This window comes from Crassostrea angulata, unplaced genomic scaffold (genome assembly GCF_025612915.1).
Source record: "Crassostrea angulata isolate pt1a10 unplaced genomic scaffold, ASM2561291v2 HiC_scaffold_118, whole genome shotgun sequence".
Classification (NCBI taxonomy): Eukaryota; Metazoa; Mollusca; class Bivalvia; order Ostreida; family Ostreidae; genus Magallana; species Magallana angulata.
This window is the reverse complement of record NW_026441673.1, coordinates 68,979-141,067: the sequence shown is the minus strand read 5'-3', so window position 1 is coordinate 141,067 and position 72,089 is coordinate 68,979. Positions and strand designations below refer to the sequence as shown.

At 35.2% G+C, this 72,089-nt stretch overlaps 5 protein-coding genes across 6 annotated transcripts; 4 read left to right on the top strand and 1 right to left on the bottom strand.

Moving 5' to 3' along the window:
* Positions 1-14,251: 14,251 nt before the first annotated feature.
* LOC128169321 (multiple epidermal growth factor-like domains protein 10) lies at positions 14,252-21,416 on the top strand. Of its 2 annotated transcripts, XM_052835481.1 has the most exons (9): positions 14,252-14,461; positions 15,492-15,716; positions 17,786-18,040; positions 18,606-18,740; positions 18,943-19,080; positions 19,658-19,795; positions 20,030-20,167; positions 20,299-20,436; positions 20,838-21,416. In XM_052835481.1, the coding sequence occupies exons 1-9, from the start codon at positions 14,380-14,382 to the stop codon at positions 20,942-20,944; spliced, it is 1,356 nt and encodes a 451-aa protein (XP_052691441.1). In that variant the 5' UTR covers positions 14,252-14,379; the 3' UTR covers positions 20,945-21,416. The 2 variants fall into 2 exon arrangements, with proteins under 2 accessions (XP_052691441.1, XP_052691442.1); XM_052835482.1 differs by having other exon boundaries at positions 20,299-20,888.
* Positions 21,417-32,650: 11,234 nt separating this feature from the next.
* LOC128169342 (uncharacterized) lies at positions 32,651-46,032 on the top strand. The gene is made up of 11 exons (XM_052835499.1): positions 32,651-32,777; positions 33,060-33,203; positions 33,409-33,633; positions 34,494-34,748; positions 34,872-34,937; positions 35,318-35,545; positions 42,327-42,581; positions 43,798-43,929; positions 44,527-44,768; positions 45,605-45,760; positions 46,021-46,032. Exons 1-11 carry the CDS (start codon positions 32,651-32,653, stop codon positions 46,030-46,032), a joined length of 1,842 nt encoding a protein of 613 aa, XP_052691459.1.
* Positions 46,033-52,225: 6,193 nt separating this feature from the next.
* LOC128169323 (uncharacterized) lies at positions 52,226-53,212 on the top strand. Its single transcript, XM_052835484.1, has one exon. The coding sequence runs from the start codon at positions 52,226-52,228 to the stop codon at positions 53,210-53,212; it is 987 nt and encodes a 328-aa protein (XP_052691444.1).
* Positions 53,213-55,530: 2,318 nt separating this feature from the next.
* On the top strand, positions 55,531-56,847 carry LOC128169341 (uncharacterized protein F54H12.2-like). Its single transcript, XM_052835498.1, has one exon. The coding sequence runs from the start codon at positions 55,531-55,533 to the stop codon at positions 56,845-56,847; it is 1,317 nt and encodes a 438-aa protein (XP_052691458.1).
* Positions 56,848-64,045: 7,198 nt separating this feature from the next.
* Positions 64,046-67,305, bottom strand: LOC128169324 (uncharacterized). Its single transcript, XM_052835486.1, has 5 exons — positions 67,249-67,305; positions 67,018-67,089; positions 66,744-66,800; positions 66,536-66,607; positions 64,046-66,241 (listed from the first exon to the last, which is right to left on the bottom strand). Exons 1-5 carry the CDS (start codon positions 67,292-67,294, stop codon positions 65,826-65,828), a joined length of 663 nt encoding a protein of 220 aa, XP_052691446.1. The 5' UTR covers positions 67,295-67,305; the 3' UTR covers positions 64,046-65,825.
* Positions 67,306-72,089: the final 4,784 nt, after the last annotated feature.

Sequence of the window (72,089 nt, the reverse complement as noted above, 5' to 3'; positions counted from 1 at the left end):
CTGAATTTAGCACAGAATTCAATTGTTTTCAGTGTAGCCATTTCAAGTTTATTAACTGTCAATGCTATATAAACATTGTTGTTTTGACATGTGCGAGTCAACGATAGTCAAGGATATTGTATGTAATAATTTTACGTTCGTTTATCATTCCTCATTTATCAATTGATAATTTAGTTGGTTTACGTTTCTGTTGTTTCATTTTCTCTTTGTTTGTTTTCACTTTTTTACATTCCGTGTTTCTAAAATGTTCATTGTTAGCTCTCTTTGATTTGTTTAAGTCAATCGGGTTGTAAAGCACACGCCCTCACAGCCTCATCATGGCAGCTGCAGTGTTTTAATACATTGGGCTTGTATAAGTCAACATTTTTTTCCTACCGAGGCATGTTAATTCATTTTTTTTTTATCACATTTTGTTTGTGTATGTTTGAGTGTAAATTTTTTCACAGCGTCGCAAATGCCAGAATGGATGACCAAACATATCAAAATAGCTTAGGCGTCAATAATTAAGGTGCGGAATAATTCGAGCAGGGGGCAATGCTTGCTGAAAGAAATACTATTAGGACTTAAACAGCGAGAACAGTGAAAACAGATGAGCGGGATCATACTGTAGTAAGCTTGGCTCATGATATAGGCTGAGAGAGATGCTGCTAGAACCTGGATAAAGGCAGCGAGAACAAAGAGAAAAGATGAATAGAAACTTACGATAGTAAGCTAAGCTTGTGATAGAGAGGAAAGCCTAGCTGAGAGGGACGAAAATAGGTAAATGACTGAGAAAGGGTTTGGTTTAAGGGAATTACAACTGCAGCTCATAGATACAGTTGCATGTAGACAGGAACAAAATTAGTCTATACTACTCTAAAAATGTTAAACATTTATTGTAAAGTTCTTAATATTTCAACAAAGATACAGTACAGGTCACCAGTATCCCGACACCCACCTTGTAAAAAATGCGGTGGAAAACGGTCTGTGTTGCACCGTGTACACGGTGTAACACAGTGTATGTGTATTGGAAAATTCAATACAAAACACCGTGTCGCACCGTGGCCGCCCATGTAACTCCGTGGATATCGTTTTTCTGAGACGTTGATTGAAATAGTGTATGTTTAGAAATAAATAAATAATGGCTAAAAAAGGGTTGAAACATATATATCCTTTTCATATTTAAAAAAAAAAACCAGAATGTCGACTTAAGTTGCACGGACCTTGGAAATTGTAGGGGCTTTCAAAGTAAAGTTTTGGTGATCTGAAAACTCGACGTAAATGGGTACCTTTTAATTCATTTGTTCTTTAATAAATTGAAATAAATTCACCAAGTATATGTATTAGTCAATTGATATATAATCAAAATGCAAATCAATTTAATTCATCGGTTTTTTTTTCTAAACACGTGATGTTGTAACTGACGGTCCTATTAAAATGTGGGGAGCTTAAACGTCTTATTTTCTGTTATCTGAAAACACTTTCTGATTTATTAATTAATTTAGAGCCTTACTTTAAACCAATTAAAAATTAGAAATGAAAACATTTCAGGTCATGTTATTTTTAAATACATGTGGATGTGCTGTAGTAAATAACCCCATATTACCGGTGACTTGTATGATTAATACTTCAGCTATTTATGTAGCAATAAATAAACAAAAAAAAAATCACTTTAATATTATAGATTATAGATACATACATGTACAAACTCTTGTTAAATTATATTCAAGCATTGTACGTGTACTAAAAATTTACCTGCATTTCATAAAATAACAGCAACTTTCAACTTTATTTCCCGCATAGCTGGTAATGACGTCATGACATGAACAAAAATCACTCGTGCGATACTCGTGTACGGAAGCAGATCAGATACACAACATTGCCTTTCATCTGGGTTCTATACACAAGAGGTGTTATTGTCTTTCTTGTAAGGTGCCATTGTAATTTACAACTAACTGTGTATATTTGGACGTCTGAACAGGTGTACTCGAGGTGTTGTAGTGTGTTGGGGGGGGGGGGGTATTTCTTTTTTTTTTTTGTGTCGGGCTCGACGTCCCGAGTTCGCAGGTTTTTGTCATTTTCTGGGAACATCGTGGAGTTCGCCACGCGCAGCCACCAGAGATAATCAGATAGTGTAAGTCCTTGTCTTTAATCACCAGAACATATTATTTTATACATAATTGATTTGTTGGCTTGTTGCACCTATGGCTTGTGCCTAAGGGACACCGCGAGGTTTGGCCATGTGTTTACTTCTGTAAATTATATGTAATGTTTAATTTTTTGTAAAGTTAAATTGTATTTTTGCTTATGTAAATAGCCGTGCTAGGCAACGGCGGTGACTAGCTGTGAAGCTGTGAATCATACATTTGTTGATATTGGTTGTGGGGGAAAATTGGGTTAGGTAGGGGCGGTTCCTGGAAAAGAGTAGGCATGGGTGTCCCGGGGGGCAAGGGAGCTAAGCCGGCTGGCTTAGCTGGGGCACAGGGAAGGGATATGGATGCCATGGTGGGCCCTGTACCTGACAGATTTGACCAACTGTTCGGATTTGTGACCCCATTTAGGCCACCGGTCTACAGTACTCCTCAGGCCCGGACAGTTGGGGATATCACTGTGGTAGGGGAAGTAGATGTGTCCCTTACTAGGGAGGTGAACAGAGGTGGGGCTGTAAGGGAAGCAAATGTATTTGGGACAGCTGAGGGATAACAGGGTAATTTGGAGCAGGACAAAGGGACCCTGTAATTATGGCCAGACCTAAAGCCAGAGAGTCTGCCCGGGGGGACCAAGGTGTGTCTGAATTGCAGGCACGGGTTGGAGCTATATAATCCCAGTTAGCCCAGATTACGCAACTGTTGGTGGGGATGTCAGGGTCCTTGGGGGGAACTCGCTCTCAGGGATCAAGTCCGAGGGATAAAGCACAATATAACCTGCCGCCAGAGGCAGGAGTGAGCTCGCAGTCTGTGGGTCAGGGGAGTGTAGACACTGGGCACCCCCAGTGGATACTAGCGTTCCCAGGGCTGAAAACACTGTGGGCACTGCCCGGGCGACACCAGGTAGCATGGGGGAGGTTGGCCCTCATTGGGGTGGTTCTCCTGGGCAGGGGCAGGTTGAGGGGCAGCGGCCAGGTGTTGAGCCAAGTGGGTATGGGGAACACCACGGGATTGTAGTGTCAGGCTCAGGGGGTGCTGGAGGCAGTGGGGGAACCAATGCCTCGGACAGCCATGTCGGGGTCCATGCCCGTCAGAGTAAAGGGGCCGTGCCCTGGGGGGACCCTTGTATGGTTGGGCAGTCCCAGATACGTCTGTGCTTGAGAATCTGACATCTCACAGGGGGGGGGGGGGGGGTATGCATTCTTGTTCAGAGCCCTCTGGAACCCATAGCCACTCGCACTCATCCCTGGGGCAGGGGTACATTGTCACTTTCAGTACTCCGGCACCACGGAGTGTCACAGTTGATAGTCAAGTTAGGTCTGCTTACCCATTAGTTAGGGAGAACATGTCATTGGGGACCCCGGGAAGGCCGGAGAGAAGCGTCTCAACCTCCAGCAGTAGTTGGGGGCGGTCAGGGCGAAACACGCAGCACAGTTAAGGCTGTCAATAAATTCCGTTCAGACAAAAAGTTCGGGAAATGTACATTATGACATCACAGTATATTAAAAATCTCAAAACTACTTATTCATTAATTTATTAGCAAAATTAATTTATGCTAACCTTTTAATTGAAAACAACAAATGCTATTACAATTTTGAGGTCCGTTATATCCTACACACTGAAATATAAGTGAGATGTCGTTCTCGCTGTACTACAAAACATGACGTCATATGCTCCAAAATGACGCATTAAGTTAAGTTATTGAAGGCTATCATGCAGTTTTTTAGCAAAGAAAATTAAATGTCATAGATTAACGGAAAATTATAAATGAATATTTTGTTTAACATTATTATTAGTAGAATGGTACCTATATAGTCTTATTTTCATTTTGTTATATAAGTATACATCGTATAAAGAGTCAACCTCTGTTATGTGTAAAATACCGTATATCTTAAAGCTGAGTACCTAAATAAATCACTTAATTGCAAGGGCATACGCTTAACTGATCCTGACAAACTTTTACATGTGAATTTAAAATATGCTATGTAACTTAAAAACTTCTACGATCCTTGTAAAATCTTACAAATTAATCAGTTTTTAATGAACCTTGTGACCTTCAAAATTATTCAACAAATGCATTATAAATTACGGTTACTACTAACAAATAATCTTATCTCACGAAGTTCGCAGCGTTTTTCAAAATCTACGGTATAACATTAAGTTATTTCATAATTCAGTTGTGAATTTTGACATGACTATGCCCTTGCAATATTGAATTTTTTAAATGACCTCAAAACTACAAATACATCTACTTGTACCATGCGACTGTCATATCACGTGACCACTATGAACATAAAATATTGTACTTTTATATATATATATATTTTAGAAATATATGTTATTTAAGTGACTGTTATTGGTTTTAAGAAGGACATGCCAGTTGAACTAAAGTATATATGCGTTTTCATCACAGAAATTTGCTGATATTTTTATTGGCCGCCTTAACTGTACTGCGCATCTCAGCCGAGACCAAAAGTCTACGGGATAATGGTAGTTTAGATTGGGGGTTCTTTTACGCCAAGTTCCGAACCTTAGCGAGGTACTACGGGTGGACAAATGACGACAGTTTGTTGGCCCTAAGTGTGTCAGTTGGAGGCTCTGAGTTAAAGTACTTTCATATCCTCTCCTCGCGGGGGGAAGAAATGAGTTTTGGGGAATTAGCTTTGCGCTTTAAGCAGCGGTTTGGGAAGGGCACACTTTAAGCTGCCTCTCAGGTAGAGTTTAACGCCTTGACCAAGGGGTCCGAGGAGAGTTTAGAGCAATGGTGGGACCGAGTTATGGAAGTGGCGCAGCGTGCTCTAGGGGCGAGAGTTCAAGGACAAGTGCTCCAAGAGCAGGCAGTTTTACGGTTCGCGATGGGCTACCTGGACTTGCGAGCCGGACGGGAACTCATTGATAATCCACCTATCACTGTAGACGAAGCTGTGCGAAGGATAAAGACATACCAACTGAGCCGACAAGCTCTTGCGCCACGACGCAGGGGAGTGCATTCTGTGTCGCGAGATGGTCAGTTGTCCGGTGGGGAGCAGTCGAGATCTCCCTTGCCCGCACCGCGTAGTGATTCCTACAACTCAGTAAGGCGTGATGTTTCACCAAGATAAGAGTCCGTCGCACACTCTAGTTTGGCCAGTAACAGAGGGAACATGACACCCGTGGGGGCTCAGAGGGGTTCTTCACTAAATCCTTGCAGCCGTCAGCAGGGGGTCTGGGTTGTGCTATGCATGCAATCAGCAGGGGAATTTTCGGAGAGAGTGCCCAAATCGACAGCGGCTTGATTCATCACACCGTCAGAGCCAGCGTACCCGTAAACAGGCTGAGGGTAGGCAGGTACAATTCTCAGATACTCCAACAGTAGGGTCGGCCACTCGAGTTGTGCCATCAGTTAGGTCGGGGGCCTTGGTTATGGGGAAAGTGCGTGGCGCATATCAATCAAGGTCAATGGTGTCTTGGTGAGCGCGGTGGTCGATACTGCAGCTGATATTACAATCATAACGCAGCGGGTTTATGATAAGATGTCTCCGCGTCTTGAGATTTCCACTAGTATTGATGTCAAACTCGCTGGGGGCGGGGCAACCATGTCGGTGGTTTCTCTAGGGAATGCTCTTATAGAAATAGGGGTCCCAGTTAAGACATCTTGTGTATGTTGCCCCACTTCAAGATGAAATGCTCCTAGGCAATGATTTTATGCAGGAACATGGAGTTCAATTGCACTGCAGCACAGGGGAGTCCCGCGTCGGGGCAAGTCTGACGATACAGCCCATGTTAAAGGCAAACCCAAACTCTATCTCCATGCAAGCTGTCTCGGTGCGTCGCGTGCGTCTACCTCCATTGTCACCGCGGCACTCGCAACCGAAGTAGGGACTCCGGTGACGTCGGTGAGACAGGTCAGTACAGAAAGTACCCAGTCACATCAAAGGGATACTCGATGACATTCGGATTAATGCTCCGCCTGACGTGCGCGATGAGGCGATGCGGCTTATAACACAGCACTCCGATGTATTTGCCGTTAGTGATTTAGACCTGGGCGAGTTCGCAGCTATCGAGCATCACATCGAAACTGCAGAGGCACTGCCTGTTAAGCAACGCATGCACAGGACCCCAGCGGTCTTCCAAGGGGAGGAAGAGGGATACTTAGACCGTATGCTGGCCGCATGGGTTATACAACTATCCACATCGGATTTGACCGGAGCCCCCGTGCTGATAAGGACGAAAGACGGTTCTGTGCGGTGGTGCGTTGATTATCGAGCGCTGAACAAGGTGACCGTAAAAGACACCTACCCGCTCCCACTCATCGAGGAGTGCCTCGAAACGCTAGCGGGTAACCTCTGGTTTTCAAAACTCGATGCCAACGCGGCGTATTGGCAGATTAAGGCCAACCCCGAGGATTGGAGAAAGACAGCGTTCATAACCAAGTATGGGCTTTTCGAGTTCACAAGGATAGGGGTTTGGCCTTTGCAATGCTCCGGCTACGTTTGCCCGGGCTATCAATCTCGTCCTTCACCGGTTAAATTGGAAGATAGCCCTGGCCTTCCTGGAGGATGTTCTCATTCTCGGAGAGTCCACTCGAGCACATCTGGACAACTTGCGTCAAGTATTCGAGAGATTCCGCCGGTAAGGCCTTAAGTTCAAGTCAAGGAAATGCGAGTTCTTCCGGCAAAAAGTTGAGTTTCTAGATCGCTTGGTGAGCTCGGAGGGGGTTGAAATGGGTGACCAATATATTGAAGCAGTTCGAGATTGGCCAAGACCCGTAAATACCAAGGCAGTTGAGAGATTCTTAGGGTTCGCGGACTATCACCGGAACATTATCCATCATTTTTCAGAAGTTGCAGCCCCGTTATATGCCATCACGGGCAAGGCTGCCTTCTGGTTGGAAAGTGAACAAGAACAAGCCTTTCGAGAACCTAATATCGCGTCTGACTAACCCCCAGTATTGGCTATCCCGACCCAGGAGGGGTACTTCTTTCTGGATACTGACGCCTCAGACCTCGCCATTGGCGGGGGACTGTGTCAAATTCAGGATGGGTATGAGCGAACAATAGGGTATGCAAGTTCCGTGTTATCCACATAGCAGCGTCGGTACTGTACTACTCCTAAAGAGTTGCTTGCAGTAGTCAGGTTTACCCATTAGTTCCGACAAAACCTCCTTGGTCGTAAGTTCACCGTCCGCACAGATCATCATAGCTTGACCTTGTTAATTAACTTTCGTCACCCAGAGGGACAAATAGCACGGATAGAAATAATAGAACAATAGAAACTCAGTCAGTATGACATGACAATCATCCACCGGCCGGGCAAAAGGCATCTTAATTCGGACGCTCTCTCTCGAGATGTGCTTTCAAAACGGAAAACCCTAATAAGTCAATAATTTGTTAAATAAAGGTGGAATTAACATAAATTTTGTATCAAATTCATCGTTAAATACATTTGCCATAATCATTTAATCTTATATTTTATCAATCTCAATTATTTAATGGAAGATATAAGAGTAAAGTGGAGAAGATCGTAATTGTAAACCTATCTATCTGTTATTGTATCGCCCCTATCATATATCCTTTCTTATATGGGGATGTATTTTTTTAAAACCTTGTGTGTGTGTGGGGGGGGGGGTGGGGGGGGGGAGGGGGGTGAGGGGACCAGGGCAGTGTCACAATCACATTTTTGAAATGATTATTTTAAGCAGCGAATGCCTTTTTTGGATATCGTCTGTCCTATATCACACCAAGCGACTGTTTCACTAACGTATCGTAGATCGTAAACGTAAACGTGAACGTAGCGCGTAAGTGCGTTTCACTTAAAGTTGTCAGTTGCAAATTACGATGGAAGTTGTTTTTTAGTCTATGAGCAACCATGGGCACTCTTAATTGATCTACGTGCACGTAAACAGATAAAAAAGACCGCCGTGTTTATACTAGCAGACGACGTCGTGCAGAGAAAATAACGAAGAGAAACGAGTTTTCAGAGACCCCCTAGATTTCCTGAACGACATGGAGGTGATAGAGAGTTATTGACTGCCCAGAGAATTTCTTTTCTTTCGCCCGAAATTTCTTATAACAGGTTTTGACACGCATACGCGAGTGTAAATCAATATTTCGAAATATTTAACATAGTTAACGGTTATAAATCAATGTTATGGTAAGTATTCATTGTTGTCAATAATTAAGAAAGAAATTTTGAGATTTGTAATTATCTTAATTTTACAGTCTCTTATGTATTCTCATATAGGCAGTTTACAAACGCCTTATTCATCAATCTTCATTTATCATTTATCATGGTTTTTATAATAAAAGGAATAAAAGAATATCGACATTTTAAAAAAGATCCAAAAGAAAAACACCAAAAAAAAGGGGGGGGGGAAATACGCTGTATACATATAGAACCCAGTAACCACATGTTCATTGCTATATTAAATGTGGATTTTGTTATATGAAATATAGTCACAGTCCCCCTTTGCTAAAAGATCACAGCCCCCTACGCAACATCGGGTTTTCGATTGAATATTCCCCAATTCATACATTGGAGATGGTTTTATTTCATAAATGTAGAATTTCTATTCACTTGGAATGGTTTTAGACGAAAAAACTTGGACGTTCTGCAGTAGGAATCGACATTTTTAATAAAATTCCCTAAATAAAAAATGCGTTGCGCCTACCCCACCTGCATATTGTCGAAGTGTTTGATCTTTTCCAAAAATTTCTTAACTCCCATATTACTACAGGTAGTTTATCAATACTCACTGTCTTCCATACGATATTTTTGGTTATATAAATCGATTTTAATTAATTATAATAAGTCTTTGAATACTCAATGATCTACTTTCACCGCTTTAAAATCACGTCCCCTGTGTTACACCCATCACGGTCCCCTTATGTGTGATTCTACATGAAAGCTTTGACATTCACATTCTCAACTATTTCTCATGATTCCTTCCTCATGTTTCTATATAAAACTATCATTTAAATGTATGTTTGTGTAGTATTTTTAAATCAGTATATTATACTTATAAAAAATAAAAGGTGTTGAAATAGGAAATATTTGTAATGAAGCCTCGGGAGTAAAAACCGGAAACTGATGTTATCTTGGAGAGAACAAATGATGATAGTAAACGTCTGTTTAATTTGTGCTTCCATCATTTTTATCTGAAAAAAAGTTTTCCTCTCGGCTACTTTAGTCTTTCAATGTTGTTTTTCAAACCAATTGTTCGTGTGGAATTTGATAATTACAAACCGAAGATGACTTCTACGTTTAATACATGAGAGTGGGCGAAGTAGGAACAAAATCGCCTTTCATCCTGTATATAGAGTTTCATTTCATCATCTTAGGACTTGGACATAATTTTTAAAAACAGTAGTTAGTACAAATGCACCTAATACGCACCCAGAAACATAGCAGACACATAGCATCAGGGGGACCTGCCCCCCACTTTTTTGCGCAGCAAAGATTTTTCTTAAATATACATACCACACATTTAATTAACATAGAATTAACATGGAGTTGCCCCCCCCCCCCCCCCCCCCCCCCACTTTTATGGGACCATGTAGAAAATTGAATTGAAAATAAGGAAATAATCAATGAAATTGAAGTCAAGGGTATACTACTACCCCCCCCCCTCTTTTTTTTTTTCCTTTTTATTGTTTTTTTTTTCTTTGCTTGTCAATATTTTCTTGGATGAATCTGCGACCTCCCCCCCCCCCCCCCCCCCCCCACACACACACACATTTTCAAAAACGATATTACGTGCCTGACACCGTCCAAATAATTTGTCTAGCATTCTTTCTTTAAAACACTTATCTAGTATACATGTATCAAATACACACCGTTCCAAGAATTAGTCAAACATTCTTTCTTTTAAACATTTAACTAGTATACATGTACCTAATACACAACGTCCAATTAATTTGTCAAGCGTGCTTTCTCTTAAACACTTTTGTAAAATATTCCTTAATTAACTAAGAAACAGAGAAAAGCGTCGAGAGAAGATAGTATTTTCAAGTAAAACCTCGGAAGTAAAATGAACAATGCAGGTTTTATTTTTCTTTTGTAGAAAGAGCTATGATGACAATAAACATCTATTTCACATATGCTTGACTCAGTTTTAGCGGGAATTTCTTCTCCACCAGTTGTTTCCGTCTGTTCAATGTAGATAAACATGTCATAACACGTCCTTTGTGTTCTGTTTTATGAAGTTCCATAATTTTACACTTGGAAAGACTCCTAATACATTGAGGTTTTCAAGTTTACTAAGCGGAGTAGGATTCAAAAGAATGTTGTTATCAATTAAATAAAAAGAATGAAATTAATATCTTGTCTAGTAAATTATGGTTTGTGTTTATTGTTTATTAACATACCCGCGTCTAAGATATCGATAGATATCTAACGTTCAATAAAACTGTGCTGAAGAAACGTCTTCGGTTATTTTTTAATCATCAGTTTATAGTGAGTGTTAGGAGTTGTTTAATTAAATGAGAGAGAGAGAGAGAGAGAGAGAGAGAGAGAGAGAGAGAGAGAACCTGCTTCATTTATGGGAAAACTGTATATTTTTGACATAACTAGAAAACAATATACGAAATAACGATTAACGATCTGTCTCCTCCCATTCTTTCTGTCAGCAAACATTGTGTTTTATTTAAGATGTATAAAAGTGAATTAAAATGGAGTCGGCCTCCCACTTGTCTGTTTTTTTTGGGAGGGGGGTGGATGTATGAAATTGGATTAAAAGGAAGGAAAATAACAGCAATATTATTGTTATATGTAGTTAAAGATATGCTCTGCTCCCACCTACCCCACCCCAACCTCCCCGGATGGTGTTAATGTTCTTGAAACCCCACCCCCTTTTTGTTTGCTTGTCAATTTTTTTTCTTTTTTTAAAAATAATTTTGCCCCTCCCAAACTCTCAAAAACAATGCTATGTGCCTGCAATGAGATGAGAGTGACTTTAGGAAGAACAACGCCGATGTCACACTTTTCTTGGTATTCTTAAAACACATCGTTCAAACTATGTGTCAAGCATTGTTTCTTTAATGCACTTCTTTGAAATTCCCGTTAATGTGAATTTTTACGCTAACGTGTAATAACACGTCCTTTGTGTTCTCTGTTATGAAGTTCAATTATTTTGCACTTGGAATGACTGTTGGTACATTTAGGTTTTAAAGTTTACTAAGCGTAGTAGGACTCAAGAATGTTATAATCAATTAAATAATAATAATGAAATTAATATCTTGTCTAGTTAATCATGGTTTGTTAACATACCCGCGTCTAAGATATCGATAAGTATATAACGTTCAATAAAAGAAAGTGTGCTGAAGAAACGTTTTCGGTGCTTTTTCAATCATTACTTTATAGTAAGTGTTAGGAGTTGTTTAATCAAATGAGAGAGAGAGAGAGGAGAGAGAGAGAGAGAGAGAGAGAGAGAGAGAGAGAGAGCTGCTTCAGTTATGGGAAAGAGAGAATGAGAGAGAGATATGCTTCAGTTATGGGAAAACCTGTATATTGTTTTTACATAATTAGAAAACAATTTACGAAATAACGATTTGTGACAGTGCTGATAATAGATATATATTTAAATTTAACGTCCAATAAATAAATAGCATATTACTGTTCTACGGATGTTGTCATTTGCATCAAAATATTGTTCATACTCGCATCACACAAATTAAAAGTTACATTATTTAACGGCTAATTACTGCCAACAGTGCGCATTTCTCTCATTTAATAAGATGGTGAGAGTAAACATCTGTTTATTGTGTGCTTATATCGGTATTTCAATCTTTTAAATGTTGTTATACATACCAATTGTTCTCGTGGAATATAATAATTCAATATATGTATTTTTATTGATTCCCTTGTAAAATACATGTAAGAAGATGGAACTTAATCGCCAAATATCATGGTAATATTGTTTTTAACTGCTTACTAAATAACCAGAGCCACTGGACAAAACTGTTTAATCTATTTTTAGAGACAAACAAGTTGCATCATCTCAATGCAGGGACGTAACATCAGAGGAGGGGGGGGGGGGTAGGGCCAGCACACCCCCTCCCCCACTCTTTCTCGCAGGGAACATTGTGTTTTATAACATTGTGTTTTATAAGATGTAAAAAAAGTGAATTAAAATTGAATCGGCTTCCCACGTTTTGCGAGAGGATGTATAAAACTGAATTGAAAGGAAGGAAACTAACTACAAGATTATTGTTATATGAAGTTATAGATATGCTTTGCCCCCCATCCCCTCCCTACCCCACCCCAAACCCCCGGATGATTTTCATGATCTTTAAAACTCACTCCTTTTTTGTTTGTTTGTTTGTTTGTGTGGTTTTTTTTTTTTTTGCTTGTCAATTTTTTTTAGATGATTTTGCCCCTCCCCAACTTTCAAAAACGATGCTATGTGCCTGCAATGAGAGTGACTTTAGGAAAAACAACGTCGATATCACCCTTTTCTTGGTATTCTTAAAAGGCACCGCTCATTGTCTTTTAATGGACTTCTGTGAAATACCCTTTAATGTGAATTGTTGTTTATTACAAACAATTGAATATTGTGCACTCACGTGTAATAACACGTCCTTTGTGTTATGTTTTATGAAGTTTGATAATTTTTCACTTGAAATTACCCTTAATACATGTTGGATTTCAAGTTTACTAAATTAAGTATGAATCAAAAGAGTTTTATTATCTATTAAAAAGAATAATGAGATTCATGTCTTGACTAGTTAATTATGGTTTGTGTACATTGTTCCTGCACGCACCTGTGTCCCAGATATTTCAGCCATTGATTTATAATAATCGATATGAATTTTGTTTTCTTTAACTAAAACATGACAACGCTAAAAGGCAAAGAATGATAGACGGAAAATATATTTTGTAAGGAAAAAGAAAACATACTACGACAATATTAAACATGTTATGTGTTACTGTTTTAAGTCTCACTAATAAAATTGTTTCACTTTTGCAGTTCAGTTCAGTTCATTTATTCGTTAAAAACTATTTCAAACATATGGTACATGAGGACAAAAATAACATTAAAATATACAAAAAGAAATGGTCAGAGGTAAACATATATAAATATTAGGGTTATAAAGTTGAGACAAATTATACCAAATGAACCTCATAGACGACACTACATCGTATATCTTTCTTATAAACATACACAATTTTCTCAACAATTTCATGTTGCATGCTGCCATAAGGTACGAAAATTTTAGCACACTTGGTCTAGCCGAAACATGTTTGTCTATAAGCTTGTTCCGGACTTGTGATATTGCATCACATTCTAAAATATAATGTTAGTTGCATTACTTTAGCGCTCTAAAGATCAGCACGTTATGTCATTATGTATAAACAATACATGCCGCTGGTGTACAAACTGTATGATTGGCCAACTCGTATTTATTTATTAAGTTACCTATACACGCTTACACAATGCAAACTCGTGTATATTTTAAATACAGTTTGTTTTCATCAGCGTAACCCTCCCTTAATGTAAATTATTTTCTTGAATTATGCAGTCATGAATCTATTTCTATACTGTGGAATAATTAAAATTCATGAAGGCTCAATTTTCATGGTTTTCGTTGGTATCCCTCCCCAATCAGTTTACATCCTCAACGAAAACAAATTCAACAAAAGTTACCTATTTTACTGAAACTGAAAATTGACGCATCCACGAAATTACATACCCATGAATAAGCCAAAAAAATAAACCCCAATAATCCACGAAATTTGGCCCCCATGAAATTAAATGATTTCAAAGAATATCACTCAGCATACTCAAGATATCGTTTAATGTGACCTTAAACATATAAGTAAGGTGAACATTATGATAGGAATAATACAAATACAGACCGAGTAACGTACGTGTGCATAACTCGACTACATCAACAGACTTTCATACATATACATGAGTGTATTATAACATATGATTATATTAGACTATATTGCTTTAACATTTTCAAATGAAGAAAAAATCTCATAAAGGTTTACTTGTTTTAATAAAGATTGACAGCTAGGTTTTTAACATCGTACTAAGCTCTTAATATTTCTTGTTTTACTTCCTCGTCACGTGATCATTGAGTCTCCGCCTTCACTATGCCACACACACACACCCCTCTTCTACTTAAACATCTAGACAAATACATATACAGCCTGTCTACATATGTCTTCTCAGACGAATGAATACTGTATATTTGCTTTGTTATTTCTGTTAGGCATATAAATCTATACTTATTGAGTTATATAGTTTGACCAGATTGACAACACCAGGATGTCCCTGTCCGGAAACTCTGTGTATCCACACGATGTCCTCACTGTGTTGTTCTGTCTTCTGACAGTATCCCAGGCGTACGGTGAGTCCACTTTATGTTCATTTCTAAAAATCATGATATTTTCCAAATGAGGTTGGTTTGGGATACTTTACAAGGACTGAACCAAACCATTAGTTGGTAATTTAAAAGAATAAAATGAAAAAAAAATAAGAGCATTTTATTGAATTTCCCAGAAATTATTGTTAAAATAACAGTAGCAATACTACATTATAAAACCAATCTCCACACTTAAAGAGTATTTACATATTAACTACAAGTATTTTAAAGGCTACATACATAACGTACTTCAAAGAAATATATTGAAAAAGGAAATTTCAAGTTTCTAATGTCACTTGATGCCGGGAAAAGGTCAATGGTTTGGTAGTTAGGAACATTGACAAGTAAGGGTTCTTTATCGTGCTGGCACCTACCATGATTCATGACTTAATGCGGCAACTTTTATATTTCATGTTTAAGTACTTTCCCTGATTGTACTACATTTGAATTATATACAGACTTACTAGAAAAAATATTTTTAAAGCGTTTAATCAACTGAATTTCATTTCGTGTATGTGTGCGATAGTACATTTGTCTTCCGGGGGGGGGGGGGGGGGGGGGGGGGGGGGGAAGGTGTTCTTTTTTTTCCAGTCTCTAACCTTATGCTGTCTCATCTTCTACGCACTGTTTAAACTCTTCAATCTTGTGACACTAATGGTTCATTGTATAAAATATAGATATATATACAGTACAGACAATTTACATTATAACAAACTCATGTAGCATTAATATTTCCATACGATTTTTTTTCTAACTTCAATTTTATTCTATTAGATATGAAATTTTTATTCATAATATTTATAACCTTAGTTACTTAAGTTCGTTTATCGATTGAACTACATTTGAATTTTATATATTTATAGGCTTTGCTAGATAAAATTGATACTTTCAAATCGTTTTAACAAATGCATTTGAATGTTCAATACATGCATACATGTATTATAAGCTATTCGAACCATGAGTTGACATCATCACGATAGTAACGTTGTTAGAACATGTGCGTTTATCTTCACAGTTAATGTCGCCCTCAACAAACCAGCATACCAACAGTACCCTGGACCAGGTGACACATTTGACGCCAGTAACGCTGTAGACGGACGTAAATCAGACCTGAGTGGTGATGGAGGTCAATGTGCTGAATCATTATACGAACAAACCGCCACCTGGTGGGTGAACCTGATCACCATCCACAGCATCCACCACATCACCATCTACTTCATGATGAACAGTAAACCATGGGGTATAGTCACATTTACTGATTCTCGTTATTGATAAGGTTCTGTTAAACCTAGATTCCGTTGTTGGTATTATTTGTTATGAAACTGTTTATGGGGCAGGTATAATATATCAATGGGATATAGTCACATTTTTTCGATCATCTCATGTAAACATAAATTCCGTTGATTTTATTTATAATGAGACTGAGTAGGGAACTATTTTCGATTTTTTTTTTTCAGAATACAAAACAAAGTAACAAGTTTATCAGTGTTTTGTTCCGTGCAAGAATTTTTTTGCAAAAAATGTATGTGAAGTTAAGGTCAATATCTAGTAAATGGAAGGTGCCTACATGTTTTTGAAATTCAGGATATAAATTCTTTTAATGATGCTTCATAACAATATCTTTGTTTCATAGGGTGTACCGGGGCTTAAATTTTTGGTAAACACAATGAAAAATCATGTTTTAAACAATCGTTTTCTATGAAATATGAAGGATAAAAGTAACAAATCTCGGAGTTTTGTCCATTTTTGACTAATGAAATATATCTAGAATGCCTACAGTCTCAGCAAAAACGGCATTATACAAGGTCTTGACATCCTCTTTAAAATGATGTCAAATAGAATATAGGTACCGGGATTACTTTTCCCTTGATTAAATATAGAATGTCAAAGTATTGTTTTATTTTACACATAATTCTTTAAAAGCCGTAAAATAAGGGAAAAAATTCATCAAATCAATTATGACGTCATAATGGTTCTAGCACCTAAAGGACAGTCTGGAATCATTTACTAGATCTTTACCTTAAACCCCTATCAACTGGTGAACAAAATTTAAATAACAAAACAGTTATGAATAAGGCGTTTAATAACAACGTTTATTACAGAAACTTTGTAATATTGCTTATTTTTATTAAAAGAGTGAACATATCTGAGATTAACATTATAAAATGTATGGTTGCACAAAGTATTAAATAAATGAAAGCTCCAGAGACAAATCGTGACTGTGTGTCATTACATAGGGCCAAGCGTCGCGGTCGGTGTTGGCACGATAAGGAAACCTTTAGTTGAAATATGCGTTTTATTTTGAGATGTGATTTTTTTTAATCGTGAATCCTTAATGCCCTGAAAAAAAGATAGATACTGTGTCTGCCCACTCCTTAACCAGGATCTGACGACAACTCAACACGAACTGTGTCAACACAGGTGAAAGGAACTCTGTCACCCCCCCCCCCCCCCCCTTCCGCTCACACACTTGCAAACGTTCAGGCATTCACTAACGCTACCATAAGTTTAGGCGACAGAAAACTTTTCAACTAGACAGAACTATCAGGTGAATCCCTTCTACAGTAGAGGTTTAAAAGAGTGAACAGATTTGAGATTTTCAAAATAATATTTATGGTATTAAATAAATTAAAGATCCAGAGACAAATCATAACTGTTTGTCATTACATTAGGCCAAGCGTCGTGGTCGGTGTTGGCACGATAAAGAAACCTTTAGTTGAAGTTTCATTTATCGAGAATCCTTCATGCCCTGTAAAATAGATAGAGATTGTGTCTGTCCACTCCATATCCAGGATCTGACGAGAACTCAACACAGGTGAAATGAACTCTGTCACCCCCCCCCCCCCCGGCTCACACACTTGTAAACGTTCAGGTATTCACTAACGCTGCCGTAAGTTTAGGCGACAGCACACTTTTCAACTAGACAGAACTATCAGGTGAATCCCGTCTACAGTAGGGTGTAGGGGAAACAAGTGAACTTGTGTATTATTGGCAGGAATACACTAACGAAACTTTTTTGTTTGTATATACGGTTTATTTTTGTTTCGTTGTTGGCCCTTTAACAAAATACTTATCTACATAGATATACACTGTTGTAAAACATTGTTATCTACTATGTACTGACATCACCACTACTTATTTGACATGAATTATGTCTACATGCCCGCTTCATTTGTGCGTTAATACATTAAATGTCATCCATATATATTTGTTGACCATTACATGTTGAGAATCATTTATTGGTTCTCTTTTTTTATCTAACTAGCTTCTTATGGCCTTCATATTAATTTTCTTATTATGACGATACAGTTCCTTCTAATTGGCGCACTCAGTATTTCCTTGGATTCTCTGTGTACGTCTCCAATACAACAGACAGACTACAGGGAACACTGTGTTACAAGGACGACAACTTTACACTAGACACCATACCTGCTGTCTTCACCACCACCTGTCCTGTACATGGACAGTACGTCATATACTACAACGAGAGACTACCAGGAGTTACCTACCCTGACGATTACTCTGACAGTGTTGACACTGCCCTCTGTGAAGTGGAGGTGTATGGTGAGTGTACCTTATCTTCAATTCAATATGTGCAATTAAAACATAGTATACAACATCTTTAATATTGATCTTAACTTTAGTATGTGACTGGTGTATATATCTCTGTGAAGTGGAGGTGTACGGTGGGTGTACTTTATCTTCGATTCAATATGTGTAATTAAAACATAGTACACGGTACCGTGGTTCTGCCAACATCTTTTAAATTGACTAACTTTAGTATGTGACTTGTATGCTGTGTTTTTGATCGATATAAGCATGTTAATTTTCATGCTACAATTACCATTATTTCAAACAATTTGATTTAATTGTAGATAAATTTGACAATGATGCCATTTACATATGATGATTGTGTTTTCCCCAATAGTGTCCTCACTCATTGCTACATAAAAGTTTAACATGAACCATATCAACATAGATAATTAGTACTCGATGCATATGCATTATTAAATTACCATGATGAAACACATGCCTAGTTATGCATAAGCAAAGTATGCCATTCTACTCATGAAGTAATTAAGAACTTTTTAGAAGTATAACTAAGTCAGTACCATTGCATAAATTGAAGGATGTCCTGCTACCGGATATTTTGGGTCCAACTGTTCCGTTCCCTGTCCAGACGTCAACTGTCAGTACTGTCACATAGAGACGGGCACCTGTCAGGGCTGTAAACCTGGATACAAAGGTCACCGATGTGAAATAAGTAAGACTACAGATCTGAAATTCTACGGAAAAATGGATTAAGATGTTGTATAACTACAGTAACATACTAATGAACATAACTATATCATATTATAAATCTTTGTGTTTGTTTTTACAGTGTAGGCTAGAATACAGTAAATTTGTAAAATAAAAAAAAAGGTCAGGTTGATTATGTTCAATATGAAATTGGTTTGTATTGATAGCTTGTGAAAGGGGAACATATGGTGTTGGCTGCAAAGAAACATGTGGACACTGCCGTGACGTAAACCAGTGCTCCATCAACAATGGGACTTGCTTAACTGGGTGCGATGCTGGTTATAAAGGAGACTTGTGTAAAACTGGTAAATGTGAAGATAGATCAACACATTAAGTAAACAAATGTGTTTTAAGGATTAGTAGACTGATAATGAGAGAGTTGCAGGAACTGCACATAAGATGCATTATTATCAACTTCATAGGCGATTTCGCCACATATCATACTCATATTAAGTGCTTTTCATGTTAGAATGATATTGAAATCACATAAGAATTATCATGTCGATTTATTTACATAGAGCTATTAATCTCACGACCTACACCTTTCAACACTTTTGAAAGAAAACTGTGCATAACATACCAGTTGTTTTTGTATAGTTATTTTTAATAGTTAAAGCTAAAGTGAAAGCTTTTGTTTTGGTTATTTCCATTTCATGCAACTATCTTTATGTGTCCAGAAAACGTTTTTTAACAATGAATTGATTAAATGATTCTGTCAATTTGACATGTCCTAGCTATTTGGATGAGATTATCGTTTTAATAAATTAACCAAACGAAGTTGTACAAAACAATATGTTTTAAGTTTAAAAACTCTTTAACTTCACATTAGAAAACTGTATTAATACATTTAATTTTACATATTAAACTGATTTCATTTTTAAGCTTGTGACATAGGGTCGTATGGCTACGACTGCAAAGAAACATGTGGACATTGTCGTGACAGATACCAGTGTTCCAACATCAATGGATCGTGTCTGACGGGATGTGATCCTGGTTATCAAGGAGACTTGTGTAAAACATGTAAGTGTTTTGTCGTATGATATACATTTAAATAAAGAAAAATATAGCTATCATTACATTATCTTAATAATGATATTAATGTTACCGTGTAATCTGATTTCTAGATCAACACAATAAGTTTTCTGAATACATCTGATGTCTGAACGTGCTTATGTTAAATTGATTTTAAAACACTTAAATTGAATAGCATTTCTTAACACATTAATCTTGTGAGATTGAACATTTTTATCGCAGCATGTGACAGAGGGTCGTATGGTTCTGAATGCAATGAAACATGTGGACATTGTCGTGACGTAGACCATTGTTCCAATATTAATGGGACGTGTTTAACTGGATGTGATGTTGACTATCAAGGAGACTTGTGTAAAACTCGTGTGTAGATTTGTATTAAATTTATAGCATAGACAAAAATAGATATATAATACATGTATTTCACACGTAAGTAGATTGACTTAGTAGGTAAGGATTAATCCTAATTATATAACACATTCGGTTCATTTCAGTTTGCCCCGTTGGATATTTTGGACAAGACTGTTCTGAGACTTGTATCAACAGTTACACCTGTGATGGCTGTAACGATGTCAGTGGTTCGTGTGATTATGGCTGCCGTCCTGGCTGGATAGGATACTTCTGTCAAAAAAGTACATAATCTATTTATTTATTTTTTATTCATGGTATGGTAATCAGAGATTTAATAATTGATTTTTAATTATCGAAATAGTATTCAAAACATTACATAAGACATTTGTTTTGAAATATGACGCTTGGCTTATAAATCGTATATTTTCAAGTTTACTTCAAAGTAACAATAACCCATATAAATTAAAAATGTGCCAACGAATGACCACGTTGATCATTTAATGTGTACCAAGTTGTACTAATGTGGGTACATCGGACGCCAACAATTTGTTCATAGGTTAGTGTTTACATTTTTCTTGTAAAATAAGTAAAGAATTATTTAATACAACAAACTTAGCCAAGATAACAGTAAAACAGATATGTATTTTTAAGAAAATCACAAACCAAATTTGCGTAAAAATAGATATACACTCGCCGAAGTTAATTTCTGAAGAGAGAAGAAATGGCAACGCAAGTAAGTATGAATATGTGATGTTTTGCAATTTTTCTCTTAAAATTACACACCTATAATTTTTAACTATAGGTAATATTTTTTTCGTTGAAAATAAGTATTGAATTTGATCGTTATATAAAATTTGTATATATGTGAAATACAACCCTGTCATCGCGTTGGTGTTAAAGAAATTTGGCTACTGTAAAACAACGTAACATAATGCACTCAGTGTACCAGGGTAAGTAGTCACTCTGCTTAACGAATCTATATCATATAGTGTTGCCTTTGAAATTGTAATTTTGTTGAATTTTTACAAATCCGGCTGTTCTAATGCATGTCAAACAAACTAACACGTGTAAGTGTGTTTATACTTTAAAGTTGCTTCTTTAATATGAATGAAATAAAAAAGCCATCCAATGTTGATGAGTTAACCTTAATGTAAGTTTGTTTTGAAACTTTGTAAATGTATTTTGACACTTTTAATTCTATTTTTTGTCATGGATTTTTACTTCTCTAAAGTTAAGTATATTTTACAATTAAACTATATGTCAAAACAGGAATAGGATCGGAAGGGGGGAGATGTCAACTACTTGTCAAAACAGGAATATGACATATGAGAGGATAGAACGGCTAATAGGGTCTAATGTCGTGAAGAAGACAGAAATTAGTGAAGACATCCGATTTGCTACATATTGTAGGACATGTAAACTTTGTGTCGTATTATTTTGTAAAAATAAAATGTGTTAAAGTGTTGGACTAAGTTATTGCTATGTTTAATACGGAACAAACGGAGCTCCAGCAGCTAGAAAACATTTTAGGTTATTGATGTTTTTGAAAAAATACCATAACGTGACTATTATAAACATCCCGTAAGACGATTCAGAGACAGGTGATCCCAAAAATACAGAGAAATTATTGCTGAAATATAGATATCTTCTTGTTGACCTTTATTTTAGCTTTCACTGTCTTTTGTCTATGAATAAAACAAGGCAATGGAGGTCAGATAATAACAGATAACATCTGAAGAAAAACAGAGGACTGAAAAGAATTGAATTAACATTGTTGTTGCCATCGATCATCATACGGGGCGTCTTCTGTTGCAAGGCCAAATGCATTGACCGGGGCATGGAGAGGGCAAACGTGTGAGTAAGAGAACTGTGTCTTAAGTGTTTCTTGTAATTTAAATATTTAACTCTATCTTTTTAAATCAAAAAGGAATGCAAGAAAGAAGTAAAGTTCGAAGACTTGGAGTAGACAAAAGTGGACGTTAACAAAAACCAAAACCATACAAAAGGAGTGAGGCAGCTTGTTCTTTTTGCACAACAACGAGTGTTTGTGGTGTTGAATTGTATGCATTTCATGATTAACACATTTTTTCTTTTATTAATTTAAATGTTTCTGCTACTGATGACATATATGTGGTTCTTTTTTGTTTTTGTTTTTGTTTTTTTTGTATTTTTTTATTTTTTTTTTTATTCTCTAAAGTCAAATAGAACTTAACACATGGTTGTATTAAATAGTAACTGGATGTCATTCTCGAAATGTCAACTGTAATAAAGACCTGACTGCTTAATGTATTAACCGCCGGCAGGTACACCCCAATCATTTGCAGGTAAAACATATTTTTATGACCGAAGTTCTTTAGTATTTTATGCTCTTCTATTTTTTTTTCTTTTTGTTTTTTTATTTACGTTTTTACTTTTACCTTTCATTTAGGAATCCATCTTGTACTTAAAGAATTAATGCCTTTACTTGGACACAACTACTGAACTGTGAACTGTAGCAGTTTTTTAAAGCAATAATAAAAAGATTTGGTTGTGCAATAACGCACAGAATATTTCCTAATCGATGTAGACATTACATTGTATTTCTTTCATCATGATTAGTTTAAGAATAGCTGTAAATAATCTTTGAAAACGACGTTCCATCAATAACATTTGCAGACTTCCCATTTTTATGACATTCTCGTAATAAAATGAATGATTGTACAAAAAAGTGTTTATCTGTATAGAAAACATATTAAACCCCTGTCACACCGGAGCTGCATCTTCATGGCGATACCGCTGCATCCTTAAATAATGTAGATCACCGAAGTACACGCAGTAGAGTCTCCTTCAGCGCCTTAAAAAAGCAACGGCATCTTCATTTGCACCATGAGGTCTCCAACCTCGCCACAATAGCTCTGTTGGCGCGCTCAAGGAACGCAGCCATTTGCAGTGTAGACGCAGTGATCAGTTGATTGCACTTGCACGAAGACCCCTCGGAGTCATTTGTGATGTCACTGCGTCTCTACCGCGCCATTGCTGCGCATCCATAGCGTTAGAACGAGTTGTTTTCATTTCGCTACGTTCACACAGCGACCCCAAGGAGCTGTTGCCTCGTCCATTGCACTCTCTTGACGTTTCCTAGTGCAATGTCAACCAGACTACGAAAATTTGAACAACGACTGCTGTACAATAGCTAGCGATGTAGTAATTTTAAAATTCATGTAGATGACTGTGTAAAAGGAGAATTTGCGAATATTCCAAGACTTATTGGAAGAGTAGATCGAATTCATGTCTTTTTTTCTGATGTTTTCACATTTCTCCAACAACTAATAACGATTCTTTTAGTAGACCTGTTTATTAGGATGCGTGTCTTTCACAAATTATTTAGATTCTAGTTATGTTTGAATTTACTATGTAATTTATTTTATAAAACAAAAACATATTTGTATCATTCATTTACCAGTTGTAAAGTGTAAAGACCGCTTGACGGATACTCAACGAAAGCACAATCGATCGCCAAGTAGAAATCTGTGGAAACACAGTTACACGCCGCGGGAGTTCAGTAGAATTGGCATTTTATTCGTAAACATTTCAGATAAAATTGAACATTTGTATTCTGAATTTGGTTTGCGATCCTTCGGCGATTCCATGAATTTTACAACGCTGTTAATACGCTGTGAAAAGGCAACTTTGTGTGACAGGGTTTTAATATAATTGATCATTACATTATCTTTATTAAAGCACTGAATGTAGATATAATATATTACTACAATTAAGCTTTTTAAAAATCAGTTTTGTTTGTGTTATTTTTCTTTTAAAGTTTGCATTTGTCCACTTAATTCCAGTTTAATAAAAACTGTATGATTATTTTTTTTATTTGAAAGTTCTGTTCTTATCAAAACATATTTTAGAAAGCTGTGGATATCTTCACCGGTAGTTTCGTATTTAATTATTAACATTGTTGAGATACATATATAATCAGCTATTGTATGTTTTCATATGACACTTGGCTGCTTTGTTTGTGATGTGACGTCAGAGCTCGCTAGTTACTGTATTAAAAGTATCGTTTGCGAGGAAAGAGTCGCCGGAAAATTGGAGGAGGAGGAATTTCCTGGAATTTCTGTAATATGTCATGGGGTTTCTGACTAAGAACTGTTTCACCATGCGATGTGTGTTGTTTGTAAAATGGCTATAGACTTGTGACCGGCCTGTGGGAGTACCGTCCATTTAACTGCCCCGTGTAATCGTAACAATCAGCTCCGATCAGTCGAGTATATGTTGAGATGTGTTTAGATAAATAATAATAATAATCATTATTACTAATATTATTATTATTTTGTAAATAAATAAGATAAAATGTTAATTGTTGTTTTAACTTGTGAATTTTGTTATTTAAATTGGAGTTTCATACTATTTGTGGTTTTACGCGTTTTACTTTAGTAAAAAAAAGTTGTTATTCTTAAGGTTTGTGGACACTCTACAAATACTAATATGTCATTTAAACGAAAGATTAATATATTTACAGTAAAGAAAATACTTCTTAGATAAAATTTAAATATTTCTGTCGTAAAAAATATAATAATGTTGTCGGTGTTGAATAACAAAACATTAAACAAACAGAAAAGATACTTTTGACTATCTAATCAGATTCGGTTCAACAAACTGCAGTAATGGTTATAAGGGACGGATAGCAGTGGTAACTTTTTTTATGAAACTGACCTCCTTTAAAAAAGGTGCTCTGCATAAAATAAGGTGAAAATACTTGAAGTTAAGAACATAATTATTTGGAATTTTTGTTTACTGAATAACTGTTTAAGCTTTACAAATTATGGCTGAAATTTGAGGTATATCTTGGTGTTAATGCGTTGACCATCCAGCCTTTTTTACAGTACAATCACCATTATTATTCTACCAAAGCGGGTTCAACCGTTGATTTTTGTTCTTTTGATGAATTGTAGTGAAAATAAACAAAAATTGTCATCAGAAAAGGGAGTGATTGTTAAAAAACAATACTGTTAAACGAGAAAATTTGGCGCACATGTATTTTAGCGCAAACGCAAGTGCCAGTACATTAGCGCAATTATATTTTAGCGCATGCATCTTTTCTTTAAAAAAGAATACAAAAAATGTTGTTGTTTGATAAACGATCATGCCCAAAATTTAGTTCTGTGTTCACTCAAGCACGTGAACAAAACGTATTTGAATGTTATCTCGCTTGCACGGTAAACTGTCGTTGAGAACAATACACTTACTTTTGTGTAAATCATCAGTAGATAGATATAAACACCTCATTTATTGGCGATGATGTGTAATTTTTGTTGGTAAACAAATTTGAGTTATCGGACTTTGAATTTAACGTGTCGACTTGGATAACACTAGAAGAGTCCCGAAACTAAAAGTGAAATCGAATGCTACATTTACCATTAGTTTCGATCAACATGAGAGCATCTTTTTCACAGTAATTTTACATTAAAAAAATACGTATTGTCTTGTTATCTTTTTATCCACTAATCGGAGATCAAAGAAATTATGATCAATCATGTATTGTCAGCGTTAACGATCGCCACGCTTAATCACATTTTAACCTCGAGGCGCTAAATGGAAGTGGCATGGGAAGTAGCCCAATTTTCAGGGTGCTGATGAGAGATAATAAAAAGCAATTAAAACTGAATTAATTAATCCATGATTAGGCACTTCTACCCGATAACCCATACCGTTTACCTGTAAAATTGTTTAAACAAACAGAACCGACAGCATCTGATATTTAAATAAACACCTCTATATAGCCTTAAAAATGACTGACGTTATTGTTTTGCAACTTAAAGAAATTTAATAGATATGGAAAATCGTTGGCGCACTATTAATTTTAGCGCTTAGAGGCAGTTGCGCCAAAGGCGCTAAAATTTGTAGTGCGCCATATTTTCTCATTTTACAGTATTACTTTGGTACAACATGTGTAAAAAATGATTGATATAAAGAATATATAGCCTGTCTGCAAATAGCAATAGCAACAAAGGTTCTAAGGGGTTTTAAACACGATTTTAGCACAAATGTTTCAAAATTACTGTTTTTTAAATATATCAAAAGTTATTATTATTCCTCTTAAATATATCTTAAGTGCTGCGCACATGGCAATCTATATACCAGTTTAGATCGTCTGAGACATCGTACTTGTAGTTTAGAAAAGTCCAAAATCAGCTTTGATTCTATATTTTAGATTGATTTAAATTTGGCCTAGAATCTGCTTAGGTTTGTCTTTAAAATACTTTCTTAATATTAGATTTTCATAATCATGCTTGGTCACATTGAAAAAGTTTTAGTAATAGTGTGAAAATGTTCGGGATTGAAATAAGAAAAAAAGATCAACAATTACCTAAACAATTTGACCAAAGTATTTGAATATATATTTATCATTCAACATATTGCAGTTGCTATGTTTTAGAATGTTGCAATCGTACATTTTTGTCTTTTTATTTTCATGAATTACTTTTTAATGCATGTATACCATACAAATAAAATGTATTCCCTTAACATTGTATAAATATACGATCACTTATGATTCGCGATGGTATACGATGTTTATGGAATGATATGTGTATTTTCTATATCCGAGCAATGGTGATGGGTTAGAAAACACCATTGTTATTGGTCCATTTCCGAAAATCAATCTTTCGTGGGAATTAAATGAGCACATCAAATGTAGATCACATGGTATAACACAATCTCATGATACTGTCTTTTGTCTGTCAATCAAACAACCAAGTGACTTCAGTTGAGGCAAAGGATACGGTGCACTTGTTTCGAGTTGCTGAATTTTTTGTCTGACCTGCATGTATACTTGTCGAGCGTCTGTTTTAACTTCAGCCAATCTAATTAAAATTAGACTTGTAATTCCGCTCCTCTACGATACGCTATACAAGTATAGCGTATCGTAGAGGAGCGGAATTACAAGTCTAATTTTAAGTAGATTGAACTTCAGCTTATTGTTAATTTTCCGCAAACTCAAACTTGCACACTTTTAAAAAGTTGTTAAACGAAAATAATCACTTAATTGAAAAATAGAAATGGAACAAAAAAATAAATAAAAACAAAACAAACAAGAGGCACAGGGGCCACCTCGCTCACCTGAGCAACAATTGCCTTAATTCTTATCAAATTAACATTACAGTATCAAAATATCTTGACAACTAAGTACAGTAAATATTGCTAAAAAAAAAATGAAAATATGCCAATTTTCATCTACTTCTTTTTTTTTGATAAATACCAAACACCTTTTGTTGTTGTACTAAGATTTTTCTCTATTCCTATAACCACCCCCCCCCCCCATTTCATGGCCCCACTTTTTTTCTAGGGAATCATGGTGTCATCAAACTTAAATCTGCATAACCTGTGCTTTCACACTGGACCGAAAACTTTCCCAGAATATATTTAAAAATTTTCTCTATGTATTCCTATGTAAAAATTCCTCCCTTAATTGTGGCCCCACCCTACCCCCGGGGACCATGATTTGCACACACTTGAATCTACACTATCTGAGGATGCTTCCACTCATATTTGAGCTTTCCTGGCCTTATAGATTTTGAGAAGAAGATTTTCAAAACTACCATACCACCAGGGACTGTGATTAGAACAAATTTTCATCTACACTTACTAAGGATGCTTCCATTTTAATTTGAGCTTTTCTGGCCTAATAGTTTTTGAGAAGATTTTTAAAGATTTTCTCTGTATATTTCTATGTAGAACTTGATCCCCCTATTGTGGCCCCACCCTAATTCCGGGGACCATGATTTGAACAAACTTGAATCTACACTATCTGAGAATACTACCATTTTAATTTGAGCTTTTCGGGCCTGATAGTTTTTGAGAAGAAGATTTTTAAAGAGTTTCTCTATATATTCCTATGTAAAACTTGATCCCCCTCTTGTGGCCCCTCCCTTCCCCCGGGGACCACGATTTGAACCAACTTAAATCTACACTACCTGAGGATGCCTCCACACAAGTTTAAGCTTTTCAGGCCAAATAGTTTCTGAGAAGAAAATATTTTGAAAAATACCAACAAATTTTCAATAATTCTCAATTAATCTCCCCTTTAAAAAGGGAATGTCCTTATATTTGACAAACTTGAATCCCCTTTACCTAGTGGTGCTTTGTGCCAAATTTGGTTAAAATCTGCCCAGAGGTTTTTGAGAAGACGATGAAAATGTGAAAAGTTTACAGCAACGACGACAACGACAGACACCGGACAAATTGTAATCAGAAAAGCTCACTTGAGCCTTTGGCTCAGATGAGCTAAAAACAAAACCCTGAAGAACTTTCTTGCAAATTTAAAGACGGAATGAATATTTTCGCCCAATGGTGTAACATTTAGGAAAATCGGAAAAAAGAACGTACTGTAAACGTACTACATTTGGCTGTGTATTCTATTTAGCGCTTTTGGCGGAATGTTGCCCTCCGCTAAATCAAATACATCGCTAAATACCATACATCTATGTATAAGAAAAGTCATATTCAGGAATACGCTAATTCAAATCCACGCCAACTTGTTCGAAAACTAATTTCCGCTAAATAGCGTACGCACCAAATACAATACGTTTACAGTGTATGCTTATACCCCTTCATCATATGTGGACTTATTGTGAACAGAGTTAACAGGACATAAGTTAACATCATTATCGTCTTGAATAAATCCTGGCTCACATAACTTAAGTCCTCAGATAAAAACTGGAATCCTTTAAATTCATGGTGTCCAATTTTTGTGGATCATTTTTTTTATTCTTGGGGATGTCATTTCGTGGATGCGTCGGTTTTCACTTTCAGTAAGAAAACCTTCGAAGTTTGTTTTCGTCGATGATGTAAATTCTTGTGTGGGGGCTTCCCACGAGTACCACCAAAATTGAGCCACCGCGAATTCTTATGATTCCACTACTACTAACGTTAGTGCTTTCAAACTTCAGTTTTCAAAGTACATTTTTTAAAGTTTTTTTTTCAGTCCAGACGTTTACATTTCAAATAACGCTTGTGTTGTTATAATGTGTTTTTAAAGTTTATGAAACATTAACATGACGCTATCTATTATACTTTATTGCAAATCTGTTTTAAAAGTACAAAGTTTATTTGAAAGTTTTAAATAATTTAAACACAAAGCCAATTTTAATGAATGTTACAATTCTGAGGAGATACAGAAATAAAGATCATAAAGAGATACATATCATACATTCATCACGTGAAATATGTTTTAACTATGTACATGTATCCACCCAATGGCAAACGGACCTATCATAAAACAAAACGTTCATGCGTAAGAAAATATTTTGCGTTTATTGAAGTTAGAACTGAAGCATGTGAACACATTTCATTGTGTCATTAATATGAAAAAATAACCAATGTTTGCATGAAATTATTTGCATGCATTTTTCATTAGCGTAGTGCATTATTCATGTTTCTATAATTGTTCCAACATAGCATCGCCATATTTTGTTTCATCCGGTTAATTTTTAACATTGTATCTTAAAGCAGTTATAGCTAGCTATCAATAAGTTTAAAAAAAACCAAAAAAAAAAACTTTTTAAGGTTTATCTCGAAATTTAGATACAGTTCTAATCATCTGAGACAATCAGGACATCTGTAAGTTTTTTTTACCAACCTCTTTGCTTCAATTATAATTTTGCCGGGCGAGTCTCGCGAATATATACACTATTCCAAGTCTTGAATAAAATCAGAAAAACACAATATACATATATACTTGTTTGTTTATATTGTTGATATTACTGAATAGCTTGCCTAACAACACAATAATGAATGATATACCTTTTTATATAGTATTTAGTCTTAAAATATGCCTTTGGAAGTAAGTGAATACATGTAGACATGCATGTTCAATATACAAATAAAACATCATAGACTAGGTTACTCTAGTTTTTTTTTAAGAGGTTTGTGTTTGCTCTTGTTCTGGTTTGTATTTTTGTTTTCTACTTTTGATCTAAAACACTGTTAGTTTTCGCTACATTTCATTTGTATTAATGCGTTCAAGTGCGAGATATGTATTAAGTAATATCCGTGTGATTAAATAAATACACCTAAAAATACACCAAACTTGTCACTTATCTGTCAGTCTCTCTGTTTATATAACAAAGAAAAAACATTAAACAAACCGGACGTGCTAATAATAAATAACTAAGAAATTTATCTTGTAACAAAATATGATGATGATTGTGTAACCCAAACCCCAAAATGATAAAATAAATATCAGAACATAAAAATATACGAGATTTCTCATCAACAATGACTCCCAAGTACCTTGATTTTTTGTGTTGGCTAAATTAGAGTTCAAAAGAGTTACAAAACATTGTTTCACTATTTAACAGTATCCTGACTTTGAGTGGCTTTTGCAATAGAAATACTAGTAGTTCTCTTTTTTTTTTTAAATAAAAGTGCATTGATTTACATAAGTTAGAGAAATATAAATCTTAATGTTGGATATTAGAGGTTTGATATTAAATACTGGCGCCTAAAAGATATTCAAGATGAAGAGGTAGAAATAAAATAATACTTAAACACCTTAATAACACCTTAACAAGACAAACATATTCATAAATATGAAATAAATGTAAGGTTGTAACACAAGATGTTTGCAATGAAATTAATTACTTTAATTATTGCAATATTAGTATTCAAAAAGCTTATTTGGCATCACATATTTTGCATCCATAATCATTACGAAAAAAAGCATTTACAAAGGATGATGTTTTCATGTTCTTTGAATATATAGAAACGATGGGTGTACGGACATATGTTTATTTCTTCCTGACTCTTATATTGATCTTCTTGACAGATTGTATTTGTAAGTATTATTTGATTTACATTCACACTCATTCGTGTAACGCTGTCAAATGTTCAACAGATTACTCAATGGCAAAAATATAAAGGTTTTACGTCTTAACTGACGTTTCTGGGTTTCTGAATATGAGATGATTTGTTACATTTAACAGCAAAAGTTATTTTTAAGATGCATTGTTTTTAATTTTTATCATTTGAGATAATCTGGCCTACAAAAGGCCAACCTGGCAGATACCAAGCATTAGCATCTATCCTCCAGAAAGGGCTGTAGATTATCTAAAGTCTAACCGCTCGGCGGCCGGTCACCAATGTGCAATTTCTGACGGGACACCACACGGCGCCACTTGGATGGTGGACCTCCAGTCTATTCAAGTTATACACAACATCGTGATATATTACAGGACAGAGGGCAAGACGTGGAGTGAGTCTTTTGATGTTATCATTGTTGTTATTATCAGTTGTAGTAACAGAAGTATAAGAAGTAGTAGTAGTAGTAGTAGTAGTAGTAGTAGTAGTAGTAGTAGTAGTAGTAGTAGTGGTAGTAGTGGTAGTAGTAGTAGTAGTTATAGCAGTAGTAGTAGTAGTAGTAGGAGTAGTAGTAGTAGTAGTAGTAGTAGTAGTAGTAGTTATAGCAGTAGTAGTAGTAGTAGTAGGAGTAGTAGTAGTAGTAGTAGTAATTGTGGTAAATTAAGTGGTTAAGAATGGTCAGCATTACTCTCTGTATTAAATGTGTTCTAAAAAGAATCTCTTAAAGGTACCCTAACATATATAGATATTAATAACATTGTTTACCCGTACGGTGATCAATGAGATACATAAAATTGCGTATGCATTCAAATGAAGGTAATTATCAATAAATCACACAAAAAACATCGTCGGACTTATTTCAGGCGGTATATCGTCTTGTCCGTGAGGAATCTAATGAAGACTTAACGATAAAAAGGTTTAGTTTAACCAGGCACCTAGAAATTGATTTAAAGCAATTCTTTTAACAATCTTGACCAAAAATGTTATGTTAATGATTTTGACCAAAAATACACTGACCTCTGTGATCAAGAGGAGGATATATTTGGGTAATTTTATTTACAGTTGATTAAGGGCCTTTAGAAGTAAACAAACACTGTCAACATTTCAGAGAAATCTGTACGCATATAAAATTGCAATAGATAAAACTCTCTTTGAACGTTTGTATCATTTCATTTCATTTGTAAGCAATGTTATCTGGGTTTTTTTAATAAATAGGCAAGTTTGGTATAAGATAAATTGTTTCGTAAAATTCATTTGTTCATTTTACATAAGATATCAGTCAAAACCGTATTTCTGAAAGTCAAATTTCAGGCTTAGGCTAATATTCTTAATGTATGAATAAAAACACCACTATTTTCCACAGTCGGTTATATTTTTAATTACGGCCCTAGCTTTAAAAACCGATGGACCAGCCAAATGGCTAAAATTTAATAAATAATGTATTTGATTTTATTAATAAGGTATGGGTCATTGCCTTAAACACAAGTTTGTGCAAATGTGTTAAGAATTTTATAATTGATTGATCTAGAATCCAGCAAGTATGCAAGCAGATTCCTGGGTTTTTCTGTTTACGTATCCAATACAACAAACAAAAATGATGGGTTCCTCTGTTTTCACGATACCAAAAATGATGCCAGCTCAATACAAAGCGTCATGAACATCGCTTGTCAAGTTGTGGGCCGGTACGTGATATATTACAACACGAGAGAGGGAAACCTGACCCAGAAGCCCACTTATTCAAAGGAAGCATACATTGAACTGTGTGAAGTCGAAGTGTTTGGTTAGTTGATATACATAGAGAATAGTCTAGTTTACTTCATTACAGGATAACTTTCTCTATTATCTCATGCAACATTTGCAAAAATAATTGTGTTACAGTTTTGTATGTGAAACATTTTTGTCTTTAAACTGCGTACAATATTTGTTACACATTTTACAAAGTTGGAGAATGATGCATATAATTTTGTTTAGTATTTAATAAAATCTCAAAATCTAAACCTGATATTCCTTTAATCAATTATTTAGTATATATGTAATCTTGTTTGTATTCTTGCCTAAAAAGGCTGCCCTGAACTTGGCTTCAAAGGACCGTATTGTGACGAACCTTGTCCAAATAATTGTCAATACTGTAACCCCAAAACTGGGGAATGTATTGGAGCCTGCAACCCAGGATACTATGGTGAACAGTGCAAATTCTACGATCGGGGTAATTTTCTTTACTTTTCATGATCAAATGAGCTTTTCTTTCTTCAAAATGATTATTTCTCACATCCTTTAAGTTTTATTTTTTTTTTTCATAATTAACTTTGATACCTAGAGAAAATAGACAAATGATAGAAAGTGTCCATTTCACTTTTTACACTTATATATCCACAGCTATTTTAGTATAACTTTACACAATTGTTTTCTAGGAAACCTAGCCCTACATAAACCGACATTCCAGTCCTCCACATTTTTTAGTACTACCGGAAGTAAGGCTGCTGTTGATGGTCAAAAGAATGACCTGAGTTTGTATTCGGGTCATTGCGCTGTGACCTCTGAGCATCAAAACTACGCTCTCTGGAGAGTTGACCTCCTGCAAAGGCGTAAAATTGAAAGGCTTACCTTACAAGCTTTGACTTCTGTTTCCAAATGGGGTTAGTGATTTTTGTGTACTATGATATTTACTACATGTATATGGATATCATTTTGTTTTATTTTATTTTTGATTTTAACGCGTTTTTGGTAGTTAAACAAATTCATATATGTACCATATGATTTCCCCACGCAACAATACGATAGGTATTTTAAACGTTTATATTTTCTTTTACATTGTGACTTTATAATGAATTATATGCAAATAATCATCATTTAATTTTAAGATATACGCCTTCTTTTTTGTAATGCATACGTTATGATTAGTTTATTGCTTATTTTGTCTTATGTAAGATATAACTTAAAAATATAAATTTGAATACTGCTTACTTTTAACTAACGCAAAATCTACGATAAATGCAATTCAAATTTTGTAACTGAATCTAAATGTTTCTTTTTCACATCTTTTGTTAAGTTTTTACCACAGGTTCACTCGAATTAACGTAGCGTCATTAATAACAATCCACTAGCTCTAAATAAAAAAAAAGAATTTGAACGATGTTTGCCAATGTTTACATAATATTAGAGTATAAATAAGAATTTGGCAAACATTTTATAAGTCGGAATAAATTCCTATAGTTCCATTAACCAAATATCTTCATTGTGTTGTTGAATCGCAGATTTCGGGCATTCAATCATGTTCTAGTTATCACTCAATTTTCAAATGGCTGATTGGTTAATTTGTATTGCTGTCAGCTGAACTTACATAGCAGGTCGTTATTTTTCATAAATTAGCCAGTAATTCTTTTTCTTTTTTTAAAATCCTCATTATCTGTTATATTGGATTGTAACAATGTATCTTGACAACGTAAAGAACAGTGATAATAACATGTAAGAATGACACGTTTTTCTAAAATTTCAGATGGGAAAAATAATTATACAGGACTTCTTCTGGGCTTTACATTAACAGTTTCTAACTCCACCAATCAAAATGAGGGTGTCGTCTGCTACAAAGACACAAACCATACAAGGTCAACTATACCTTTCTCATTCGATATAAGCTGCCCTGTGATTGGTCAATATGTCTCGTATTACAATGAAAGACTCCCGGACATTAGCTATCCAGCTGGTTACAGTCAATACGCCCAGTCAGCTCTGTGTGAAGTCGAAGTGTATGGTAATTATTGTTTGGATTTTTGTTTGTTGTAGCATCATTCACAATATTTATAGCCTTTTCGCACAAATGTGTGTTTCTATATACAAAACTAGCGATACTTTGCCTTCCTTTCTTTGTATCCAGGTTGTCCAATTCCTGGATTTGACGGTCCGCATTGTGCTGTCCCTTGCTTCTCTAGCTGCAAAAATCGTAAGATCTAAAAGGATTGGTCAATTTATTTCAAACAGTTTATAAACGTGTCCCAAGTAAAAGACATGCAGCTATTTTCTATACTAAATCATGCAATATTGTACTATATTTTTTCTACTTTAAACGTTAACGTGAATTAAACGATTTGTAAACAAAAAAGGGGTCCATAACTGATATTCTAGATGCATCTAAATGATGTTAAGCATGAGATGTGATTAATAATCCTATACAGTCGTTTGTTTGCAGTAATTGTCATGTTTTTGTTGGCAAATTATAATGCTTTTCTTAAAAGTTATGAGTTTTGTATATTGAACGGATGCTCTTCGATTCCCACGAGACTCTAGTTCAATGCAATAATGCATCTTTGTTTTTATCGTTAGATCTAGAAAATCTAGCTCTCTGGAAACCAACATATCAGTCTTCCACGCGATCTGGCGCTTCCGGTTCAGAGAAGGCAGTTGATAACCGGAAATCTGATCGGACGTTTCGCGGTGGTCAATGTTCAGCAACTTTACCGGATACTAAAGCAATTTGGCGAGTTGATCTGAAAGATATATATCGGTTAGATCGCATTGTGATATATTTTAGGACAGAGAACAAGACATGGGGTAAGATGTGTTAGCGATGTTTTATCTATTAAATTGTCTTATTCTGTTTATGTTGATCATCGGGACATCTAAAGTGAATTTAATAATGAGTTTGGCACGTCTTCTTACTCGCAAATGGTTGTTGTATAGAAACGACATAGAGTATTTTCTTTGTGTGTGTTTTTTTTTCTTCATAATGATTTGTTTTTTCTTAAATCTGCAATATCTGGTCATTATATTTCAAACTGTAATACCGTATGTGAGTTTGTCTTTTTTCCATTTAAAATTAATCTACTTTTTGAAAGTAAATTCAAAGGTTGTATGCAGCGTAATCATTCTATACCGAAAATTAGCACCTCAAATGTTGTCAACGAATATCGTAATAGCTCCGACAGCGGCTTCTGAGCAATCGACCATTAGATGCTACGGTTTATATCACATCGTGTTACATGTACGCAACTGCAGCCGTTGATGTAACGGGCGTTTTTTCTATATATTAAAAAAAACAAAACGTAGATACATACAAGTTACATCGAGCAATTAAAATTAGTAATTTCTACACCACATCATTAAGGAAAACTTTAAGGTTTAAAAATTCTAAGTAACTTTCAAACTATTGATAAATCATTTTTACAAAAATGTAAATGAGAATCATGGTAAACAACTTCTTGAATGACGATTTCAAGCTATTGATGAATCATTTTTCACAAAAATGTAAATGAGAATCACGGTAAACAACTTCTTGAATGACGATTGTTTGGGAATGCACAAGGAAAACACATAATAGGATTTCGTCTGCTAAACAAGTGTTATCGGTAAGGAGAATCGAGTCTCTTTTTCGTTTTTGGAAAGAATCTAAACGTGTGCTTGTTTTTGTTTTATTGTAATGCAGTTTCTCGATTAAATAATCAACTAAATCAATACATTTATTTGAAAAAGCAAATACTTGCTTTTACGATAGTTATTTTAATGAATGGACAACGTTCAAACGTCATAAATAGCGTAAAGCACCGAACATCAATATACAATAGTCAGCATAACAATAGAGATGTGTTGTGTTTGTACTATGCTAAATTAATAGGCAGGGTTTAATACATTAATTATGCACTCGCTTCCAGCTTGTTTACTATGTTTCAAGCCATGACTAGTATTTATATAATAGTGTTGAGTTGTGCATGTACTATGCCTAAATAATAGTCAGGGTTTGATTCATGGTGCATGAGCCGGAGGCGAGTACACTATCAAACCCTGACTACTATTTAGGCATAGTACATGCACAACACAACACTATTGTAATTATTATGCCGAGTTTTGTATATACTGACGTGCTTTGTTTTAAGTAGCTGTGACGTTTGAGCGTTGTCTTGTCCCATAAAATAATCACCGGAAAAGCTAGCGTTTGTTCTTTCAAAGTAATCAATTGAATTCAAATTGATTGATAATTTAATCAACAATTTGTTGTACAATAAAAAATCAACAAATGTTCATGTTCTTTTCAAAAAACAAGGGACGTTCACTTTACCGACAAGACTAGAAATGTTTAGCAGACGATTGAATTTTGTTCTTGTACATTCTTTATCAAGCATCATTTAAAAAAAAGTGTTTTTGTGATTCTCATGTAGAATTTCTTTCAAAATTGTTTAATCCATTTGTTCAAAAGTTTATCAAAACTTTAACCAATAAAATTATCGTCAATAATGAGGTGTTTTTGGAAAGATTTATAAATTTAATTGCTTGATGTCAATCGTATGTTTCTACGTTTTATTAGGTCACCTGAGTCACCCAGGTGACCTGTTGCAATTGGTCTTCGTCCGTTGTCGTGCGTCGTGCGCCGTGCGTCGTGAGTTAACAATTTTGCATTTTTAACTTCTTCTTGAAAACTACCAGGCCAATCGATACTACTTTAAGTGTGAAGCATCTCTATGGTAAGAAAAATCTATATTGTGAAATTCATGGTTCTACCACCGATGGGGTGCCGTGGGCGGGGCCAAATAAGCAAAAAAAAAGCCAAATTTTCAAAAATCTTCTTCTCTACTCCCACACATGCAAGGAAAATACAGGTTGCATATTTATGATGTCCATGAAGCCCTCTACCAAAATTGGGAAATTCATGGTCCCTGGTTCAGGGGTTCTGGCTCTAGGGTGGGGCCAATATGGCCATATAGTAAAAATGTATTAAATCTTAGAAAATCTTCTCTATTCCCATATATATTTGTTAAAAAGTAAATTCATGATTATAATGTCCATGAAGCCCTCTACCAAAAGTGTGAAATTCATGACCCCTGGGTCAGGGGTTCAGGCTTTAGGGTGGCGCCAAATATGGCCATATCACAGGACGAAAAACCATCTTTAAGCAAGTCCTTAAAGGTGGCTTAAAGGTGACTTAAAGGAGCTTAAAGGCTATACATCCTTAATGTCCAAACGTCTTTAAGCTACCTTTAAGCCACCTTTAAGCATCTTTAAGTGGCATTTACGCTCTCTTTACACTGCCTTTACACTGTCTTTAAGTGGCCTTTAAGTCAATATTGATCAAGCTGAACAATAAAAACATATATTAAATGTTAAAGCCCTTTTATAGAGATGGGAGGGGGTCATCCGAGTGATAATATAATTTCCAAGGAAGGGGGGGGGTGTTCCAAGCGGTTTTAATCGTCGCTCCATTAAACACAGATCGCTATCATCAGCACCGCTCCGATGGACACAGATTGCCGTTATAAAATTCTTTATAATTTTTTGGGGGTTTCAAAATTATTGTAGGGATGATCGCAGTCTCTGTATCTTAATATGTGCATAAAACTAATTAAAGTATGTTTGTTTCCTATTATAAATTAATCGGTGAAAAAATTCTCTCTCTCTCTCTCTCTCTCTCTCTCTCTCTCTCTCTCTCTCAGTTCATCCGGTTATTAAACAAAAAAAAGATAATGAACCAAAAATGCATGATTTAATTTGTTAATCGGTTTAAGGTTTGTATTTTTTTTTTCAATTTTCATTATTTCTAACTCTAGATCTGTTAGATACATGTTAAAGATGAAAAGACTCTCAACTGCCTTTGTTATATCGGGCAGGATATTACTGCTTTGTTTGTCTAGACATAGTTTTGTTCGTTTGTGTATATCTAATTAGAGTCTATTGTTTGTCCAACTTAAGAAAACCCCTGGAACTAACACAGAATATACAAGATATACACAACAGTTGTGTCGTGTGCCCAGGTGCATGTTTGTGTATATCTAATTAAAGTCTATGGTTTGTCCAACTTAAGAAAACCCCTGGAACTAACACAGAATATACAAGATATACACAACAGGTGTGTCGTGTGCCCAGGTGCACGTCAGGGTTTCTAAAGGCGTCGAATCTTAGTATGTACGAGTATACGATAAGTCTAATGAATAAAAGTTAATTTACATTTGTAATTTATTTTCAAAGTATTATTTCCTAGCTCTTGGTTTCAAAGATGTTACGTCTACAAATTAACGATACATGTATGTAAGAGTAAAATCTTGAGGCTAATTAATTAATGTACCGGTGATCATAAATAGGGGTTGATTATTTAAATATATGTATAAGGGTAAATATGTCAAATATACCCGGCCTGGCACATCATACAATTGTATGTACAAGTCATTTGCAATTGCCACATGCAGTAAATACGTCACCGGTAATTGGTAATTTTGTTTGTTATAGAATTGATAGTTTATAAATCATGTACATACAATTACATGTAAATATTTAAACATATTGGAACGGCGCCGCGATCATAAAAACCGGGAAATTGAACAATTACCCTAATAGTATCAATGCATTTAATAAAAGAAATGATTTCATTTTCTTTCTTACATTTTTATAGCTATAAATAAGATGAACGTATATCTACTCGGTTTAAATTTATTAACTACATGTAAGATTAAAAGCCTACCATTATAGTGAACCTAACGGTTTCCATTAAGGTATAATATATTTTTGTTCACTGAAGACCAAGTTCCGTATTTGATTCTAAATACATGCATGCATGTAATTTATAAATTAGATGTAATTGATTGTTACAAACTGAATGGTTTGTCAAAATCTTTTCAAGTAAACACATTCAATACAGTGATTCAATATCCACTGATATATAGGATATAAAAACGCACATATATATGTAAGTTGCCGTGGCGCAGAGGATGTGTGGTGATGCTAGTAAACTAAGGGTCCCGGGTTCAATTCTCGCCGTGGCCGGTTTTTTTTATGTGTTTTTTTTTTTCATTTTTCTTTCTAGAACAAAAACCGTTTTAATACCTTTTCTTTCATAAAGTTAATACATTTTGTTGGAAATTAAGCACAATTTTGAATTAAATTTTTTTTAATGGCTTAAAGGTGGCTTAAAGGTAGCTTAAAGGTGGATTAAAGGTGGCTTAAAGAAGTTTGGACATTAAGGACCTATAAGTTGTCCTTAAAGATGGCTTAAAGGTGGCTTAAAGATAGTCTTTAAGCTGCCTTTAAGCCATCTTTACGCTTTCTTTAAGCCACCTTTAAGCAATACATATAGCTTAAAGGTAGCTTAAAGGTGGCTTAAAGATCGTCTTTAAGCTACCTTTAAACACCTTTAAGCTATCTTTAAGGAGGACTTAAAGATGGTCATTCATCCTGTGTATATAGTTAAAATGTACTAAATCTTAGAAAATCTTCTTCTCTACTCCCATATATATTTTTTAAGAACTAAATGCATGATTATAATGTCCACGAGGCCCTCTGCCAGAATAGTGAAATTCATGACTCCTGTATCAGGGGTTCAGGCTTTAGGGTGGGACCAATATGACAATATAGTAAAAATGCATAACATCAATAATGAGGTGTTTTTGGAAAGATTTATAAATTTAATTGCTTGATGTCAATCGTATGTTTCTACGTTTTATTAGGTCACCTGAGTCACCCAGGTGACCTATTGCAATTGGTCTTCGTCCGTTGTCGTGCGTCGTGCGCCGTGCGTTGTGAGTTAACAATTTTGCATTTTTAACTTCTTCTTGAAAACTACCAGGCCAATCGATACTACTTTAAGTGTGAAGCATCTCTATGGTAAGAAAAATCTATATTGTGAAATTCATGGTTCTACCACCGATGGGGTGCCGTGGGCGGGGCCAAATAAGCAAAAAAAAAAGCCAAATTTTCAAAAATCTTCTTCTCTACTCCCACACATGCAAGGAAAATACAGGTTGCATATGTATGATGTCCATGAAGCCCTCTACCAAACTTGGGAAATTCATGGCCCCTGGTTCAGGGGTTCTGGCTCTAGGGTGGGGCCAATATGGCCATATAGTAAAAATGTATTAAATCTTAGAAAATCTTCTCTATTCCCATATATATTTGTTAAAAAGTAAATGCATGATTATAATGTCCATGAAGCCCTCTACCAAAAGTGTGAAATTCATGACCCCTGGGTCAGGGGTTCAGGCTTTAGGGTGGCGCCAAATATGGCCATATATAGTTAAAATGTATTAAATCTTAGAAAATCTTCTTCTCTACTCCCATATATATTTTTTAAGAACTAAATGCATGATTATAATGTCCACGAGGCCCTCTGCCAGAATAGTGAAATTCATGACTCCTGTATCAGGGGTTCAGGCTCTAGGGTGGGACCAATATGACAATATAGTAAAAATGCATAAAATCTTAGAAAATCTTCTTCTCTACTCCCATGAATATTTATTAAAAACTAAATGCATGATTATGATGTCCATGAAGCCCTCCACCAAAACTGTTAAATTCATGACCCCTGTGTTCAGGCTCTAGGGTGGGGCCAATATGGCCATATAGTAAAAATGTATTAAATCTTAATTTGTTTTTTCTTTACTCCAACACATATGGGAAAAAAACTGAATAGATGGTTATGATGTCCATGAAGGCCTAAATTGTGAAATTCATGGCCCCTTGGTCAGGGGTTCAGGACTTGGGGGGGGGGCAATATAGTGTTAATGCATATAATGTTTAAAAATCCTCTTCTCTATTCTCACACATCTGTATGAACAACTGACTTCATAATTATGTTTACCAGGAAGTCCTCTAATGAAATTTTAATTTTCATGTCCCCTGAAGTATGGGTTTTGACTCTAGGGCAGGGCCAAACTGGATGTATAGGTCTTAATGCATATAATGTTTAAACATTATCTTCTTTACTCCCACACACCTAAAAGGAAAACTGAATTCATGATTCTGTAGACCAGAAGTTTTTCACCAAAATTATAGGTTTCATAGTTCTTTTTGAAAGATTTCAGGCAGGGAGGAGGTCGTTATTACAGATTTATAATTGTTCTACTGCAGAATGAAAACTAATTAAATGCATATATGAGACTCCTCGACAAGTTTGTGTATGGGTTATATGCTACTCAGGTGACCGTTTAGGCCATTTGGCCTCTTGTATATTTAAATACCGTCAGACATATCATCGGCTGCTGTAGTGTAACGATAACGCGTTGGGCTTCAAGACGTAATGCTTTTAGTAGCACGAGTCCGAAACCCGCTGTCGGCGCTTGCAATATTTTCGTTGTAAACATTTGCCGTGCTCTATTTCGGCATAGAATGCTTACGCTATATAAACCCATTGTATACTATGCGAAAATAGATGAGTATTAAATAGATAGAGACAAACTGACAAGAGGCATAATAATTCGGCATAGTAGATGCACAACTAAAATCTATGATAATAAGAATAGGTACTGTAGAAAAAAAACAAAAAATACATTACATGTCACCGGTAAACACTGTAATAATAAATGTACTAATATTTCTATGCACATCTTTTATGACAACTTTGAATAACGTTGTGCAGATGAACACAACCCTCATAGAGCTGTGCCCCTTGGGTTCTACCTCTACATCTCTAACACAACCGATATAACGACCGCTGTCCGATGTTATCACGCTAATTATTACACAATCTACGATCTTCCGGATGTTATGCACATTCTCTGCGCATTGTCCGGACGTTACATCATATACTACAACGAACGGAAAGAAGGATATGTCTATCCTGCAAACTATTCCCAGTATGCATTTGCTGATTTGTGTGAAGTGGAAGTCTATGGTATGTTTTTGTTGCATCTGGATTTAGGAAGAGAATTTGATCACAGTACGATTCAAGGTTTTATTTAGGTTCTCCGATCCGATTCTCAGCCTCAAAGTTTGTTGGTTTTTTTTTCGGAGGGGGGGGGTATATATATATATTTTTTTTTTCATGATTAAAGTATCATGTTTCTTTTAAACGTTTTACAAGAGATGAAATAAAATAAAAGTTTTTAGATTGTATCAATGCATTTCACAAAGTTATTGCATGGATATAATATTAACGTCTTTAAAAAAAAGCGCCGGTGCACCTGTTGCTCGAATTCTTTATCATCATGTCATTGATAAGTAGTTCTCCGTGAATCCACTACGCCTAGCACGTAGTTGTGTACCTGATGGTAATACAAACACTAGAATACTACTACATGTAGTAATTAAAATTGTTCGTATAAAAGATTTATGGTACGGATACAAGAAATCCGGATAATTTAGAATTATCGAACATTGCTGAGGATCGGAGATCGTTAAGGGTACAGACTGTTGATGTCTTCATGATAAAGCCCCTGCTCTTTGTTAACTCTTCCATTGTTTTGTTAGCCGATGTTTGCCGATGTTAAATACCGTGCTTGCATAGCTTACCGTAATTAGCCTGACCAGAAACAAAGTGAAATATTGTCAACATTAGCTTTAAGAATAAAAAACTGATGTTCAATAATAAGTTCCCGGCGGTGGAATTATGAATAGGCCCCTTTGCTTCATTGATGAAACAAAAACTGTGTAAAAAAATATATCGGATAAACTCCGGAAATCAATAGACTACATTGTGTTTGAATGCCCTGTCTTTGATTCTCAAGCAATTTGTTTGTAATGATTTTGGTGATAAACAACAAATAAAATTCGGGCTTTTTAAAAGTTGTTCAACCGATAAAAATACTTGTACTAGACCTATTTTAAAGGAAAGTAAACCAATAAATATCCCCAAGTATCCTTCTTATATGACGAGGGTCTTGAATCAGATAGGAAGAATGTAGTTTCAGCAATACTTTATGTATAGTTTAAGGAACACTTTAAGACGCTTTTAAAGTTTTTTGATGAATTAACATTTAATTTTGAGGAACTGTAATTTATCACTAAACGGAAATTTGATTAAAACGTAAGTGAGATTAAACCTTCGAGAAAAAAGTGAGAATTTATTGAACAAAATACAGTATATGTTGTTTTAATGTATTTCATCCCAGGTTGTCCTGCCCCTGTAGAAGATGGACCAAGGTGTACTCGTCCCTGCCCAACTAACTGTGAACAGTGTTACCCACATACTGGGGTCTGTCAAAAATGCAAACATGGCTACAAAGGGACTGAATGTGAACCTGGTAAGAGCAGACTTCAGTTTCCTGATAATTATATATTGATATTGGCTAGACAATTCATGTTTCAAAATCATAATTATGATTGTTCGATAACACAGGGTCCCTAGTCTAGATGAATATGCTTAGCGTATTTCAGTTTATCGATAGTTATTTTTTTTGTATAATGTGTAGATAATTTAGAGTTCAATCTTTTTTTAAAAATAGGTTAGATAATTAAACTTCTTTCATGGTAGTCTTTTGTTTATACTAGTAACAATTGAAGGGACTCATCATTAGGTTGTCAGAAAACGAAAAATGTGAACGTTGCCTATCTTTACAAAAGTAGGACTATCGGAATATTGAAAAAAAAATACTTTAGAAAGTGAAGTATGCCTGATTGTGAAACTTGGATAAAAACGTACGAAAACTAAATAAAGAATATATTTATTTGCTTTGATTGAGTTGGTTAAAACACTATATTATGATAATAGATGCTACAATATTGAAACCAATTATATGAATTGTTTTGAGTTTATTGTATCGAATCGAAAAATGTTTACTATATATCGATGTATATTGAACTTACTGCAGTTTACTTACTATATTTGTTTTCTATAAAAGTTGTTTGCAGTGCCTCTGCCTCCATAAGTATTTCCCCAAACAGTAGAATTAATAGTCCTGACTACAATGCAATATATTCGGCGGACGGACTCACGCTTCCTTCCAATGGACGACTCCGGGTGGTGTATATCTACATTACGTTGCCAAAGCTGGCATCCGACCTAGCTTACTTGCATATATCTATTGTTAAAGCTGAACATTTCAATGTATTGTTTCTCTCAGACAAAATGGAAAAGACTGAGGTATGATTTAAAGCTTACCCAAACACTGTTTTTTGTTTCTGTTTGTCGGAGATTGGTATTGATTCCCTGTTTTTTTTTTCTTTGTTTTGTTTTTCTTTAAATTCCACATTATATTTGTTTATTTGTTTCGTGTATGAGGGCGTAAAACACACGATAAACGCCGATATGCTTATTTGTTATACAAAATGTATGTATATATGCATTTCTGTGTAGAATTTAAAACAGCCAGTACTTTATTAGTTAAATTATTTTAGAATTACATTTTCTTATCACTTAATCAGTTAAATGTCAGTTTAAAATGTAACATTAAAATAAGAATGCTATTTAGATACTTTTAATATTTTGGACAATAATATTTCAGTATAGAAGAACGAGTATTCAAACAGTGTTCAGAATAATTTTCCATTAAGATATTATAAAACAAAGTAACCGTCTCTTTCTTTTTAGCGTTGTGTGTATTGTAGGAACAGTATTGGACAATGTATCCCGCATCAAAATGCAAACGAAATACACTATAATACCTTTTTAATTTTGTACATTTTATTCAAACATATTCTCTCTCTATTGATTTGCTACTATTAATTCCATTCCTTACATATTATTTTGTCGTTATCTATTGTGATTTAAGACATTACTATTTGCATAGAACGCGTAGTTTTGAGTTTTGTAATTTATAGCATAACATTTGCCACTCAGATTTATACATAGGTTCATTCTTAATTAAAATATGTAATTTGTTGATGTTTTATAAGTTGTCAATGGCTTATGGAAATAAGATAGATAAATCAATCGTATTACATAGGCAGAATCTGAATTTCCTGTTTCTTATTTTGCAGTATGATCAAGATGTTGTGGGCCCTTTTCATGGTCGCATATATGCACGTACCAACTATGGCTCTGTAACCCAAGTTATCCGTATTAAAGTACGATATAGGAATTCGTTCACCATATCCAATCTCAAACTTCCTCTGAAGACGTGTAGAAATGTTACAGTAAGACAACCAGATATTTTATTTACTGAACTTTAAAAAAATATGTCACAATGAAAAATTATGACAGAAAAACGAAATGTTTAAGTAGTAAAGGAGACTTATAATGTACCTTTGATTTGAATTATTAAACAAATAAATACGTCTCAGACAAAACATCTAGTCAAATACAGAGAGAGACACAGAGAGAGAGAGAGAGAGAGAGAGAGAGAGAGAGAGAGAATATTTGAATAAATGTAATAATTATTTCACTTTGTTTACAGACGCACACATAAACCAGGTGGGAAGACCGGAGAAAAACAAATAACTAACATAATATGTTTAATGCGTTTACAGATTTACAACAAATTTGTGTAAATGTATCTATTAAGCTATTTTTGTTCTTTTACGTTTCTGATACACAATCTGCCCGACATGAATTATATACAAAGTCTTCATTGTGTGTACATTTTTATCATTTTAATTGTTTGTACATTTTTTTTTATTTCTACAGTAATATAAGTGCCTAACTTTACTCTTAAACTTAAACGTTTAAGAGCTTAATGAACTTGTATGAATATTCTATAAAACTTAATCATCTTATTGGTCTAGAACGTCATCTGACATGGTAAACAAACATTGGTTTTCCCGGGACATAATTACCAAACTCAACCTTTTTGGAAACGTTGGGATTTTTTACATTCGATTTGTATGAGAAGCTGAACTAAAAACATCACTAAAAGATTATTTGAAGATTCTCATATTTTTTATCTTAGAACACACATCAAAATATCAATTAAGTTTTTATTTCATAAACGTCTTGGAGATATGACGATTAATTGCCAAATACAAATCAGATTTTCCATTGGCAATACCGACGGGAAATATAATTTTTCTTTGGTAAAAAAGAAAGATGTGAATATTCTTATCAGAATTGTTGTACTTTCTTATCAAAATTGTTGAAAGGATCTTCTAGAATGACGATATTTCTGCCTTTAGTCGTGGGGTATCTTGATATTCTTTGCGTTTGCACACGTTATATTTTTTGCTATTCAGAAGGTTTACGAACACTCTACTTGATGTCATTTTTAATGAAAAAATAACAATTGCTAATCAACAAATAATAATAATGTCATTTAAAGGAAATTTCAAAATATTTACAGTACATGTCATACTCCGATATAAAAAGAGAATTATTTCTTTAATAAACGTTTAAAAATATATAAAAGAAGGAAGTGTTAGATTACAAATCATAAAACAAATATAAGCAAAACAAATACATTGTGTACGTCAGACTATCTGAATAAACTTGATTCATTTTTTTTGCAGTATTGATTAAGATGGATGGATAGCAGTGGTCATTTCTTTATTAGATTGATCTCCTTTAAAAAAGAGCTTTATATGAAATAAAATATTAACATATTCAAAATTAAGAGCATAAAAATGTGGAATATTTCTTTATTGAACAACTGTTTTGGCTTTAAAAATCATAGCTTAATTTGAAGTAGATCCAGTCTTTGTTGACATCCCTGCCTTATTCACAGTACACTGTCCGTTATTATTCACTGTACACTGTCCGTTATTATTCACAGTACACTGTCCGTTATTATTCACAGTACACTGTCCGTTATTATTCACAATACACTGTCCGTTATTATTCACTGTACACTGTCCGTTATTATTCATTAACTGAGTTAAAACGTTGGTTTTTGTTTCCTATTTGTAATGGAATTGAACGAAAATTGCTCTGATAAAAGGCCACGGTATGTTTACAAATTAAGCGCGCTTGTAAAAACACGTGTAAAAACAAAACAATTGTTTCACAAATATGAAGCATTAGATATTTGTCTATCGCCTGTCGGCAAATGGCAATAACAGTATACGGAGACTTATAAGGATTTGAGCTCAATTTTTCTTTTCATTCTAAATGTCTTCAATTATTATAATTAATGTTAGGAATCTTTCGCTGCAAGTGAGTTACAGGGGTTAAAATTCTTTGTTTAGTAAACAAAGCTCGAGACCTGTTATAGTTTACATATGCTTTGTATTGATATCACTTACAGTCTAATATTGGTTTTTATTGCTGATCGAATTATTCAATTATGAACACCTGTCTGCCTAAGTTGTATTGTTAAGGATTTTGTAATTTATGTACATTATTTGTAAACAAATAAATTAAAGAACTCGAGCTTTAATTGCATTTCAATAACTTCTTTTCTCAAAACCTGGATTCTAATTTTACTTCTAACATTAAAATTTGATAATTCATTCAGATTAAAATCGGTTCATACAAAAAACTAATTATCTTTAATTAAGTAAAGTTCGATTGATGCTAACGGAAAACGGAACTAATTTAAGGTAGCTCCATACTCGTAAAATTCTCTGAGGAAAGTTGAAAAACCGAACTGATTTCGACTTAATAGACTTAAATATCATCAATTGTTAGAAAAAATATACATGTCATCACACTTTTTGAGATGCCAGATAAACATAAACTAAAGCATATTTTAGCATTAGAAAAATGTATTTTTTTCTGTTAAAAGTTAAATCTTGTAGGCAGAAATTTGTTTTTCTTGTTTAATTTTAATGTCAACTTTATCAGAAAACTAAAATTACAAAAATATTTTAAAATTAATCGTTGAAATAAAAAAAAACTATAGCATTTAGACATACAACTGAGAGAAAAGTCAGAAAAAGAGTTATTTCCCTTTTGCATAGATAAAATATATAAAAATTTGGAAATTTAGTTTAAAATTAAGTGCGAAAATATCTTTAACCTACCAATATTTCTAATTACATGCATGTGATTATATTCACATAAAATAAATAAAACTATCTTGCACAATTTTTAAAGAATTCAAAGTTTTACAAAAAAGTGTGACGTCACAGAACACTGGATCTACTTTAAACACCATCTTTGATATAAAGAAAATCAAATTCTTTTCTAGCATACATTATTTTCCATCCAATCGTGTTTTGTTTTTCTATGTGTCATAATGTACTGTATGTTAACACTTATTGTCAAATCTGTTGGTGATGTGACGTCAGTTCGTGCAAACGATATAATGAAAACTTTTGTTTAAAAGGAGAAATACGCTGGACATTGGAGATGTTAGAAAAGAAAAACACTTCTGAAAGTGGCCTTCTGTAAAGGTGTTAGTTAGCTTCATTAACATTTTAGTATCCTTAAGGTTAGCGGACACCGTACTTAAAATCATTTCTACTTAATAAGTAGAAAAAGCTAAATGACAAAAAATAAAGACATTTAAAAAACCTGTTTTAAGGTTATAACAGTAAAAATTTGATACCTTAAACATATTTGTTTATAACCGATGTAATCTGCGTAAAATTACAAAGCACGGAAAGTAATAAGAAAACAAAACAGACGTGTTGTCCAAAACAAAGAAGGATCGGAATGTAATGACATTGGCCAGCATACCTGTAATGTTATTCCTCTTAAATATACGTTATCATAAACGAATTTAGATATCCTTGTCAAATGTTGATAACATTTGCATGATGTAAAAAGTAATATTGGTCTACTGTCAAAGGAAACGATTTACGTATAATGCAATGTCCTGTATCATTGCAATATTAGTTACTGCTACAATTGATTGTATAAGTCAATGCGCACTTTATAAGTGTTCATTCCTTTAGAATCTGTGTCACTAAAATAAAGTTAATCAAACAATATTTTTTGTGTTTTTTTTTAATCATTATTTCATTAAAAAACTGTAATGTTTTATGCTCATTTATTTAGCCGAACTTGCTGATTAATCATGCAGCATACAAAAACATATTAATTCTTTATTGTTGAATCAGAGTTCCTTGTGCATACTGAACCTGAAAGAAAAAAGTAAAGTTTTAAACTATGTTTTTAACTATATTCATTGCTTTATAACTTTTTCCTGCTTATTTAAACTTTTTCAAAACGTTACATTTAGATATTAAATATCCTCTTGAAACCTGCTTTAGTCTTCCTTAAAATAGATTTTGTTTTGTTTAAGACAACAGATATATAATTATATTTTATAACTAAACCGAAGGATTTTCTATTATCAGTATAAAAAAAATGAAATAAACATTGCAATGTATAATAATGAATTTGGTGGACACGAAAATTGAAAAAAAACCCAAAAACTTACCAATTATTGATATGCTTAAAGCATTTCCTCAAGGGAAGTCTCATGTTAGAAATAGTGAATGGGTATGTATAGTGGACAACTATAACGACGTGAGACACTTGGGCAATTACACTGTTTGCCACTGAAACTTTCCAACGTTCAAGATCCTCAGAGTGGTCGTTATACTGTAACGTCAATATGTTAAAAAAAACAATAATTGTAAACGTTTTATATTTGGCGGGAATTAGTTTTTTAACAAGTCGGCGTGAATTTGAGTTAGCGTATTCTTAAATGTTAATCGTACTATCCTTAAATATATATGCATGGCATTTAACGATGTACTTAATTTCGCGGAAGCAGAACACAGTAAAATGTCACTGTTCAATCTGACGATACAATAAGCAGCGTGGTGTTTTCTTTTACCAAAGAAACCTGTCTTCTTTATTGTATTATGTAAAGTACATAAAATTTTGTTAGAAACTAGTCTAGCTGAGTTTATTTTTGATTTACATGTACCAGTATTTCGTATCATATTGATGACGTCACAAGCATCTTATTCAATACAAATTCCTCAGATTTACAAAAGTGTAAAACAAAAAAAAGGACAAAAAATTGTAACACTGCCCCGAGTATTATGAAAGAAAAATCTTCAATATCAAAGGCAAATGACGTATAGCGCTAAGAATGTTCGTACTAAAAACATTTGACTTGTTGTTAATTAATATAACGGGGCATTTTTAATAAAACTGCAAAATTTGAGAGGGCTTGTGAAAAATAATGATATTGTTTATTTATAGGGATTAACAATTTCATTTTAAAAGTGTAAATATTAAACAAGAACTAATTGTCGATAAAAAAAAATAGTTTATCATGGATAAAATGATTTCAGAGCAGTTTTACACATTTGATTTTTTGTTAAGGTAAAATAGTAGTATATGTTTTACTTTCAAGTGATGCAATGAAAGGAAAGTTTAATAGAAAGACTTCATTCACAAGTAAAATTATAGTTTTTTTTAAAGAACGCATTCACTTCATATTAATATTCAGAATCGTTAGTAGTAAGGTATATAGTCTGGGGTCTCTTTGGGGTCAATGACGTCACGGTCACGTCACATCCCACGGCCACGTCACATCCCACAAAAACACCGTCTGGGGTCACCCATCCCACAAAACCGTCTGAGGTCACTTTCCCACAAAACTGTCTGGGGTCACCCATCTAGGTCATTCACCCAATTACGTTCCTCATCAAGCCGTCTGGGGTCAATGACGTCACAGTCATGTCTGGGGTCACCCGTCCCCTAAGAGCTGACTGAGGTCACTAACTTTTGAGTCCGCCATCTATAAAGAGAGTTAAATTCTCATAAAATAAGTCAGAATAAAACGACAATGGCTGAATACAAGACTACTGAAAATGACTTAACAGAGGGAGAGAAAAATCTTAGAGATTTTTTACAGAAAGGAGCAGCTGTCAAAAAACTGATTGATAAGTATATAGTAAAAAATGAGAAATCCGTAACTTGTGAATTTTGTAAAAAGCAATACTATTTGAGAATGAAATTGATACACGAGAAACATTGCCTCGTGAGATTGGCTATTGAATCCGAAGTTAATCCTCGAAAAATGTCTACATTTTGTTTGCGTGCATATGATTTTGATGACACATCTTTGGAAGAACCAGGTGACTTCTTGGAAGTCTTAAAAATAACCATGGCTGACCGCTTACCAAAACAAATTATGGAAGAAGCTTATGATGAGTACACTACTGAAAGCTACTACAATGGTACAATGGAATTTTTATGGCCGGATGGAACATGGCGACGAGAAGAGAATATTGAATATTATCCATGTAAGATAAGCCGTTAGATGTCACCCCTCTTTGAGTCGTTGAAAGACCTGTTGTTATAAATATTTGAAAAAGTTCGATGTGTAGGTTATTATCAGAACCTACATACAATGGAAAAGAAAATTCAATTTGATGATAATGTGCTCATTTTTTTGGTTCCTTATGAAGAACGAAAAGGAATGTGGATGCAATGTGCAATAGATCGAGCCCATTTTAAAAGAAGAATTGAAAAAGCCGAAGTATTTCTAACACCTGTTTTACGTCAAAAACTAAATGAGTTTAAGCTGTCTACAGTCAAATTAGTCTGAAGTTAAGGATTTAATGTTAGAAATGTCTGCGGTCAAAAAACGTCTGGGGTCAAATTTGTTTTTACAAAAACACACCCCCCAAAAATATCTAGTTTTGAAAAGTCTGCGGTCAATTCAATCACGTGACATTTTGTTATAAAAACCTGACACTTTTATGTAACTTGCATCAGATCTAAGCTGGTCTTAGAAGGGACAAATTCTCTTTACTAAAACAATGGAGAAAGTGCACCAAGATATCATCAAGGCAAACTACTCGACTTTGGTGAGAAACATGATGACTTCATCGGTTGCTGAACATCTATTTGCCTCGAACATTATTACCGATGAAATGAAGCAACAGATTGAGGCTGAAAAAACCAGTTATGATCGAAATAGAAAACTGTTAAGCATCATACTGCGCAGAGGCCAAAGAACTTTTACTGGTCTCCGAATGTCGCTCTTAAAAGCCAATCAAAGAGACTTATCTAATCTTCTTTTACCCGAAAAAGATACTGTGTCTGAATACGACAAGAAGTTAGCCATGGCTAGATCTCTAGTTGTGAACATGACAGAAACACACGATGGTGACAACAAACCAAAGAGTAAACGTACAGAACGACAAAAGTCTCAAGAAGAGCGATGCAGAATCAGTCTGGATGACTTCAATGAACTTTTCCTTACAGCCGTACCTTTCAAGGGTGGGATCAATATTCACATTCGTCATTTTACAGAGTCCAACGGTCGCCATTTTGCAACGAAGAAGGGGGTTACATTTCCGCTACCTCGATGGGTGATGTTTGAATCCTTGCTTCCCGATATAGAAAAATGTATGCAGAACAAAGAAAACAGTTGCGAAATGAAGTGGCATATTGGGGGCGGCGTTTACGTCTCCATTAATCCTGGATATTCTACAGTGGACATCAGACACTTTTGGAAGCCAGAGGATGCCGTCGACCCGGTTCCAACGAGGAAAGGTGTGACCCTGAACAAACAGAAACTGGCTAAATTGCTTCAAGTTGCTCAGGAAGTACGAGAATGTGTACCGGAGCTGAATGACACAGAACTGTGCGCATTTAGCGAATCTCATCAAAATCAGCTGGGAATGTTAAGTTGTACAGAGTGCACCCCCTTTGGATATGAACCCGAAGAAACCAATATATCCACGGAATGTAATGTCGGTGACCCAGAAGACTTATTGACAATCGATTGTGACACTGAATAAAACCAATCATTTAAATTGATTTGTATTTATGTAAATACTTATATGTAAAAATAACATGTACAATTACTGCACGATTGAATAAAAAAAAGTTATTAATGACCTACGTTTGATTTGGTATATATAACGTAACAGTTAAAAAGAATTAATCAGTAATGGGCAGGATGGCAAAGCACACAGACTATTTAAAAAAGCTATATTACACTCCTGGAAATCCAGGGGCATTTGCAGGACCAGAAAAACTCTATCAAGCTGTAAAAGAAGATGGCAAACATAAAATTGGGAGACATAGAATTAGACAGTTTTTGAATAATGAAGATCCCTACAGTTTAATGAAACCTATACGGCGTTCCTTTCCTCGTTCAAGGGTTGTTGTAGACACAATTGACTCTATGTGGGACGGTGACTTAGCTGACGTTAGCAACCTTTCTTCAGAAAACGATGGATATAAATTTTTGTTAGTGTTAATAGATATATTTAGTCGTTTTCTGTTCATAATGCCCTTGAAAAATAAGCAGCATCAAAGTGTAGCCAATGGTCTCAAATCGGTTTTTCAGACTGGACGAAAACCACACACTCTGAGAACAGATAAAGGAAGCGAATTCAAAAATCGCTGGGTAAAAGCCTTTTTAAAAAAAGAGGGCGTCCATACTATATTTACTCAAAACGAAACTAAAGCAAATTATGCTGAAAGAGTCATCAGGACAATGAAAAACCTTATGTATCGATATTTTCTAAAAAACAGGACTTACCGATATTTAGATGTCTTACAAGATTTAGTTACGAGTTATAACCAAAGACCTCACCGGTCGTTAGGAGAACGAGCACCCTCATCCGTCAATAAAAAAAATGCAGATGAAATAAGACTTGTTACATACCTCACAACAAGAAAAAAAAAATCTAAATTGAAAAACATCAAATTGAAAAAAACAGTGAAATCATTGAGCGCAAAGAATAAGATGAAATCGATATTTCGATACAAAATAGGAGATGACGTACGCATCTCAAAGCTAAAACATCCTTTTCAAAGAGATTATCAACAAAAATGGACCGAGGAGTATTTCAAAGTGACACAGAGATACAAGAGAGATGGAATACCTGTGTATAAGGTAAAGGATTTATCTGATGAACCAATTGAGGGTACATTTTATGAATCAGAACTTCAGAAAGTTGTAAAGTCAGGAGATATTCTGTTTAGGGTCGAAAAAGTGTTAAAAAAGAGAAAGCGTGGTAATACAAAGGAAGTGTATGTTAAATGGGATGGATGGCCCAGTAAATTCAATTCATGGATTCCGGAAAGTTCCCTGGAGAATACCTAATAAAAGCAGTTGCCTTTTAGATTTCGTTATCAGTCAAGATGAGCCTTTGGATGGTGTTGAAGTCCACAGACAGCTCCGAATATTTTGACAATCAACCGAATTGTTTTCGAGTTCATTTAAATAAACAAATACAGTTAGATGGATATTGGTCAGTTGCTTTGACAGAATTTGCTACAGAAAGCTGGGATCTAGTCAAGAAAACTCCAGAGGTATATATTTGCTGTGACATCTGTGAGGAAACCATTGTTGGTGGCAAAGACTTGCCCCTCTTACGGCGAGTTTTTCTTGGGGAGAAACAGGAAAACAACATTACTTACACGTTACCGTATTATATTCCCGTAAAGATTGGTCAACTACAGCAGATTTGTATATATATAATAGACAGAGCAGGCAATCCAGTTTCATTCTTAGACGGACCGGTGAGCGCTACACTTCACTTTAAAAAGTTTCCTTTCGTTTTATGATGAATAGTAAGACGTACATCAGTGACCCTAAAATCTGGGAAGCTTTTTACAAAAACATGGCTGAGAAAAAGTTTAGTCCCTACAAATATAAACCGAAACAGATTGGAAGGGGGATGAGAAAAAAAAACTCTTACATTATTCCCATTAGACCTCATTCACAGTTAGAATTTGATAATCCTATTCCGCAAGTGACACCAGTGGCTGCCGTGGAACAGAGGGCTATAACAGAACATTTAAAAGACGTTAAAGAAGGTGTTCCCTTTGTCAAAGTCAACAGCAAGAGTATAAAAAGACCGTCGCAGCACTCCTCCGTCATTCCCTCAAAAATCTTGAAAACGTCAACATCGCAAAAGAGGAAGAAGAAGAAGAATTCCAAGAAAACCGGTCTTAATAAAAAGAAGAAATTAACTTTGAAGAAAAAGAAAACAGCAAACGGAAAATCTGAAAAACGACAGACACCGTGGGTTAAAAAGGCATCAAAAAGGCAAAAAAAGACCTTCAAAATCGATAGTTACAAGAACGTTTTTAAGCAATAAAAATGGCTTTCTTAAGCAGTGATAATAAAGACATAGCCCAACCAATGGAACTTTCGCTCTTTGCTTCTCCAACTAATCAAGTAGCAGTCGAAAAGGTGTATTTTACAGAAGCTAGACCGATTTCCAGTATTGGAGTGTCAGATACCCCTATAGAAATAGTGGTATCTGGATCCGGAGCCGAATACATAGATTTAAAGAAAAGTCGATTATATGTGAAAGCCAGAATATTGAAGGCTGACGGAACAGCGCTGGCGACTAGTGAAAAGACTGGAATCATTAATTTACCTTTGCAAAGTATGTTTTCTCAGATGGATGTCTACCTAAACAATAAGTTGGTTTCCTTTAATACGAATAATTACCCTTGGAAAGCCTATCTGAAAACAGTCTTGTTTGGTGGAAAAGAGGAATTATCATCCCAGAAACAGTCCGAGCTGTTTTTTAAGGACGAGGGATCTATGGGTGACGCGAACGCCTACAATGGAGGCAATGCTGGGCTAGTTTTGCGCTATGGCTATACACAAGAAAGTCAAGTATTTGAACTGGAGGGTAACCTAATGGAGGATATTTTTGATATCGACAAATACCTGATCAATGGCGTAGATATCTACATCAAGCTGTTCAGATCTAGTGCACCTTTCGTAATAATATCAGCACAGGACTCTCCGGCTTACAAACTAGAATTACTGGATGTTGTGTACAAAGTTGCCAAAGTGCGAGTAGATCCTGGTGTTCTGTTGAACCATAGTCAACAGATAGAGTCTACCCCTGTGAAATACACCATCTCAAGAAATGAATTAAAAATGAACACCATTCCTAAAGGGTCTACCGAATTTTACTGGGATAACATTTTCCCTCAGGCAGTACCCGACCGTATTGTTGTAGGTTTGGTAGATCAGAAAGCTGTAAATGGAGATTACACAACAAATCCGTTTAATTTCGAGCATTTTGGTTTAACAGATGTAGGGATATACGTGAACGGAGAAAGCGTCCCAGGAAGACCCTTAAAAACCGATTTTACGGCAGGGCATTATTCGACAGCATATGCCCGGCTGTTTGAGGCTTCTGGAAAATGGAATCAGGACGCCGGTTTAGTAATTACTCGAGACAACTTTGGAAGTGGATACTCGCTATTTGTCTTTTCTATAGACCCCTGCGGGTTCGGTGAAGAATATTTAAATCTGATAAGAAGAGGAAACACCAGACTCGAACTTAAGTTCAAAGAAGCAACAACAAAAGCTGCCAACGTTTTGGTATTTGCCACCTTTTCCTCTTTACTAGAAGTGGACAAGACCCGGGACATCAATTACATTCAACCATGAACTCAAAACAGCTCCTTGATTTTGTGCATAGGGAACCAATCTTAAAAAGATTTGTAAAAGGAGTATATGCCAGTAATACCTTACCGGAAGTTGTGACTTGTTACCCTTCTGCCTTCATCATCAATACACAGCCTTTGCCATTTCCAGGAGAACACTGGGTCGCTGTAACCATACACAGTTCCTCAGAGGCCGACTTTTTTGACAGTCTAGGGAAACCACTTGGAAATTACCACGAGATCGAGAACTTTATTTATAAGAATAGTACACATTGCAACTTTAGATGTAAACAACTTCAACCTTCCTATTCGGATTTGTGTGGGCTTTATGTACTTGTATCTTTAATATCTAGATTTTGTCTTAAAATGTCTTTGTCGAGCATTTATGCTTTATTTTCCAATAACATTCAACTGAATGATGACTTTGTACGTAGTTTTGTACATGAATTTTTGAATCAATAAACATGATTTATTGCATTGATGACTTCTTATAAATACTTGTACAGTTTTACAAGTGAAGTCATTAGAGATTTGGTACAGGAAAGAGAAACATGGAATCACAAAGCGAATGGTGGAAAACGAAATCATTGCTACCATTTTCAGCACCTACAACAATTTTAGTATGCGGTAGTACGCAAAGCGGAAAGACACATTTTACTAAACGACTCTTGCAAAATGCAGATGATATGTTTTCTACTCCTGTAGATAAAATTATCTATGCTTATTCTGAACATCAGCCCATGTTTGACGAAATGATGTCAAGCATACCGAGACTTATTCTTCATCAAGGATTGCCCTCAAAGGAAGATATAGAACAGTATACAGAGGGTGTAAACCACACGATAGTTGTACTGGACGATCTCATGCTGCAAGTTGCGCAATCTCAAGATTGTGTACATTTATTTACTGTGACTTCTCATCACCGTAACGTTACCACCGTAATGCTTTCTCAAAATTTGTACCCTCCTGGAAAATATGCCAGGACCATATCCTTGAACTGCCTAAATGTGATTTTATTTAAGAATTACCGTGATTCTCGCCAGATTATCACCTTCGGGTCACAAATATTACCAGGATATGTACAATATTTTAAAGCAGCATACGAAGCTGCAACACGTCCAAATTTTGGCTATTTGCATGTGTGTTTAGAACCTACCCAGAACAAAGATTACCAACTGCGATCTCACATTTTGCCTGGGGAGGACATGGTTATTTATCTACCCCTATAAATAAATGTACTTGGTCACAATTTGCTCATATTGCAAAAATGAATCAAAGAATACGGAAGCAGAGAGCATTTATACACTTTATGCTAAGTGCAAACAGCTCTCAACAAAAATTGATTGTAAAGTCTTTGACTAGTGAACAATACGATGTTATCGGTGAAATATCCCTAAATATCTACACGGGAACTTTTCCTCTCACTAAGAAGGATATAAATAAGTTGAAACCTTACCAATCGTACATTCGATCACTTGGCTCAAGAGAAGTCAGTACGAAACAGAAACGTGGGATTTTATTAAAACATCTACCATTAGTATCACTGTTACTGAAACCAATTGTTCATCATATAAACAAAAATGGCGAGAGAAATGATACTAGTACCTAAATTAAAATACGAAATCCTTCTCAAAAAAATCGAGGACAAAGAGGAGCCTGTTAAACCAGACACAATGAATGACGACAAGGATGAAAAAAAAAATGTATGAAAAGACCTTTACCGATACAACGCTGAGTGAATCAATTAATGGCACCTCACAGACAGGGAGTGGTTACGTCAGTAGAACTCAAACAATAGGAAAACCTCCTGGTGTGCCCATGAAACGACGCAAGAAACACATTCCCTGGCTTACGTACTGAGGGTTAAATTTGAAGAAAAAGACTGCTCTTTTACAAACTAATTTTATTGTATATACTGTAATGCATGTTATTGTAAATGATAACAAATACATTGAATTGTAATGCGAGTTTTATAATAAAAACGGGTATTAAAAATGTACATCTTTATTTTCATGGTTTTAACAAAATCCAAATGGCAGCGTATCTAGATTGGGTAGAATTCTCCTTTTGGTGTACACCATTTGATAACGTTTGGTTTCTACACGGTTTAATAATTTTCTTTTTCGACTATCCCCTGGATATTTTACATGGATTGGTAATTTCAATTTGTTTATCCTGTCTTGTGCAAATTAAAGATTTAATAGCTTCAAAATTGATCATTTTAGAGTTGGTCCAATTTAATGTAAACCCGCGAACTTTACATTCTTCCTTACCCGAGAGTGTGCGATAAGCATAATTTTTGGGGCCCCCAGATACGAATTCCACTATATGACCATCTTCTGGTTTGATCTCGTTGGTTAATTCCCCTAAATAATTTCCAATAGGCAAATAATGCAAGTCATCCGACTTTTTCGTTCTGAAAATAACACTATCTGTGTCGAAATACAAAACATTTTCGTCTAATCGATCTAATACATTATAAAGTCGCAGCCGCGCATGCGCAGTAGTGAAACTTGCTAGAAATATGTTTGTTTTGCAATCCGGAGGCATGAACATGGGATGGTTACTCCACTCAAATTGAAGAGTGTCCCTGGAAACAATGTGAAAATTGTGAGGGACTTTCGTGGGATCTGACAGAATCTGAAAAAAATTTATCAGTTTCGGATTCGTGAAAAAACAAGGATTGCTTCATGCTAAGCCTCTGACCAAACTTTCCCCCAAAACTATTGAGACAGAGTTTGGCTAAACAGCGCAGACCTGGATTCGTCTGAATCTTTTCATACTCTAAATCTATACCCTCTTTTTCTTTGTATCGTTGAATGTATTTTCGTTTCGACTCTTCGGTGTCACACTCGGGAGGAAATCCCGAGGCCTCTTGTTTAATTTTCAGGAACGTATTGACGTAGTTTGCAAACAAACCCCCCTCACCAGACAAAGTGTTATATTGGGACGATTGCTCAAAATGATAGATTTCATAAATTTCTAAAATTTTGTACCCTTTTTGCACTGCCATTTGGATTTCGGGGGTACACCAAGTGCCTATGATGGCTCTTTCCTCTATAGAACAGACACAATCATGCTGATTTTCAGCGTCCGCACACTTTCGGCACAAAGGAAACTTCAGTTTTCCTTGGGATCGGTACGGAAGCACGGGATGGTACAATGTACTAGGAGGTAGGACTTTGATTTTGGCAAGACCGAAATAATTTGACATGTCCTGAAAATTATCCGTGATAATGGTCGGATGACCCACAGGATAACGACAATATTTATTTGTCCAAGGGTAGAGACGGGTGAAATCGTAATACTGAATCGTTTCGTCCTCTTGAGCTTTATAATGAAGTTTTATGGCATTAGTGCGACCACCAAAAAAACTTTCACGAGGATCCAGTCTATCTTGCAAATCCAACGTAGAGACAAATTGTTGCAATTCTGTGTTTTTTGTCAGCTGATATCGAAACTGGTGCTCCCATACGACGACCAGCCTGTATCCAAGCTCTTTGAGTTCTCGTTCTCGCTTTTTGGTCATCTTGAAGAGTTCGTCTAACGTCTGGTTCGTCGCAGGGTGTCTGACATCAGATCGGTCCTGTTGGAAGCAATCCGGACATCCATGGTACACACAACCTACAAACACACACACACACACACTAAGATGTATAAAACATGTTTTTTTTAATGATTGGCCGCCGCCGCCCCCTCCCCCCCCCCTCTGTTAGGGGAAAGGGAGGGGCAAATTCAAAACCAACATTTTTCCAAACGAAGAGTAAAATGTCTTACCATAAAATTCGTAGATAGTGCCTTTCCCCTGAGGATTCTCGACAAAACCGTCACATCGATAATTGGTGTCTGGTACGTGGTATTCTCCTCCATTGAGAGCATGGCGGATATGCACAGGTGTACCTCGTTGTCGACTTCGTTGCATGAGCCATTCTAACCATTGAATAGATATTTTACTATAATTGTCCTTGCTGACATATCCTTGAGAAGGTACGACCGCAATGGGACTCGTCAATCGTTGTTTTCCGACTTCCGTATTTTCCTCCTTTTCCAGATCACTAAGCGCAATCCAATCGTCATCAACCCACACCCCTTGTACCCCTTCAAACTTGTCCAACGTATGCCAGGTAGATGTCTGGTCTTTTGTGATTTCTACTTCGGTGTTGTGTTTAAGAAATAAAGTTTTATAAATACCCATGCAAACACTAGCAATTGTTACGTAATCAAAGGGGTCTACACCATCTCTAATGGTCTTAGATATGGTTCCATCGGGTCGAACGTTTGACGTTTCAATTGTCGTGGCTTGAAGAACAGTATTTCGAAACGCCATGCAACCCCTTCTTAAGATGTCTACGTCCGAGCGACAGTATCTTAACATCTCTTCTTGAAAGTTAAATACTTCCGAACTCTTACTTGCATGCCACGTGACCAATTTTTTCCTCTCTCCCGATGACATGAAATTATATCCGTGGTATTCTAGAGCGGGATAGGGACCCACGTAATGCTGATGTTCTTTCGTATTAAAAAAATGAGGAAAGAATCCCTTGCTGAGTTCCTCTAGTCCAAACGCTTCTGGGATCTTTGCTAATTTCATGGGAAGGAAATTTAACGAATCCAAGAATGTGAGATTGAGTTTCTTGGCGATGTGCATGTACATTATTTTGGAACCATTGTAAATGATTTTATCTGGACGAATCGAATGTCGGTCAATGAGTACCTCTAATATGGGATACAAGTCGAAACTTTTGGCGTTATGTGCGATTAAAATCGTATTCTTGACGTGTGGCTGAGTAATGTAGGCACAAAACTGTTGTGTAGCGTTTTCGCCGCGAAAGATCAGTTCTCGGTGACCACAAGTATCGGAACAGGGAGGGCGAACGAATTCTGATTTTTTCATTTGAGAGCATCTTGCGCAGCGTGCGCCACATTGACTACATTTTGAATCTTTTTTCAACTCGTTTTTTTCACACGCATGACAAGACGTCTGCAAGACTGCAAAATTAACTTTATGTTGTTGCAGTCCGCAAGACGGATCCCTACAATTTTGACACATTCTGCAACTTGCACACTGTTGTTCCTTCTTGGCACATTCTCGACATCTGATGAAAGATGGGATATATCCTTGATCGCATTGAAAAATGTCGTCCTGACGCGTCTCAAAATCATAAAAAATAAATTTCTTTTTCGCTTTTTCCGGATCCGATTGGTATGCTTTTTGATAACAAAGGTGTGTCCCTACGTAGAATTCGGAACAACTGGAACACAGCCACTCGCCACAGATGTGTAGCTTTGGGTTGCGTTTAGCAGTTGACAGTTTAACGCGACATTTCTTACACTGATGCCACAGTTCACAAGCAGGGGGTGACTTGTCTTTGCGTACCATTTTACCGACTTTGTGTCTTTCAAAGCAGGCGAGTGAACGACAGACACGACCGCAAGACGGACATCCAACCTGCGCTTCCGACTCGGGACAGTTATCGTGTAGACACACGTCACAAGAAGTCGCACAAGTATGTGAATATTTGTTTTTGTAAGGTTTCAAACACGTATGGCAAAAATAAGCCGCATTAAAGAACCCCTGTATCCTTCCAATACCATGCCAATGTTTCTCGTTTTCTGTTTCCACGTGATACAAATAAAGACATGTTAGCCCCGTGTCCTCTTTTGTAACTCGCACGAATTTGTTTCCTACTCGGGACGACACCACATTGATACTCACATTCAGCAGGGTTTCGAAAGGTTCGATATCATTCAACCCTAGATATCTGTCAACAGGTACGCCTGCTTTTTCACACAGCCAAATCGCCATTTCCGTCTGATATTTTTTACGTGATTTTTTAAGCAAATTACCATAATAGTGTCTGGGAACGGTTCTGTGCTGAATCACGTGATCCATCCTGACACCGGAGTCGTTTCCTGTTAAACGAGACCACGTCTCGGCATTTACCTTTTTACAGGTTTTCATGAAACAGAGACCTATGGCAATGGGTAAACAGAGATTGTTGTCATTTTCGACATACAAAACGGATTTCTTTTTTTTCAGAGAATTATTTGGCCCAAAAAGTGACGTAACCGGTAACTTATTTCCACTCCAGCTCCCACCCTTTGGCAAGTCAATTGACCCTACAGTGACGAGTAAATGTTCGTCAACGGGAATCGTTTCGTTAGAGTTAAGCACCTTGGTAATCTCCGACATCACCGTATCGGCATTGAGATTTTCCCATGATTGTAATGGGACGACAATGGGGTTGTTTAAATTGGGGTGACTTAACACCACCCTCCCTAAATCGGCATCTTGTCCTCTGGCCCTTGACAATACGTCGCTGAACATATCATGTAATTTGTCATAAATATCTATTAATTTCTCTCCCCTCCACTGGTCATTGAACTTTACCTTAAAGGTCGTGTCACGGGCCAGATTCTTTTTATACGTCCGAGTTTCCCTTTTCCATATAAAATAAGATTTATCGGCTTCATCATCCCCACCCCCAACCTGAATGCTAGTAGACGGCTGGTCATTGTCAAGCGATTGTCTCGGTTTCTTACATATAGGGTCCAGGTCAAAAAGAAGTTCATTCCATAAATTATCTATATGTCCATTCCATTCAAGTTCCTTTATTCGGTTCTCGACCTCAGTGTCACCGGTTAGACCGTTGGCTGCAGCAAATAAATTGATAGTGTCAACGTCCGTTAAGGAGTCTAGGATTTCTTTTAACAGACTGTTGGATGACATCTCTATACTGCAAGAATACACAATTATGATAAATTATGTTCGTGAATCATATATTTAATCAAGAGATTTTCAAAATAAAAACTTGTCTTAGCAGTTTTAAAGTTTAACAAATGCAGTTCTGACTAACCAAATATCAAGTTTCTTATCATATGATATTGGGGAGTGGGGGGGGGGGGCATTTAAAAAAAATGTCAAGTACAAAATTATGATTAATCATGTTGGTACATCATCTGATAAAGGATCTTAAATGTTCTTATTTAATTCTTGATTAAGGACTTCAGAAGTAACACGTTGGAGTTCTGATCAACCGGACAACATAAAGGGGCATGGTCACAATCTGGACTAAAAGAATAAAAATTTTCCAAACTTCAGCTCAAATTGTGATCATCCCCCTTTAAGTCTATCTAATGCATAGAAAAAAATACAAGTCTGTTTAAATTTAATTACTTTAATCAAAACAACTGTTTAGTATTCACATTTGTTTTTCTAAACCCAAGTATTCATAAAAAGAACAAATGAATAAAAATTGTAACATTTGTTTCTGAAAGAGAGTATGACAAAATGTTTCCAGTATAATTGTACAAACAAGAATGAATGACTTTTTTTTCTTACATTTCTATGGATATACAAAATGCTGTAGTTTAAATACTCGAATTTAGGAAAATAAATACAAGCAATACCCCTTTTGTTAGCCATAAACTTAAAAGGAAAAAAGAACAACAAAAATGTAAAAAGCATTTTTCCAAAATTAGTTAAAAAAAATATCAAATAAGGAAGTTGAATATAAAGAAACAAATAACAAAACTTTACTCCATTGAAAAAATATTAATGCTTACTGCACTAAACAGCAAAAATAAAGGTGTCATCATATACCACAAGATATTCCTCTTGTAAATCAGTTCTAGAAAAAAAAAAGTTTCTGCTTTCAGTCTGATAAAAAATGAGGTAAGTAGGTAAGCTTTTATTTTTTCCTTGGACTTCTCTAAACAAAACAACAAAGAAGCTCTGATAATAAAAGAAAATAGCACATTAAAGCATTTCTGTGACATTAATATTTAAGCAAAAACAACTGAAAATTGAAATCTTCAGAAAAGAAGAAAAATTTGAGGTAGACATAAATTAAAGCCAGCTTGGAATGCAGAAACAAAAAAATATTTTTTTCTAGACCTTGCTAACATATAAAATAAAAAAAAAATGTGTTACAACACAACTTTCCACTGAATTAAAATAAACAGTGCAATAATCCCAATCATTCATGTTGGCCCGCACAAACTTGTTCCATGAAATAAAAATCATCCTTCATGGAAAAAAAGGTGCAACAGTACAACCTTTTCCACAAATCTTCAGCAAATAACACAAGTTATTCCTCTTGTAAATCAGTTCTAGAAAAAAAAAAGTTTCTGCTTTCAGTCTGATAAAAAATGAGGTAAGTAGGTAAGCTTTTATTCTTTTCCTTGGACTTTTCTAAACAAAACAACAAAGAAGCTTTGATAATAAAAGAAAATAGCACATTAAAGCATTTCTGTGACATTAATATTTAAGCAAAAACAACTGAATATTGAAATCTTCAGAAAAAGAAGAAAAATTTGAGGTAGACATAAATTAAAGCCTGCTTGGAATGCAGAAACAAAAAAATATTTTTTTCTAGACCTTGCTAACATATAAAATGAAAAAAAATGTGTTACAACACAACTTTCCACTGAATTAAAATAAACAGTGCAATAATCCCCATCATTCATGTTGGCCCGCACAAACCTGTTCCAAAATCTCTAATATCATAAAGCACAAATTTTGCTTCTGAGAAAAATATAAAAAAAAATTTCCTAGACCTAGCTTCCATAAAATAAAAATCATCCTTCATTGGAAAAAAAAGGTGCAACAGTACAATCTTTTCCACAAATCTAAAATAAAAAATGCAAAAACCCCTTAAATCCATGTGTACCTGCACAACCACATGTATATTCTAAGACTCTGAATCACCACAAACTACAAAGGTAACTTGTTTAAAACAAAAAAAATAAAATTGGTATGCATACGTGAAATATCATAGTACAGTTTGCTTAAAATACCCGAGTTTGATAAAATAAAAGTTGTTCCCCTTGTGTAAAATATCAAAATTAAATCAAAATTCACAAGTTGACCTTTAAACATTAAGGTGTCAAAATAATCAATACAGCTTAATTTTTAAGAAAAAAAAAGAAAACAGTTCAATCCCAAAGTTGTAGGGGAAAAAAGGTTTCCTAAAATCTTAATTACAACTTTCTTTTGGCCCTGGTCTTTGATCTGGTGTTGGATGATACATGATCATCTGCAGGGGAATTTATGAGTGGTGCTGTTGAACGTGGAGTGTCCACCAAAGTTTCAAATTCTGCTGAAGATAGCACCTGTAGTGCTTTCACGATGGTATCTGGAGTAGATGCCAATGGGCTCGTTTCAGGGGTTGTAGCCTGGGAGGGGGGTGTGTGCAGATGTACTGCTATTGTCTCCAGACTCGTAGAATGGTGTTCGGTGGGAGGTACGGTCCGAGTCTGTGTTGTAGGGTCCTCAACATCACCTGGATTTCTATATCTTCTCCTTTCGCAGGTGCACTTACAACCTGTTCTCAGCAATCTCTTAACAATAATGAGAATAAGGGCAATAGTGGTCACTGTTCCCCATGCTAATACTCCTGATGAAGAACAAAAAGAGATTAAAATTAAATTAAACAGAGTGTAATACATCAAATATATCATTATAATCGCCTTCATCTCTTGATTCAACTTACACCCAATTTAAAAATTCTGATCTCAAAGGACTTCCATTTCCATAATATTTCTTCAATTTTTTAAAAAGTAATTTACAAGACTGGAATTTTTGCTGTCATACCTTCACTTTTACCTTAAACAATTTGATTTTTATCAAATATAGTGTGCACAGTAAATGAAACATATTTATAACTAAACTACAACAAATATTTACAAACCAGAAACTTCGGATTTATCCAAGACGTCCTCCACTTTTCTTGGAACCTGGGGTGCCAGGGTGGTGGACATACCTACAATATGTAGCTGAATTTTAATAATGAGGCATGACTTACCATTTACAAGAATTTGGAATTAGCAACTTAAAAATATTTTACATTAATTGTGAAAAAAGTTTATACAGAGATTTAAATAAAAAACACAACTGACCTGCACTCCATTTTGAAGGGGACCGGGTCCCTGTCATCTCCTTGGTGGTGAACAGCTCTGTAAATGGAAATTGGTAAAATTGACAATTGTGTTCACATACCTGCTTTTCTTCCTTTATATTCTCAAGGAAATAAGAATTTACTATCATAATTCACTGCAAATTTTCCTGGGAGTACAAGGGTCTTTTAACACATTTCATCAACATTGAAAGCTAAAATTTCTCACTTACAATCGAAACATACTTATAACTTAACTGCAATAAATGTATACAAACCAGGAACTTCGTATTCATTCACGATGTCCTCTACTTTTCTGGGGACCTGGGGTGCCGGAGTGATGGAAATACCTACATTATGTAGCTGAATTTTAATAATAAGACATGACTTACCATTTACAAGAATTTGGTATTTGCAACTTAAAAAATATTTTACATTAATTGACAAAAAAAGTTAATGCAGAGACTTTGAATAAAAAACACACCTTAAAATAAACAAACACAACTGACCTGTACTCCATTTTGAAGGGGACCAGGTCCTTGTCGTCTCCTTCATGGTGAACGGTTCTGTAAATGCAAATTGGTAAAATGACAGTTGTGTTTTATATTTATATACCTGTTTTTCTTCTTTTATATTTTCATGGAAATAAGAATTTACTATCATAATTCACTGCAAATTTTCCTGGGAGTACAAGGGTCCTTTAACACCCTTCATTTGCCACGCAAGTTAAAATTTCTCACTGTCGAAACATATTTATAACTAAACTACAACAAATATTTACAAACCAGAAACTTCGGATTTATCCAAGACGTCCTCCACTTTTCTTGGAACCTGGGGTGCCAGGGTGGTGGACATACCTACAATATGTAGCTGAATTTTAATAATGAGGCATGACTTACCATTTACAAGAATTTGGAATTAGCAACTTAAAAATATTTTACATTAATTGACCAAAAAAAATTATGCAGAGATTTAAATAAAACACACAACTGACCTGCACTCCATTTTGAAGGGGACTGGGTCCTTGTCATCTTGATGGTGAACGGCTCTGTAAATGCAAAGTGGTAAAATAACAGTTGTGTCGACATACTTAAAGGTATTTTTTTCTTCCTTTGTTTTTTAAGAAGGTAAGAAATTGCTTTTCATAATTAAAGACATATTTTCCTGGGAGTAAACGCCTCATAAGTGTTTTTACACACTTCATTACCTATGCTCATGAAGAATATTAAAGAAAGAGTAAGTGGTTTAAATATTACATAGTGTATATTTAGGATTAAAGACACCTACCCTATGGATTTTAACCAACGTTTTTTTTCGTGTTTATGAAATTCTACTTGAATACCTATTTCATCTTTATTATCTACTTACATGTAATATGTTGAACATAACATAACAATATAAAACATAGAAGATTGCTGCAAATCATTAATAGTTATATTAATAAAGAATAATTAAATTACATGAAATATGATTTTTTAATTTTTCATAAACAATCGAGTTATTCATTATATAAACCTATATTGCCACAGAAATAATAATATACGTAGCCTTATATAAAGAAACAATTTCATGACTAGTAGTGACTACTTGCAGTTGGTTACGGAAAGAAGGGTTACGTCTCTTGCCATATGACACTGACCAACATCTTAGTCGTTTTTCTCGAGAAATACCATATGGATTTTTAAACGATTTTTATCTGCAATTACGAAATTCCCGGGAATTTTCTTTCGACTTCTCTCGATTTTGTTCTTTGGGCTTCTATTGCAATCATTTTCATTTAAATGTTTGGAGAAACAAGGAAGAAAACATGGGTATGAAATACATATACACATCGTGGACATATTATTATGATAACAAACCGCAGCGCCACCTATGATCTCGGTATAACCGAGCATGATGCGCCCGATGTATATACAAAATGAAAAGAACTTAAGGTTGTGGTGGTGGATCCAACAGTAAAATTTATTGTGTTCTAAAGTTAAATCACTTACCACACACTTTCTTATCCTTTAGGGCAAATATTCGCACTTGACTTGCATCACCATTGACGAAGACTCGATTGAGAACACATGATGTGACAAAAACATCCCTTACTTCTTTAGAATTTACCGTTATGTGTGTACACGGAACGGTGCAATGGACCACTTTCCTCTTATCCCCGGCCACGAAAGAAATAATGTTACAAAGGCACATTAAAAAAACGACGGAATTCATCCTCACCATGCTCACCTCTTGATGATCCGGGCCGATCTAACGTGTGGCGCGAAAAATAATTTCACGTGCGACCTTTGACATTCCTAATATGGTTCTGAGTTTGAGTAATGTGTAATGTCACAAACCCTGCACATGTTGGGAATCCAGGGACATTTGTAAAAAAGGGAGGGTTTCACCATAAGGGCAGGGTACGTTCCACCCTCAAAACACATTATTTTATTTTAAAGATACATGTACAGTTTGAAGTTAATCTCTTCTGACGTTTCTGACTGGTCTAAACTTGAGAGAGAGAGAGAGAGAGAGAGAGAGAGAGAGAGAGAGAGAGAGAGAGAGAGAGAGAGAGAGCAACCCTCATATACAGTGTAATCAAATGATGACGGATATTGGAGCCTGTTTGCGGTAAAATAATTTGAAATAACATACATGTACTTCATTAATTCATGCTGACTATAAAATATTTCGGTCATTCGTAGTGATGACAAGAAAAAACCCACATTTAGGGCGTGTGGTGTGGTACATGTATATTATGTACACTTTTCTGTAGAGCACACCCGTCATATGTTAATTGGTCTGTACACGGTTCCGAAATTCTGTACATAACTAATTGCAGGGGAAAGGACACATTAATTAGATGCAATATTCATGGGATGATGTTGTATTTTTAAAACCATTGATTAGTTTATCCGTATGACCATTACCGTTTTTTTTTATTAAATTAAACATTAGATCGACAAAACATGGCCTGTACTTTAAAATTATCAGAGTGATTGTACGTCGGAGAACACAAAACAATTTATATTTTAGGTCAACAGCTGTAGCATGCCAGAATACCAGACCGCGTGCGTAAACCACGTGTGAAATGTTCCAATTAGAGTAAATAAAATACAATTAAAGCGTTAAATTCTACTTAAATAGATTAAAGATCAAAATAAAATCGACAGGATGGGAATGGTTAAATTATTCAGGTCATCCATGTGCTTATGTAACTCGAACTTAATTCTTAGTAAAATGCTGAAGCTGGACACAGTCTTATCACATTACTTACACGTGTTCAGGATATACAATGTATTTTATGCGCAGCCGTGGAAAAAATTGCGGTAGTTTTAAAAGTACATAAAAGACCGCTTCTAATCAAACAAGATCATGCGTCCCTGATTAAAAATTACTTGAGACAAGAAACCAAATTTTCCAATTCCCACACAATTTAAAATATTTTGAATTTAAAAGAAAATTGTCCTAAAGTACATGTAACATTTTCAATCCACCCACAGAGTATAAATAGAAGGAGTTTAATGTAAAATTAACTATTGACTAAAGAAATCCAGTCAAAGCAGCAAGGATGGCAGAAGAATTCTTAATTTTCCAGTAAGTATTATTTTTTAGATATACATCTTGTAATTTAAATCTAACTTTGCTTAATTTTGTTAATGAATTTTACTAATATATGTATCTTTAAACTAATAGTTGATTTAGGGTCTCTGAATAAATATAACAAAGATGTCGACTGAATGGATTTTATTCTAACTTAATATCACATAATTAAATTCTTTTGATTGATAATTTATACATTAAAATCACAATTTAATCAATGTAAAGAATAACATGAATTGCGAAATTTGGTTTGGGTCATAAATTCTTGAAAACAGGGACCAGATACATGTATTTATTGTAAGGTTAATACCCCGTATGTGTTTTCAAATTCAAAAGTTAATAAAACATTGCTGAAAATTTTATCGTCAAGCAACTTTTTAAGAATGTCAACTACAAAAAACATCGCAAAGTGTGAAAACATAAACGTATATAGAACATGAGTTATCTTTCTTTGAATTTCGTCTTTCCAGGGATCAGAGGCGTACCTCTTCACCCTCCCGAAGTCTTCAAGATTTCGAAGAGGAATGGTTGCAGCTAGGACGCGATTTTTCAGTAATATTTGATTCGGGGTAAGTTTGTCCTTTTTCAAATTAAACATTAGTAAAAAAAAATATATTTCGCAAATTGATAAAGAGACATTTTTCAAAGGATATTTATAAACACTAACCGTGAATAATGATAATTACAAATCCATTGTATGTTATGTACAATCTTTAATTTTCTTTACTAAAAAGAGTATTCATAAAACCTTCTCTTTAAATAGAAATTCCCCAGTTGACCAAAGTCAAACTTTCGATGGGTCAAAAAAGAGAAAATTAAGCGAGGCGGAAGACTCGCTTATTATTTCGAGGAGGTAATCTTTTCTTACATTTTAGAAAACCTCTCTCTCTCTCTCCCTCTATCTCTCTCTCTCTCTCGTCAACTAACTTTTTTATTTATTTCAAACTTGGTTTTATTAAACGTCTTTTATTGTTGCATTCTCAAATTGTTTTAACATCAAATACGGAGTTTTATAGAATGTATAATTATTAATTGAAATTCAACTTGCTGTTTTAAAAAATCTTTAGGAAACTGGCGAGAAAATCTGAAGGGTTTTCCCAACAGAGGAGTCAAGAAGACCCCCAAATAATGACATTAAGGTAAAGTGGTCTTATTCAGTGAAATAAACAATATGATTTAATTATTACTCACTCCAATTAAAATTCTAAAAATATATTTAAATCTCTGCTAAAGCAAAAGTAATGGGCTATTAATATTTGTTGAAAGATTTAAAGTCTAAGTTTACATGTTTAGATACTTTATCTTTATTCTATTGTTGCAGACAGGAAAACCCTAACAAGTACGAGGCGCTTGAAAAGCGTACAAGATCTACCCTGGTGGCACCAAAACACAGCCCAGCGTCACCAGGGTACAGCCCAGCGTCACCAGGGTATAGCCCAGCGTCACCAGGGTATATCCCGCCTTTGACTGCTCAGTTTCTCCCGACAACCGATTTTAATTTACTTCCCTCATCAACAACAGCATCAACGACATCTGAAAGCGCGCAATACCCTTTGAAAAAGGAGCTGAGTGCGCTTTTGGAACTAGTAAATTCTGTGCGCGTCGATCTTCTGCAGACGGCAATGCTTGTAAATTATATTTCAGACTACATAAAAAACTGGAAGTAAAGACAATTTTCCATACGTGGTATTTCTGAGGGCACCCCAATATCCTTTAATACAGGGGTATTTTATAGGGTGTATTGGAACTGGTTGAATCAGTGCTG

Excerpts from the sequence above, each read along its gene's own strand:
- LOC128169342 (XM_052835499.1), top strand. The coding sequence starts at position 32,651 with ATGAACATCGCTTGTCAAGTTGTGGGCCGGTACGTGATATATTACAAC. Across the intron at positions 42,582-43,797 it reads GTGTGAAGTGGAAGTCTATG|GTTGTCCTGCCCCTGTAGAA; the intron begins GTATGTTTTTGT and ends ATTTCATCCCAG. Across the intron at positions 44,769-45,604 it reads ACAAAATGGAAAAGACTGAG|TATGATCAAGATGTTGTGGG; the intron begins GTATGATTTAAA and ends CTTATTTTGCAG.
- LOC128169324 (XM_052835486.1), bottom strand. The coding sequence starts at position 67,294 with ATGAAGGAGACGACAAGGACCTGGTCCCCTTCAAAATGGAGTACAG. Across the intron at positions 67,090-67,248 it reads CCCTTCAAAATGGAGTACAG|GTATTTCCATCACTCCGGCA; the intron begins GTCAGTTGTGTT and ends TACATAATGTAG. Across the intron at positions 66,801-67,017 it reads GAATGAATACGAAGTTCCTG|AGCTGTTCACCACCAAGGAG; the intron begins GTTTGTATACAT and ends TTCCATTTACAG.
- LOC128169321 (XM_052835481.1), top strand. The coding sequence starts at position 14,380 with ATGTCCCTGTCCGGAAACTCTGTGTATCCACACGATGTCCTCACTGTG. Across the intron at positions 19,796-20,029 it reads AGGAGACTTGTGTAAAACAT|CATGTGACAGAGGGTCGTAT; the intron begins GTAAGTGTTTTG and ends TTTTTATCGCAG. Across the intron at positions 20,437-20,837 it reads AGGATACTTCTGTCAAAAAA|ATATACACTCGCCGAAGTTA; the intron begins GTACATAATCTA and ends GCGTAAAAATAG.
- LOC128169341 (XM_052835498.1), top strand. The coding sequence starts at position 55,531 with ATGGCTTTCTTAAGCAGTGATAATAAAGACATAGCCCAACCAATGGAA.
- LOC128169323 (XM_052835484.1), top strand. The coding sequence starts at position 52,226 with ATGGAGAAAGTGCACCAAGATATCATCAAGGCAAACTACTCGACTTTG.